This window comes from Patagioenas fasciata, chromosome 11 (assembly GCF_037038585.1).
Source record: "Patagioenas fasciata isolate bPatFas1 chromosome 11, bPatFas1.hap1, whole genome shotgun sequence".
Lineage (NCBI taxonomy): Eukaryota > Metazoa > Chordata > Aves > Columbiformes > Columbidae > Patagioenas > Patagioenas fasciata.
In genome coordinates this window covers 8,230,889-8,301,319 of record NC_092530.1, presented here as the reverse complement: position 1 = coordinate 8,301,319, position 70,431 = coordinate 8,230,889, and the positions used below count along the sequence as shown (strand labels likewise).

Below are 70,431 nucleotides of genomic sequence, written 5' to 3'. Positions count from 1 at the left end.
CCTTGGGAGGTTGCCACCAAGGCCTGAGTTACTTTATGGGTTCTTCTCCCATTAACATCTGTGCAGAGCTGAAACCTGAAACCAAAGGAGTCTTGTGCCCAAGTGATTGAATACAGGAATTAGAGGTACAAACAAGAATAAATCCTGCTATTCTTAATAAATACATAGAATTATAACAAAGTCTAGTAGCACTTTAAATGGCTAAAAGCAAATGTTTCATATAGGTCTAAACTCTCCACGTGATCTCTTTAGTACTTTCTGCAAGTCATTCTTCTCTGGAAACTGGCATTGTTGAAGCAAAACATTCTGGTCATGACATTTCAAAAGAAATTTTTGTCTGTCTTCAAAAAAAAGGAAAATATTCAAAATAATACATGCATAGATCCTGCACTTTTATAAAATCTGGATATTAGTATTTGAGAGTGTCCTTTCAAGGCATTTCAGGAAGATTTTGAGGCTCTGTTAACTCACCACCATACAACTTACTGCAGCTAGGAACTTTTCCCCAAGAAAACAGTATAAATAGAAACAGAAGCCAAACCACACTGCCTCCACTTGAAGTGATTATCATGTACTACTGACCTACAAAGTAAATATTGATTGAGGTGAAACCATGGCCAATATTTACTTGTAAGAAAAATAAATTTGTTTTCAGCAAACAAGAAGTTGATACACAAGTGGTTTGTGACCTGGTTCACCACCAGCACATCTTGCCCTGTCTGATATGAGGACCGGCAGGCAGATGTAGAAGAGCCCTTCCAGATCAACAAATCCTCCTGTGCTGATACAGGCTTGAATTCTGCAGAGCTTTCCCCAACATCCACTTAATTTATCTGTGTATCCCTCCCTCTTCTGGACAGTCTGATCACGGCTGGCTGCTGGGAGGTGAGTCCATAAACCATCTCCTCAGTCGGAGGCACTGGTGGCCAGCAGAGCTGATTTCATGGGTTTGTTCACATCTTGCCACAGCTGCTTCAGTAAATCAAGGGCCACCACCAGCTCACATCAGGATGCACAAAGCCCTAGGGTGAGCAGATGCTCTCCTCACTCATCACATTGGTGCTCAGTCTGTACATCTCAGACTGTTTCCTTTCTTCACATCTTACTTGGTAGGGCTTTCAAAGGGCAGTGTTTAAAAATATGTAACAAGGAGTTCCAAGGCACAAAACGTGCAGAAAACATAAAACCCCAAATCCACCTGACTGCAATAAACCTCTGCCTGGAAAATCCACACAGTTACTCCAGAGTTATTTGAGCCCAAATGTGCAATTGGCACAGGAGATACTGTTGTTCCTCATCATGCCCTTGTTTCCTGCAAGGATCAAGCTGTCACGCCCAGGACACCCGTTTCAGTGCAGTTTCTGTCCATGGTAAGGCTTTGAGGTGGATTTTGTCACTCCAATGCTGAGGCCGGCGCTGCTGCTAACATCTGGAAGAGAAGCGACTGAGAGCTCTGGTTCATGGGTCTTGGGCTGGGCTTAGGGAATGCTCCTTCCCCAGAAGAAAGGTGGAAGGGGCAACCGCCTCTCCATGCTGCCAGTGACAGCCACATCACTGTGGTGAGCTGACCAGCAGACTCAAGGGCACGAGGAAGCACTCAGAGCCCTTGGTTCACCACCTTTTTGTTGATGCACTGGGTGTTTCTCTGCTTGTTGACCAGGCTCAAAGCCAGGAAGGAGACCTGACGGTGGCTCGTGTTGTAGGACGTTCATCCTGACCATGTCTGACCCATGTGAAGACTGAAAACCCTGAAAACTTCACTGACTCTCTGGGGGGGGCACCAGGCGGGACTAGAAGAATACCTAGCATCAAGTTGAAGGTGTACAAGGTGGGTAATGTGAGGATGTGTGTGCTGGGTGCTCAGTGCGACCTCATGCCCTGTTCTACATCTCAGCTACCCAAGTCCTCCTGCAGAAACCCCCTGAAGCCCCAGTTTTCTCACAGAAGAGAGGAAACTAGGCCAGCTCCCCGCCTCCTGAGACGAGTTTTCCTTACAGTCCTTGAGTTGTCCCTTGATTCCAGTCACTTCCTTGAAAAAAATCGAATTAACATTCCCTTTACAAAAAAAGGGGGGAAAAAAGTGCTGTTCAGTGATAACCACCCTATTGTGTTCAATACTAAAATGTCAGCTGGCAATAAATGTATTGCCGTAAATACTCTTTATTAACAGGGGAGACATTTAATGTCTCTCACACACTGTGTTCTCTGGGCCAGTTGTTAAAATGTTAAAGTGACAATGCTCTTTGGATTGATGGAATCCCTTTATTCTAAAACCTTCTTTCAAGAGGCATGGTTTGAATTCACAATATTTGATGGACTCGTGAAACAAGTGATGCAAGAGGGTCTGAGTTCCCATACAAACCACGCCAGCCCCTCCGCACACACCAGCTACCTCCTCCCTCCCTCCCTCCCTCCCTCCCTCCCTCCCTCACCAGGCTCTGCCTTTCTAATCTGATTTTACAGGCGGGCTGGTCTGCTGAGATTTACAAGATCCCACCTTTCTCCTGGCTGCTCAGTGAAGAAAACGCTGGCACAATAAATTTTTAACACTCCCTTTCAAGCTCTAATGACCACTGCTAGGGCTGCACGGGGACACTCTGAGGGACAAACCCAAAAGCTTTGCTGCTTTTCACTTGTCTTTCTCCTGAGACCCTGGGAGCAAGCCCGTGGGCCACAGTCAGGGGCAGACAGTAGCCATGAGAGGGGAGCATAGAGCCCCAGGAGAACAGTGCTGGGGGAAGATGAGTGTCTCTAAGTGGCCCTTAAGCAGGACCTTAGAGCAGGTCCCCATTCCTCTGCTCTGCAGAGCTGGGAAGGTATTTTTATTGGGATACTACAAATGAACCCCTCGTAGAAAGGGGATTTTGCTCCCATAGGTGGTACAGTGGATGATTATTTATGAAGCTATATGTGATGGATAGACAGGTAGTGCCATGGTGTGGGTGAGGAGGGTGTCCCTGAAGGACCGTCACCCTCTGGTGTGTGGGAACCTCATTGCAATGCTCATTGTGGGGTCACCTTCCCTGCTGTCCAAAGAGGAACTCAGATGTTCAGACAGACACCCAGCCCTGAAAAAGCATTTCATTTTCAATCTCTTTTGTGTTGGCTCCAAACATAATTATTCTTAACTTCCCAACTTTTCTGTGGTTTTCTCAGGTTAAAGCAATTCCTTCTTATAACCTTGCAGGTTGGCCAGATCCAAAATACTTTTATATGTTTTGGAAGAGCTCTTGTCACCAGAGGAAAAGTACCAAATGTCGCTGAGAGCCCTTCTCCACTGCAGCCCCACCTACACACATCTGCTTTTTATGTGCATTAAACTCTGCCCCTATAATACCTGCCAGCAAGATTGTGTCTGGCTTTTATAGGAACCATTATCAGCGTGTGAGAAATATGCAGTAAACATTAGCTATAAATCTTTCTCTGGGATGCTTGGAGAGTCCCTGCACCACTGCGAGCCTTGACTTTGTACATGGACTTTCACGCTCTTCCATTTTCCCCCCTCGAGGCCGGCTGCAATGGTCCAGACACAGACCCCAGCTTCGCTGCCTGTAATTTTACCTTCTCTTCTGCCACAACAGCTGCCGGGGAGGGAACTGACAGCTTCCAGATCATTTTTTCCCACTGGTCCTCAGCCTGGCTGCTCTTCCTCTCGGTCCTGCTCTGTACAGCTGGTCCCTCCCTGGGAGAGCAGCAGGACCTGCCTGTGAGAGCATCAGGTCGAGAGATGTTCTCCTGCCCCTCTACTCTGCCCTGGGGAGACCACACCTGGAATATTGTGTCCAGTTGTGGCCCCTCAGTTCCAGAAGGACAGGGAACTGCTGCAGAGAGTCCAGCGCAGCCACCAAGATGCTGAAGGGAGTGGAGCATCTCCCGTGTGAGGAAAGGCTGAGGGAGCTGGGGCTCTGGAGCTGGAGAAGAGGAGACTGAGGGGGGACTCATTCATGGGGATCAATATGGAAAGGGGCAGTGTCAGGAGGATGGAGCCAGGCTCTTCTCGGTGACAACCAGTGACAGGACAAGGGGCAATGGGTGCAAACTGGAACACAGGAGGTTCCACTTAAATATGAGAAGGAACTTGTTCCTGGTGAGGGTGTCAGAGCCTGGCCCAGGCTGCCCAGGGAGGTTGTGGAGTCTCCTTCTCTGCAGACATTCAAACCCGCCTGGACACCTTCCTGTGGAACCTCAGCTGGGTGTTCCTGCTCCATGGGTGGATTGCACTGGATGAGCTTTCCAGGGCCCTTCCAACCCCTGACATTCTGGGATTCTGTGATCCTGTGATTCTGTGACCTGCCTGCCCAAGGGAGATTTCTCCTCCTGCCTCTGCTTGACTTCACATTCCTCCTGCATGTCAATCAACACAATACAATACAATTAAACAGTATTCCCTGAAAATAGAACAGTTTCAGAACAAATATGAGGCCTTGGTACTTATTTAAAAAAATTTTTTTAAGCTTCAATGATTGTTTGCTGCTACCCTTATCTACAGTCATGGTGAATATAGCTATAGCTAAAAGGAAAGTTAATGTATTAACGAAGTGTTAATGTCTACATCTTCTTATTTGCAGCCTCTCGGAGAAAGCAAAAGCAACTGAAAATAAAGCTGGTTTCTTGGCCAACAATGTTGCTTCAGCATGCAATGAACAGTTTGATTCTAAAGTGGCTGCAGTTGTTGATGACAAGAGGCTTTGTATTTGAATATGGCACATCTTTGGGTGAAAACAAGTTTGAATGTTAAATATTTTCTGGCGCTTTGGAGTTACGGTCGCTCTTCCCATTTTATTAGGTCAACGTATGGTTCATGGCAATACTGTACAGGTCTAAAATGTCTCACAGTGCTGCGGGTGTTAAGGTACATGGGAAGCTCGGAAAATTCACTAGAGGAACAAAAGAGACAGCAAATACTTTGGGGGTGCACCAGGAGAGCTGGAAGAGGGATGGGACCTGCTGGAGAAGCTCATCCACAGGGCCGGGGCAGGAGCGCGTCCAGCACCAAGCCCACTCCTCCACAAAGCTCCTCACTTCTTTGTCCAGCTTCCTCGCACAGAAGTGACTTGCAGGGTGATGCTTGGCACTTCAGGTTATGCTGCTGTAAAATGCAAGCAGAGTCCAAGGTGAAATCAAGAGTGTCTGGAAAGTGTTCGAAGTCCCCTTGGTGGAAAGTGTTAAACAGAAGAGATCAGCACCATCTGAATGTCGGCATTTCTAAAGTATCACCCTGATGCCAAGGCACAAAACACTGTATATAACAATGAAGACATCCAAGGCAAGAAAGGGATACAGGCAGAACTCATCAGAGAAAAAGAGAATAGGAGGTGTGCTTGTCACCTCGAAAAACCCAAATTGTTTCATTTTGATAACACCAACTATTTCGTTTCAGGTAAGAATGGTAAAGAGTAAGGTAAAGGTAAAGATGCTTCGCTCCAGGAAGGTTGAAGTTTGATAAAATATATATTATATTATATAATTATATATTATGTAATACTATATATTACTGTATCTGTATCTTAATGTTGCATTAAGCTATAGGTATGTTAATAACTAGCCAATAAATATTAAACTTCATGTTTCATCACAGCATCAAACTTCAAGTAAATTAAATAGAAAAATAAGGTCAAAGCAAAAAGTATTTGGTTTGGCACCAGCAATCCATAATGGGGGTGGCAGTGGCTCGCTTTGATTTTCATCCCTCTCAGTGGATTTCCGCAAGATGTTTCAATTTTTCCTGCCTCTCCAGCGGAAAACCCTTCTGCTGGAAACTTCTTGGCAAGGTTTTCTGAGGACCAAGTAGCTGCTCAATAAATGCTTTCTCATCTACTGAGCAAGTTTTATTTAATTACACAGCAGCTACAGCGTGTGGCTCTTCCTGCATTTTAAACAGCCAGTGGGTCCCACTGCACCACCTCATTGAAATTTGCCTTTTTTTTTTTTCCTGTGGGCAATATATAATTGCTGCAAAATTACATAGCATTAGCTAGTGAAATAATGAGACTTAACTAGCAGCCAGAATCTTTGTCAGTCCTCAGCAATGTGTCCACTACCATGTCTGCGGCCAAGCCTGCTTTGCTCTGCAGGTCCTTTGCCTGCAGAGGTGTGACGGTGACTCTCCAGGAGCTGTCACAAGCCATGGCCCCAGAGGAAACGCCGGGATGAGGCTCCAAGGCTGAGCACCTCCGTGTTGCACCAGTGCATCGCGCTCTGGTGATGCTTGTTCTGCGGGGAAATGGTGAGAGCGGAGAACAGCAGGAATAAGAGATGAGCATAAAACCCTCCATAGAAATGGATGAAAGCATTGGCCTTGGCCTAGTGAGGCGAGTCCCAGGAGATCAAAGCTGTTTATGTCTAATAAGAGAGCATAGAAACAGCATTAAACAAACAGCTTAATTTCCCTGCAGTGTTTAGACTGACACTGCCTGTAACTAATGGTGGTTAGTTATAGGCTATAATAAGTTTTCCTTATGTCGGCAAAGTTCCATTGGGTTTTCTGGGTGTTAATTTAATAGGAACTAAGTGATTTAGACTCTGTCAAGCAGAAGATGATATCTCTCTTTCCTCTCTGCTTATGAGACCCATCCATCATTCCTGAATGCAGGCTGCCCGAAGCAGCGAGGAACCCTGCTCCTGCCTGCCAGGTGCCCACAGCATCAACAGCAAAGGGAACTTCATGCATGGGAAGGAAGAGAAACTTTCATTCCCCTTCCACCTCTTGGGCTCGCTTTGGCCAAGCCCAGGATCCCCATCAAGCTCTTCCATCCCCTTGAAGACCCTCTTACCCCCTCAGCTCTGCCTGCCCATGTCACCCCCCAGCAGGACAAATCTGCGCTTTCCCTTTTAATACAAGATTCTTCTCTGACTGATTTATAATTTCTGCAAAGTTCATTGATCCCGATTTTAATCTCCTAGTGCTTGGAAAATAGACATAGATCATAATAATTGCAGAAGAGGAAAAAACAAGTTTCTCTGACATAACTCAGGCTGCAACGTTCCTTTAGTAGAACATTAGGATCATTATATCAATTAAATCAGTGTATGCATTAAACCAAAGCAGGTTTCTTTTCTCCCCGATGGCTGCACAATGAACCATTTTGATCAGATACTTTGTTTTTTGAAATGGAAATAAGCAGTTTCAAGTTTCCCGAGTCCTAAACATTCCAGGCCCCCCTTTAAAGCACACCTGCTGTGGCTGTGGCTCAGGCAGCACTGCTGGGCAGAGCATTGTCAGTGACTTTTCAATACCTTTGGGATGCGAAAAAGATCAGGGGAGTTGCTCGCATGAACTCACGGTACTTGTGGTCATTCAAGTGTTTGCAATCACATTTGCCCATCACTGTCTCCTGGTTGCACCAGGCAGCTCATTTCATTATAACCATCTCTGCAGGCAATACGTACAAATTATTACATACTTGGTGTGTATGAGGCTTTTTGGGAAGCCTGGAAAGACTCCAATGCCCCACTGCTGTGAAAAAGGGTGAAAGATGTGCCTATGTTTCTGACACAGCCTGGAAAACCTCTGCAATCCTTTTGCAAAGCCAAGTGCTTCGCTGCAACATTTTCTGAAGGACATTCCAGAGACCGCTGTGCTAAAAAGAACCTAATTCTTTACTTGCGAGTCTCTCTGTCACCTGCAAGCAAGTTGCTCGTGCAGCTAACTTCCCTTCCCAAACCTGGGAGGGCACCACTGTTTGGGGCTAATGCCAGCCTGCCCGCGGAAAAGCATCTTGAGGAGGGGTCTGAGGTGGGTAAAGTGCTGCAAACTAGAAATTGCTCTCCCTGAGCCCCATCGCAACCTTATATTGAAATGGGTTGATTTTCCTGATGGCAGCAGAAGCTTTCTGAACCCAAAGAAAGAGGGAGAGTGAGTTCATAAGCAGTCCTACAACGAAGATCTCCTTGTGAGATAAGAGCAAAGGAGAGAGTGCAGGCGCTTGGGTCAGATGTGAGGTGTCTGATGGCAACCTTTAGAAACAGAGATATTTATACAGGAGGGTGCTTCTGGAAGGCTACTTATTCTATTTTCTGCCTTTCGCGTCTATGTATGTGCCTTTGTTTCCCCTTTCTGGATCTGGTCCTGGCTTTACCGCTAGTTTAAAATAAAAATATAATCCATTTACAATCCTCCCTTGCGGCCATTAAGCACTCGTCTGAGAAAGGCTATTATCTCCGCTTAGCTGGCAGAGGATTCAGAGGCTTTAACTCCTGCGTGGCCGCGCAGGCAGGAGCATCCCTCTTGCCAGGCTGTTGGGGATGGGGGAAGCCCATGCCTGGCTTTGCTTTTTGTGCATCCAAGAACTGCGAGACCTCGGGGTGTTCTCCTGTCTCCTCTTCCAGGCTTTGTTCCATTGCTGCCGTGAGCAAGGGGCTGCAAATCTGCAATGGCCCAGGGTGAATGCTGTGGGGGCTGCTTGCCTTCCTCACTGGGGAGGTGTGGTCCATGCACGGTCAAGGAAGAAGAAAAGTGCATTTCTTTGTGCAGGGAGCATCTCCAGCCATAAAACCAGGGCTGCTAAAGGGGGCAGAGGTTCCAGCCCACGGTGGCCCTGACACAGCAAACTGGGGGGCAGAGCTCAAGGCTCAGATCTACTCCTGCTGCCCTGTGTGGCTTAGAGCAAGGAGCTTAACCTTGATGATTTCATCCTGTAAATGGCAATAACACATCCCTTGTGTCTCATGTCCCGGTGCTCAGGGGCAGGGCTATCCCTTGTGCTGTGGTGTGCAGAAACTCATCCTGCAAGGTTACTGCTGGAAATTCCACGTTTCTCCCCCATGGGGGGAAGAAAAGTTTCTGTTTGCTCCAGATTGGAAAGAAAACTCCACATTTTGCATTTTCCTGCTTGTGAAATTTCTGCCAAGTACCAATACTACACAACCAAATGAGACAACCACTTATTTTACCATTATGTGCCCATGAAATATTTCGATTCCTTTAACTCGGCATCATTGGCAGGAGACCTGAGCTACTGGGACATTTTGGACCAGCTTTGAATCTGCAGGTAGTGCCAGAGGAAAGCAGCTGAAGCCGTGCCTGCCTGGGCTTCTCCCTGCTTGAAAAGCAATAGCCCTTCCATCTTCACTGCTGGGATGCGAGTCTGACGAGGGACTTTCCCTGCAAACATGTCCCACTCTGCCTCGAGCCAAATGACACTCAGATCGTTATAGTTTTCTATGCTGGACAATTCCTGATCATTATTATTTGGGCCCTGCTCACCAGGTTTTAAATTATTCCATCTCAACTAGCTGATGGCATTTGTTACGTGTCATGCAATGTTCCTGGTAATTAATTGGTATTTAATTAATTAAGGGATAATGGCATTCAATTAAGGGATGCTTGTGGAACACTGTCACCGGGTAATTAATGGCTTCCTGCTGCTCAAGCAAAGCCGAGGCATTTGTGGAAAATAAATACAGAGGAGAAGCTGAGATGTTTATTCCCTTGGCAGGGGACAGTGTTCCATCCCAGTGATCTCTGGTTCTCCTGCACCGTTACCAAGACGGGAAGTGTTGCATGACCTTGCAGCAGTCGGGTACCGCTCACACGCTTCCAGCTGGCAGCAAACAGGACGCGCAATCAGCAGTGAGGAGGACAACTGCACAAACAGCGAGTACCTGATGTTTCCAGCATCGCAGAGCAGGTCAACTGCAGAAACAAGACCTGGTTTCCAGACCTCGTGCCCAGGGCTCTGCTCAGGGTGAGCAGGCTCTGCCCCCGGCATGTGTAAACTTGGAATTACAGAATCACAGCATGTCAGGGGTTGGAAGGGACCTGGAAAGCTCATCCAGTGCAATCCCCCATGGAGCAGGAACACCCAGCTGAGGTTCCACAGGAAGGTGTCCAGGCGGGTTTGAATGTCTGCAGAGAAGGAGACTCCACAACCTCCCTGGGCAGCCTGGGCCAGGCTCTGACACCCTCACCGGGAAGAAATTGTTCTCACTGATGTCAAGGACCAAACTATCTGCGAGAAAATGGGCCTTGTGTTCTATCAGCTTTGGAGGAGAGCAAAGAAAAACCAGGAGTTTCCTGGGACATGAGGAAAATGAAAACAAAATCCCCGAATTAAACAGAACAGAACACCATTTTGAACAAAGAAGTACAAATATTGAAGGATAAACAGGAATTACTCACTTTACCAGCTGTTCCTGGCTGGCTAACAACACTCTCTGATGTTGAATGAACCCTGTGTGTAATGGGTATAAATATTTCAGGCACCTCTGGCAGGATTCAGAGGGTTTGAACTCTTCTGTTCCCTGCTGCACAACACCCTGTGCAAGGGACCAGCCCGAGGCTGGGACTCCTGCTGCTGCTGGGGAGCACAGGACCACGCAGGAAGGGTGATAACCACATCTGCCACCATGACTCCTGGTCTTCCTGGCTTCTCCAGCCACCCTTTAAACATGTGCCACTCAGCTCTGCCCTCAGCCTTTGTGAATGGGGTTATTTCTAGGTAGACTGGTCCCTGGGCACTAAGCCCTCTTGGTTTCCTCTTCAGTGGTGAAGACAAACAGCTCAACGTAACCCCTCAGAGCAGATGTGCTTCAAAGCTGCTGGTTTCCTCCTGTCCCACAGTGAACCCAGCTGTGCTTCCCTGGGTGGCTCTGCCAGCAGCCGAGCAGCAGGTATTAATGGTATGGGTATTAATGATACAGGTATTAATGGTACAGGTATTAAGGGTACGGGCATTAATGGTACAGGTATTAATGCTACAGGAGGCTCTGCTCCTCTGCCATACAAATGCATAAAGCACATCTCAGCAAAGTGTTTGTGTGGCCTGCATTAGCATATTCTTTTCATTCCTAATCCCACCAGACTCAAAAGAAGGAGTTATTGCAGCCTAGGAAAGAAGCACAGAAAAATTACAACACGTAGTATTTAAGGTGATGCTGGTATAGGCAGCAAACTCCTTTGTATACCAGTGAACCTTAACCCAGAAGTCCACATTGGAGTATTTCCAGTGGTTTGCGGCTCAAGCTTCTACCTTTCCAGCATGTAACTGGTGGAGGGATAAAGGTCCTGATCACAGCTCAGGGCAGCCAGCATGTAGGGGTGTCTTCCCATTAATTTGTGCACAATTTAGTCCATCCCTGGGGATGCAGAGAGGATCAAACATGGGCTTGAGCACCCAGAGCTGGGATGGATAGCCCTTCAATGCTATTCAATGAGATGCAATGTGAAACATTGCCGAAGACTGCAGTGCTTTTGTTCCCCAGCAGCTTGCAATAGGTTTTCCCTAAAAAGCCCTCCGCCGTTTTTGTTCCAAAATCACACTTCCAGCTGAGAACTGCAGAACAATTAAGGGGGGGGGGGGAAATGCAAATTGGCTTTTCATAGTTTGATTGTTGATGCCTTTTCTGAAGGAATGGCTTGCTGGATATAATTGTTTAGGCCAGGAATTTAATGATGCTATTAATAATTAACTGTTCCTTACACTTCACACTGGCTCCTTAAACACATCAAATTTTTGTTATTTCTTGGCATTCTTGTATAACCATTTTTTCCTTCCTAATTCCTTCTCGTATTTCAGCCTTACTTGGGTAGAATTAGCATGATATGCAAAATGCACCTCTGTTCCTACAGCAGGCTTAAGCTGTGACAGGTCCTGTCCAAGCGCACATCAGTGAGTGGCAGCTTTTCCAGGGCAGGGGTGAGGATGCTGAGCTAAATAGCACGTCAGTGACCTCCAGTCTTTTCCAGTGGTATCATGCAATAGGACAAAAATGCACGAAGACTCCTGGGCAGAGGAAGGTCAAGAGAATTTCTGCTGTGAAGTTATAACCTAGAAAGCATCAATGTTAATAATTTCTTTGATGTTCTGAGTGTGTCAGGAACATGTGTTTCTGAGTACGTGTGTGTATCCACGCCAGCGTGTGTGAAATGTTCCTGTAGTCACCGATCTCTCAAAGCTCCTCAGCATTTGTGTCACTTTGCAGGTGAGCCCTGTTCTCTCCCAGTGTGGGTGTATGGGATGAACACGGTAGGGTACATGCAGTTTCCTGAGACCTTTGGGATGGAAGTTTATGTGGAAATGTAAACATTAATTACAGCTCCAGTGAGCTCCAGTTTCTAATTAATTGCAAATTAAGTTAAAAATAGAGCCGGTTATATAAAATATCACTCGAAAGCCCTGAACTACCTGGTTACACAATACCCAACAATGAATGATCTCTGCCAATGCCTCATTAGGGGTGAAAATGCTCCAGGTGTGATTTTTGGAAAACATGCATAGCAAAATGAATTGGAAATGGCTCCTTCTCCTGCTGTGACCCACTCTTCACCCCCATGTGTATCCTCATGCCATGCTGGGTTTTGTCCTGTGCTCCATCCCCAGGGAAGGAGCTCCCCAGATGTCCCATCTGCAGTAAGCAGAAAACTCACAAGTTGGTACCTGGTCACTGCTTGCAAACCTGGAGGTGCAAAATGCTTTTAAAACTCAATTCCCCTGAAAGGCAAATCCCACCTCAGGGCTAAGGACACAGGTTTTCCATCCCAGTGGTTCAAGCAGTCCGGGTGGTTCTCCATCGCTGTTTACCAGGCAAGGCTGCTGTTGCTCTGCAGCCTGACAAACCGCTCCACAGCTCCTCTCCAGAGGTCACTCGTGTTGGCCGGCACCCAGTGTAAGAGCAGTTCATTTGTCTTCTGTGTGTGTGCACAACTGGCTGGCTCTAAGATGTGCAAATTCTTTCACTAGTTAGTGTTTACAATCAGAGGAGCAACTTGCAGGCATGATGGGTGCCATCAAAGAGCATCAGGAAGGATGCAGAAGGACCTCCAAGGGCTTCTGGTTGGGAACAAGCCTCCCCTTCCTTCCCAAAAGCCAGTCTGCTCCTGCCATGGAGGAATTAGGTTTGGGACAGGGCTGTTGCTTTCTTAGTTGGAGACTGATCAGAGCAAGTGGAAGATCCTGTCTGGAGCGTGCCGTTCAGTGGGAGAAGCTGTGATCTCCAAGGCACAAGTCTCAGGGAAAATAGACTCAGATGGCAACTTCCTTCAGTTGCCAGATCAGCTGCAGGGATGCTTGGCAGCTGGTTTTAGCACCAGCATTGTCTTCTGCAGCTCTTTCTATGGAAATGCCTCCAGCGCAGCCATGGGCAGGCTCCAGATCTGATGGCCTTTGGCTCAGCCCCTTCCCACAACGCTTTTGCTCTTACAAGCTCCATGTCTGTCTGTCTCCTGGGAACTGAAAGGCCTGCACAGGGGATGATGTGGTTCCTCCCCCTTCATGGAGCCTTTTGCTGGCTGCCAGCTTTTCCCTGGTGTTATCTTGTGCTGCTCCGGCTCTTCATGTTCCTGTAAACACTTCCCCAGAGTGGCTGCATATAAAAGGAAGAAGAATATGGATCTGACCTCTCCATCCACTCCCTAAGGGGCCAAGCAGCTCCTCTCTCCTGGCAGAGCCTCACCACAGCAAACCCTTAGGAGGTTTTTTGTTTCATTTGTTTTCATTTAAGTGGAAAAAAGATTATTTGCCATCTGAGGAGCTGCTTGGAGATCACAGTCAGAGCACGAGGTAGTTTCTCTGGGATGTGCAGGGATTTCCCTGAACTGTCCCAGGAGCCACCACCAGGAATTTGGGGTGAGAAAAACTGCTGTCTGCAGAGCAATGGACTTCTCTGACCTGCGGGGGGACAAGGCACGTGCTGGGGTGGTGGATGCAGGTTGGGGGGGAACAGTCTCTTGGGGCTCCCATGGGTGACAGGGAACAGTCTGAGGAGCACGGTTACAGCTCAGGTCCACCAAGGTCTCTACTCTGCTATTTACCTTCCTTGCTTCTGCCAGGACCTTGAAAACCACTGTTTCTCACTGCTGGGACCAAAGCTACCATTGACTATCACAGCTCCAGCTGGGTCTTCTCCGTTATCCATCTGTGCATCCCCCAGTAGGCTTACCTAGAACCTCCATCATGAAGTTATCCATGAAACACCCCAGGGACCATTTGCATCCTGACCTGTTGTCCTTCCCGCAGGTATCAGGGAGGCTGAAGTCTGCCATCAGATCAGTTTGTCACTCAGAGGCTTCCTCGAGTTGTTTAAAGGCTTTGTGCCCTTCCTCACCCTGATGGGGTGGTCTGTAACATGCCCCCACCCCAAAGTCACCCTCCCACCCTCTCCTCTGATCCTGACCCGCAGGTGATCACCCAGAGGGTGACTCATGCTGTGGAGGAGCCCCATACATCTGAGCTGCTCCCATTCTCCTTTCAGGGTGCGGCTCCTTGGTCATCAGGGGCAATGTTGGCTGGCTTGGCCATGGCTTCCTGGGGCAGCACCCTCCCTCCCACTGGCTCATTTCTGGCTGCAGGCCCAATGCAATGTTGGGCAGTGTTCAAGTGTTTGTGTAAGAACAGGAAGATATCTGCAAAACATCCTGACCTCTCACAAAAAGAAGGTTTTGCTGAATCCAGTTGCAAACATTACAGATGGAAGAGTTTTGGCAAAAACATAGGGCAGTCAGATATACAGCTTCAATTAATTTCAGAAGAACTGAATGTTTAAAGCACTTGTACAGATTTGAACAGCTAAGTTCAAACATCTGCACCAAAGAGATGAGGAGACTGGAATTAATTTTTGACACCAACTATATTTTATTACTTGAAACACCAGGAATATTCATTCTCATAGATGTGGGAACTTCTGCTGCATGGTACCTCTGGCCCTGAACATTCACTCTGGGCCTCCTTCCTTTTACTATGCCCCTCCACTCGTGATTATGCCGCTTAGGACATCATACATCCTTCCCGATGCCCACAGCAAGGAGCACTGTGTTGTGGGTACAGACTTGTAACCCTTCTGACTGCTGGGTGGGCTTAACGAGCAACCTACACTCCTCATTTTGGGAGCACGGGCAGTGTGTGCCACCTGCTACCCGAGGACATTGGTGGAGACTCTCAACGCACTGGAGGACATCCTCCCCTGGGGTGGGGGACGGGGCGTCCCCTCACAGCTGGTATTTCTTCAGCAGATCGCTCTGCCACTGCCGCTTCTTGTTGGGAAAGGCAACGGGGATCTTAATCTTGCGGAACTCCTCAATGCATTTCCCCAGCTCGGACTCCAGCGCCCGTCTCTCCTCGCTCACCGCCGCGGCAGGGCTGACCTCCACCCCGTTCTCCTTCACCGCTGCCTGGTCGCTGTTTCTCCTCTGCCCTGTTTGCTTCACCTCCTCCAGCTTCTTCAGGGACTTGGAGAAGTCCAGGGTGTTGGGGCGGGCTGGACACTCCTCAGGGGCTTCTGGCCATGGCGAGGAGTCGATGGGGCTGGGATCCTTGGCCTCTGACTGGGGGTCTCTGCCTGGCAGGGTCTCATCCGTGTCTGGAGCTGGCCTGGGCTCACTGCAGCTCCCGGAGGTTGCAAAGTTGTCCCCACTGGTGGGACTGGCTGGGTCCTGCCTTGTCTCATAGCTTTGATTTGGCTCCTCTGGGTCACCATGGGCTGGGGAAGGAAAACAGAGAGTGGTGTGAGGAGCAGGAGCTTGCACAAGCCCCTGGTGACCCACTGTACTGTGAGCAAGGCTGGGGTGCAGCCAGGCCGGGGGTGCGGGTTGCTCGGATCAGTTGGGCATGGGGCAATCCCAGTGGGGTCCCTGCGGGGTGCCCAAATGGGCAGGGAAAGCCGAGCCACCACCTTGGTGAGCCCTTCTCCAAGCCTTGGGTTGGCCGAGCCCGGGGACCAGCCCCAGGTGGGGTTGGGTGGTCCTGGAAAGCTTATGGGCTTCCCATGGTCTGTGGTTTCGTCTGCAGTGGTGCTGGAATGGTCCAGACAAGAAACCTCAGATGCAAGGAGGCCTGAGATGGAAGAAGCAATTGCTCAGCCTCCCACAGACCTCAGGCAGGGCTTGCACACACTTTTGTTTGTTAATGACAGTGGAAAACGAGCAGTGACTCTGCATGGGCAGCAGTCACTCTGTCTCAATTACCAGCTGCCGGGGAAAAATCTGTCAGTGAGAAAAGTGAATGGAAACTGCTAGGAAAGCATTGAGCAGAGGGCCTCCCTGCTCGCCTCCTCAGGTTTGCAAAGAGAGACGTGTTTACAGCTGAACCTGGACAAGTGTTTGCTGATACCCGTGTCTGGTGTGGACAGGGAGGTGAGAGGGCTCTTCACCCAGTCCAGCAGACCTGTCCCACACATCCCTCCTCAAGGCACGCTGTCACCTCTGGTGCTGTCCCAACAGCCACGACCAAAGCTGGTTTTGGGATGAAACACACGAGTGATGCAGAGGAAGCTGGAGATGTGTCTGTGGGGCTCTGGAGCTGCCGTGGGCGCGGGACAGGCCCGGTGGTGGGACAACAGAAGTGTCCTCGTGTCTGAGGGCTCTCAGCACACGGTGGGTTCAGGGCTGTGCTTGCCAGACCCTGCTCCACAGCTGGCAGAGACTTTCTCACGATTTGGCTGTTTTAGCAGGTTTTTGTTTTGAAAGTGTATTTTTTTTTTCCCTTGAAGTTCCTGTTTTTCTAAATATAGTTGGCAGCAACACGGGCCTTTCTGCTCTTTAAAAGCTTTGGGAAGGGAGGCGTGTTTCTTGTCATTGTTTTCATTTGCACAGCTGTTTTTTTGTTGGATCAGACACTCAGAGACTTTCTTCCCATCGCAATAACAATATTTGTTATTCTGAGTGGTGGTATTAACCTGGCAGTGGTTTTCATTGCTTCTTTTCAAGGCACTTTGAAAAAAACTGTTTGTTGTACAGCTCTAATAACATCAGTGCCTCTCATTTAACGCTCTGGAGTTTCCAGCCCTTCACCTATACCCACCTCTGTGCTGCTGGGGCTGTACATTTGCTCTTGCATTAGAAACACTCCGGTTGTCACAGCCAATGTGAATTGCAAAAGTGCTGTTACGTGGGGTTTTATAGGGAGCAATTGCCATTGGGCCATGAATTATCCTCACCCTTTTCCACTCTTCACATTGTAGTTTTCTGTGCAGGACTTTGCACATGGGAGTGCTCAGGACTGAGCAGACACCATCAGTAACCAACAGCTGGTAAGTATTGCCCAGCAATGCACCTGACCATTTAGTGTTGCAACATCTGCCCTGCCCAGATGTACTCCAATTTTTGCTATTAACATGTGAAAGCAATCAAAAGGGAATTTGAATCCAGATCAAAAGTATAGATATACTATAGGAAAGGCAGCAGTCTGGGAGAGGCCATCCTGGTGACACCCCCCTTGCTTCTCCTGGGGGAGTTTTCCCTGTCCCTTTTCTCTCTTGGTTTGTTCTACTCCTTTTTTTATCCCTTAAGGTGCTTTTCACTATCAGAGCCCTCAGTGGTGGCTCCACGAGCAGGTCTCCAGGTAGGAATTCTGCACGGGGGACCTGATGCAGGGAGGACCCCAGCGCAGCTGAGGTTGCTTCGGGGCGCACCCACCAAACCCCTGTGCAAAGCCACCGCTCCGCTTCTCAAAAACGAAGAGCTCTGAAAACTGAGATTTTTTCTCTAAAATGTCTGAATTCCTGACCTGCTGGGATTTTTTTTTTTTAAAGCACATCTGCTAGCAGACATATGAAACAGGGTATAAAGTATTTCTATTTCAAATTCCTCATCCTACACTTTGCCCCCATGGAAGCAGAAAATGTCTAGGTGGATTTTCATTTTCCTTGAAAACTTTTTGTAGAGATAGAGGTGGTTTTTATTTTTGTTTTGTTTTTGTTTTTCCCCCCCCCTCTTCCTTCCTCTTTTTTTTGACATTTACTTGAGCAGTTCCAGCACTGAAATTACTAGAGGTGGAAAGCACAAATGTCATCCATCACAGCAGAAACTTTGAAGGCTGGATTTTCTTCAGCAAATCTCTCCAGGAAGTTACAAGGATGTATCTTTGCCCCGAATTCTTTGAGTGATGGAATAAAGTCTCTAAGTTCTTATACTGCTTTAATAATCTTATCTGCGAGGCTCACAGCTGCACTTGTGAAATGGGGAGCCGAGGCATGGGGAACATAAGCTGATGCACCCAAATTCATACAAGAGGCCTATGGCTTAGCTGGAGACTGAATTAAAATCTCTTCAGTTCTTCCCTGGTATCTTAGCTCCTGCAACATCCAGTGACTGTAGCTGGCGCAGTATAGCATTTTTTTTTCTAAAGCTTTTGACACATTTTACATCACATTATTCACATTTGAGGCACAGAGAAGTGGAATAACTTGTTAAGGTCACCAGGCTGAGAACAAATCCAAGTCTCCTCAGTGCTGCTCCTGCACACTCTGCACCGGACCATGCTGGTTTCCTTCGCATGGTCTGGCCAGGCTACAAACCTGCAACCTTCACACTCGTGCAATCTCTCTGCTCCTGCTGTGTTCCCATCACATTATCTATAATATCTGGGTCTGATGAGCTTGGGGAGAGCAGGACAACGGTGTAGATCCCCAATGAAAACTCCCTTTCTAGAGCAGAGGTTTGCCAGGGCATAATTTATTTGCTTTGGAACTGCCAAGCAGGTGATCTTCAGGCCATTCCTGTGCTTCTCCAGTGCATGGTCCCCTGTGTAAGTGCATAACTTGGTCCAGATCTTTTGCAGGTACCAGTCGAGCAATTCTGCTAATTTAGATATGATGAGGTCGTTTAGGCCATCTCTAGGTAGCCAGGGGACTTTGCATAATGGAGCTAGTGACTCTTAACGACTTGTCTTTGGAAATACTCATTAATTGGCCATAACAATTTACTTACGTTTGCTCTATCTCATTCACCAAGGGCATGTTATCTCAGCCTGTTCTGGCTGGTTCTCAGACTAACATCTGTAGAAATGATCTTGCACTCCCTGAGAAATGCAGACCTCAGCAGGTATTTATTTTATCCCCATATGGTGCTGAAACACGTGATTCCTCCCGGCCAAGCATCCTGGCCAAGCATCAGAGCACACAAGTTCACCTGCATGGGCACACGTGTTTCCAAACAGCAAAGAACTGGAGGGGAACCAAAAGCAACGTGAATTTGCAGAAGTTCTGTGAGGAAAGTTGGCTTCACCTTGGAATTTTCAGGATCCAACGACAGGCAGATGTCAAGGGGCGAATGTTCATCTTGGCCAATCTTCTACACTGGCCAGATATTCCATGATTGGTGCAAGATACTTAGGTCTACGGATCTGTGCTTAACCCTGTCTATGAGACCAGAGTTTTTCTGACCCAAACTAAAAGGTTAGGGTGTGCTAGTAGGACAAGTGTGTGTATTCTTTCTGTGTGCTAGTGATTTCAAGAGTGTGGAGTCCTTTTTGGCGAAAGTCTGACCTGGACCAAACCTGACACTGAATGCTCTGGACTCCAAGGCAGTCTAGGTCTTCCAGGGTATTTCCTTGCCACTGTTCTCTGCAGCTTTGGACAAATAACTTCATTTTCCCTCAGGCTAAGCTTCCCTCACTTTGGTGTGTCTCGTCAGTGAGAGCCGTTGTGGGGCCAGCTCGTGTCTGGCAATGCAATATAGCTCTTGAGATGATCCTAGGACGCTTCACAACTCTTTCAAGTACACCTCACAGCTACTGAATTGGGAAAAAAAGATCTGTTACGTAGACTGATTTTCTCATTGTTTTTTAATTTTCTTGGACTTTGCTTCCTCTGTGATGCTTCTGTCTACTTTAGAGCATCAATTAGAGCGCAGAAATGACACTTTGGTGGCAGCCCCATGGTGCTGATAGATGTCCTGCTGAGTGCAATTAATGGGCTCCAGCTCATTATCTGCAGGGAGAAGCACACGCTGTCCCAACCCCTTGCTGCTTTTTTGGATAGCATTTTGTATTTCCTGAGTGCTTGACAGGGAGATGAGCTCACCATGTGCCAGGAGCCCAAGGATGGGGGTCAAACTGTTGGGTTTGCTTCTCTTCGTCAGAGCTTCCAGACAACGAGGGTTGGGGTGAGGTCCTGACACACGCAGGTCAAGAATGGTTCATTCCTGGGGTGCTTCCCCAGCCAAATGGGGGTTCTTCAGCTCAGGCTGCATTGGCCTCAAAGATAGCTTTTCCTTTCCAACTATTTGCTGCAGATTCCCAGATTTCCCCCAAACAGAAAAGGAGATTTTGTCCCGAACAAAAGCATTGTTTGGCCCGTACCAGACAGCCAAGCAGAGAGCCAGATATCAGAGAAAAACCTGCACCATGGGCAGAAGCACCTCAGATCATTTCTATGGCTTGGCTTTATTTCAACAACTCTTTTCCTTCCAGTTTTTAAATGAAAAAAAAGCGCAACAGCATATTGCTTGGGGTCAAACAGAAACATCTCGGTTCCTTTACAAGCTTATTTAGCTTCTTTCTAGCCTCTGAAACTTAGGGTGTCGTGGCACAAAGATGAGTAACACTTTCAAAACAAGGGCTGGAAGAGCATGTTTATTTTGTGTATGTGTGTGTGTGCCTGGAGAAGGGGAGCAGAGACCTAAATGATTCACTTCAACCCAAGTTTTGCTTGCCCCAAAACTGTGTGCAGAAAACAGATTTCACTCTTTGTCCAAAATGTTGGTGCTGATGGGGAGCTTGGAGTGTGTCCAGAAAGCAGTTGTTGATGGAAATAATTGCAGATTTTATATGTAAGAGAAACTTCCCCAGGAGGTGCCAGCCCGTGTCTGCCTTGAGTTGTGTGATGGTCAGGGATGGTCACGACAGGCTGGGTGGTCACCAGGATGCACAGGGTGTATCCACAATTCACCCATGCCCAACGCAAAGCAGCCGCTTCTGTGCAAGCTCTTAGACCCCGTCAGTCTCAGGTTTATTGAAAAGTCAAGCTGAGCCTGAAAACTGGTGTCTGCTCTCCTGTTTGGCTCTATATCCCCTTATTTTATCAAGGAAGGACAAGGCTCAACATAAATAAATATCTTTGACCCAATCTGCCCACAGCAGTAGACTCTGTATTCCCAACAGCCTCAGTTACACCAGTTGTGCCAGTGAAGGTTGTTGCTCAATCTGCATCACTGGTGACTGTTGTGAATGGATTAACTGCTATGGCAACCCCAGCAGGACCTGGAAGTGCCAGGACCAGGACAGACAAACATCCTTTGGTTTTCGACTTCCCTGCTAAAACCCAAGGTCCTTTCCAAGCCCTGTGGAGCAACATGTATATACTTAACATCACAGGCATTGATTTTGCTTTGCATGTTCTAAAAATGTCTGTTTAATGGCATTAATCTGGCTGGTGGATAGCACCAGAACTTCGCGTGTGGCCGTGCCAAGGTGCTTTGCTCTCAGCCCGGTACCCAGGCCCTGCCATGCAGCTCTGGTGATGCCCATGAGTGCTGAGCTGGATCCCTTGGCAGAAAGTACCAAGCTCAGCTAGGCTGGATATCTGTGATATGCAGATGCAGAGAGTGGCTTGAGCCCAAAGCTCATTGCTTGGGCAGCAGAACCAGCTTGACTCTCCCTTGCTGCTATTCTTGTAATCCATTCCTGGTGTTGTGGCAGGAAAAAAACCTAAGCAGCAAGGGGCACCTCTTGAAAAACCCAACCTTCAGCCTTGAAAAAATAATCCAGATTTTTTCCTGTCATTCGGATTGTTCTTTGCTGTCAGGAGGAGGCAAGGTAGGTTCAGGAATAATGGATTTCAGTGGGTTTTTTGTTTTGTTTTGGTTTGGTTTGGTTTGATTTGGTTTGCTTTTTTTCTGAGGGCTGACTGAAGCATGAACTTCTGTCCTTGGAGGGAAGGCCCAGCTCTCAAAGGTGGAGGAAAGCTGGTCAGTGGTATCAGCTGGTGTTGGTACCACGCGTGCCATGGATGGTTGGTGCCCAGCAGCAGCCTTTGGTGGACAGTAGTTCTGTTCCTGCATTCCTCCCAGGTGATAAAGACAATAAGAATAGCTTGGGAAGTGTATAAATGATGGAGATGGGCTAAAAAACATCACACTTTTCACCTCCTGTGGTTATGAAGGTCACAACTTCACCTCTTGCAAGGATGTTTAGTTAGCAGAATCATGGTACCGGGCAGTGTGGCTGCAGGAAACAAAATACCCTCAAGAGCATTACTCTAAATAAAATAAGCATTTGCTGAGTGCTTGTGAATATATACATACATGGCAGGAACGGGTGCAATATGGAAATGCCTCCAACCTGCAAGGCTGTGCAGGGGAGAAATGCAGACAGCCCAGGAGCGTGTGCATATGAGTGCTGTGTTCTTCAGACCTTTTTTGCATTTAAATCAGTTTGTCTGCCTCGAATCACAGGTGGATATCTAACTCCAGCCACCTTCTGTTATACGTGACTTCTGTCAGTACCCAGGGTCTGTTCGGAGACGGAACAAACACCACAAAGGGTGTGTTTCTGCAGTTAATTCAGGACCGAGCCCTTGCTGTGATCTAAATCAAGCCCTCGCCACTCGCTAAGCCCCTCAGTGAAGGCTGACACGATATCCATCAGCAGGCTAATTGCTGTTACCAATTTAATCTCCAACTTCCTCGTATTTCCCCTTCCCGGAGCTGCAGACACCGCCAGGCGCTGCGTGCCTCTGTGGCCTTAATCACACAGAGCCTTTCAGCTCCACCCCTGTGAAATCGCTTATGTTTCCCAAACATATCCTTTCTGTTGTTGTTTGAGAAGGTTACGAGCTCTGCTGTCGGTTTTAAGCAAGGTTTCCTGCACGGTGTGGATCTGTGCAGTCCAGATATTCTTTCTTCCGTGTTCATAAGCAGTGGGTATTCAACCAAATATAATGTCACTGGTTAATTTAGCACCTGCACTAGGCTGTCTCAGTTTTGGCACACCTGGAGAAGGTGGGGAAGAAGCAGCAGATTCAGACCCCGTGAGGGTCTCCCAACTCTCTCTGCCTTTGCAGGCTCTGGTAGGCAGCAGCTTTGCCGTCCCCTGTTGCAGGGATGTCCCAGGTCCTTGCAAAGTCCTTTCTGAGAGCAGCGTATGCATGCAGTCTGCTGGAGGAGTTGCTTTGGAGGAACTGTGAGGTGTCTTCTAAAGCGAGGCCAGCTGAGGGGTGGTGAATAAGTACAGGACGGACAGCAGTTTTATTGGACTAAGACTTGGCGTGATTGCTTCATTTGATCATGCTTTTTGAGTGCAGTGACTCCAGCTTTATGGCAAGGCTGGGAATTATAACACATTTCATTTTGGCAAAGCAAAACGAATGCAGACACGAGAGGTCAAATTCCGGTGATGGTGCAAAGCCAGGCCCTCAGATGTCGGACGCTGCTGGAACTGAAGCCAATGGAGTGATTCTGATTTACATCAGCAGAACATCTGGCCCAGGGCAGGCATTTTAATACTGTGTGAAGCAAAAGCAGCTTTCACTGGGCACTTCTTATCAAGCCAATCAATATTGGGTAAGACCCACTGGTTTCTTGGCCAGAATTAATCATCAAGGCTGTGTATGGCAAATGCTTTACAAGAGGTGCTGCTCTGCCCAGAGGAGCCGCTCCTGCTCAGCCTAAGCTGCCTCCCCAGCTCAGAGGCCACAGGGCACAACAGCAGCCGGGGAAAAGCCAGCCCTGTGCTGAGCCCTTCAGGCTGGAAGAGGCCAGGAAGTTTTTCCAAGGGCATAGACTAATATTGGGAATGTCTACCTGGAGCAAACCATCCCTAAGCCCCAAATGGATGTTGCAGTGTGAGTTATTGCATCAGTTATTACCACTCCTCTTGGTGCCCATAAAGAATTGCCAGGGTTCTCTCATAGCTGAAATATTTCTTAACTTTGCTCTAGCTTCAGCACGTGCTTAAAAGAGGGATCAGGTTACTCCTGACAGTCACTGGCAGACTTTGAGGGTGTCTCATCTTCTTAGGTCACCTGTTTCTATCTGGGGTGAATTTGTCCCCAGCCACAGAAGATCATCACTGGACATGCCCCTGAGGTGGGATGACAGAGTTCTGCCTGCATCCACAGCTTTGAAAAGATTATTGAGGAGATCAGTTGTGCAAATGAAAAAAATGAAGCACAGAAATCGTTTGGCATTGATAGCTGGGGGAAAAAATGGATTCTTGGGGTCTCCTAGTCATTGGCTGTAACATCATGAAAGGACATTAGGTCTTATATGGTTAGAAGACCCAGAAATGAATGTCTGCCAGTCAGGTTTCTGCTTTGCTGGGTTCCCTCTAAATGAGCAAACAAAAACCATGTGAATCCAGCAAAGCAGCAGGTCCCCACACTGGGATTTGTACCTTCATGCCTCTTGTTAGCAACTTACAACAAATAGGTATTTTTACTTTCTCCAGCATCAGGGAATGGCAGAGCGCGTCTTGTAGTTCCTCAGGAGCAGATCAAGGGTGCTCATGTGTGAAAGGACGATCAGTGATCGCTTGCTGTTCTGTTTTTGGTAAGAGCTAAATGCTTGCAACCAGAAGACATGATTCAGCCTTACATCTGCTCTCTGCCATGGCATGCGCAGTGGGAAACTGAGCTGTGGAAGCAGCTTAGTATGGGAAATTTGGGCATGGGAGAGCCTATAGCACCCCAGTGTTGACTTATGACTTATTTAAATATATAGCAAGTACGCAACAGTATAGGTTCATGTGGGGAGAGGGGTGACTTGGAATGCCCACCTTGCCCAGGGCTGATGCTCATGAGTGGAGGCCTCACACTGCCTGGACCAGATGCCACCCTCCAGTGACAAAGATGAGCATTAGGGTCAAGGGGGCTAAACCAGAGCACCCAGGCTGCATAGCGGGGTGAAATCAGGCTGTGACGAAACCCGTGAATCCTGCATACACGAAGCCTCAAGCCCACATCCCACCTTCCCCTGCTGATGGAGAGATGCTTTATTAGCGGTGCAGAGCCAGTCACAGTTCCTCCAGAAGAGACAGCCCTTACTGTGCCATCTGCCCCTCTCCAGCAGGTTCTCCATCCTGGGGTGTCCTCCCTGAGCTACGTGCAAGCCAACATGTCTTTGACTCCAAGCCTTAGCCCAGCTTGGCACTGGCATAACGAATCAGGAGCAAATCAGCTCATTTGGGATGAAGGAATGAGATATGACAGGAAGAGGGAGAGACCGTGACATGGGGCTGGCAGGAACACGCATCCCTATTGAGCGCCTGTTGCTAAGGGCAGGTCCATCAAGATGACCAGCATGTGGCTCTGCATGGTGTGACTGCAGGTACCCACGACAGCAAACTGCCATATTTCTCACCTGGAAGAGCTTCTGTCGTGTCTGTCTTGAGGTCCAGGATGGGCTCAGAAGAAGACATCTGTTTTTTTGGGCTGTGCTCCGTTTCTGAAGGCTGGGGAACAGGCAGGTTAAGCAAGGAGCTACCTAAAAAAATCAAAATGCAAAGGAGAAACTTAGAAGGCAAGTGATGCAGCGGGAGTGTCAGAAGGGGCCAGGGTGGCATGTGGTGATCACACTTCACTCCTGGTTGCCCCCAGAGTCTAAAGCACCTCCCAAAGCACCACGCTGGGTGCCCAGGGTATGGAGTGGTCTGGATAACGTCTGCTGTGATCCTCCCCAGTGCCTCCCAGTCCCTTCTTAGGGCACTTTTTCAGCTTTGGGCAGTGCCTGTGACCACCTCTCACAGCATCCCTCCCTGTATTGCTATTCTTCCTCCTTTTTCTTTGAAGCTCTTCTACCTCTTTCCTAACACTTTATATCACTGGATTTCAAGATATTGCTTCATATATACTGACTTTGCAAACTGTGGAAATATCAGTGTGTTTATCCCAAACTCAGTGCTCCAGCTCTTCCTTCTTTTTCTTTCCTGACATTTCTATGCAAAGACTTAAATTTGCCATATATCACAGATAGAGCTTTGGACCTAAGTGTATTTCCTGCCCCTACAAGGGATTTTTCCTCTCCATGACTGAGGCTCAGAGCTGGTTTATCCTGTTGGCATGCAGTGCAGAAAATCCAGGCTGCTCCATTTCTACTTGCTCTGCCCACAACGGTGGCTGCTGCCCCCACAGAAAGTGCTTGTGTGGGGTAGATCTGCTAGAAATGCCTCCTAGATTATTTGGGATTGGCATCCCTGGGCTGCTCACACATGTGTCCAGAGGCTGTTGCATGCACTGTGGGTGTGAGGTCAGTGGGACTTGGACCTGTGCATGCACACATAGCCCTGTGCGTGCTACACCATGCACTCTCACCCTCATGGATCCCCTGCAAACATCTATATGATGCAGGAAAAACAGATTGGATCTGGTGTTAGCATCTGTTCTTGCCTGCATCCCACTTCCTGCAGCTGCACAGGCCAGGGGCACATGTGAGTAATCACATTCCTGTCCCTACTTTCTCCCCCGGCTCCCACGTGTCCACATGCTGCATGTGTGATAGATAGACACACCCTTGCTCTGATTTAAATATTTCTGTGCTAAATACCCCACAGAAGTGTTCACACACTGCTGTGTACCCAGCACAGGGCACAACACCTCCATGACCAAGCCAGGTCCCCTAGGTACAGCCACTGTGTCCAGAAATCCCCATCAGTGCTCTTTATAACTCCATTTTCACACACTTTAAGCTGCTGCTCATCTTCAGGGCAGATATCTCCACTCTCCGAAACCCACATGCTGAGAATCCCGTCAAACAGCTGATAACCAGATTTAGAGCAGAACTTATACTTTCCACTGATGTGAGGTGGCGACTTCATGTGCTCCATTGGGAATAAAGCCTGAGCCCTCCCTTTCCCAAAGCTGTATCACTGCTTGCCCCACGGACACGACAGCCAAGTGGAGCTTTCTCACTGGACAACCGCTGGGTCTGGCGTGCAGGTAAAACCCTTGAAGCACAAAGCCCTCCACAGGCCGTCCTGCAGTGCTCTTGCACTGCTCTTGCAGAGGGAGAAGAAGCGTTTGGCCAAGGTCACCTTGATTTGGGGTGCAACCAGAGCGTGCTCCACCTTGGCATGGGAAGCGGTGGAAGTGGGTGCCCCAGCCTCTGAAAGGCTGACAGCTGAGCAGCTTTCTGTGGCTTTTGGTTGCCAGAAGCCAGGACACCAGGGACGGCTCTTGCAGACAACCTGGCCATGCTTGACTTCCACGATACAGCACCCATGGGCCAGAATAAGATGCAGCATCCAGGAGAGGGCAGCAGAATCCCAGCATGCTCCGTGCCTTTTGCCACCCTCATTAATTGTGGTTTCTGAGAATCAATTCCTGACTCTTTCCTAAGCTGTAAACATGGCCTTCTACTTCCCATAGCAATGATCTTTATCCAGATACTGGAAAAGTCTTTGTGGTCACTATTGGTCTATAAAGGTTTTTAATTAATGTCCCAGAGTAGCTATCTTTGCACCCAGTTAAGCAGAGGGACTACCTGCAGTCCCAAATTGACATCTGGAGGAGGAAGTCTGAGACAAATTCAATGCCGTGGGGCATCGCAAACCCTTTTGGGAGCTGTGTGGGCTGAACAGGGCAGAACTCAGCCACCCAGCAGCCATGCTGAGTGATCTCCTTTGCTGGCAGACCAGTCCTGTCTCTCCTGAGGTTACAGATCCCCTCGATCGTTGGGCACAGGGAACTGCAGCCATTGCCTCTGTACGCTGCAAGGGAACATGGTTTTGCACTGACATCCTGGCACACAGGTGGAGAAGGAAAGAGTTTTGATGGAGCAAGAACTGCACCGCTGAGGCTCCATCACCGGATTTCAACAGCTGAGGTTCCCCAGGTACCTTCCGAACACCTGCCCAGCATCCAGCAGAGCTCCAGCAGGGGCCCCGCCACTGGGTTTCTGCTTCCACACGCTGTCACGCAGCAGATGAGAGTGGCTGTGCAAACCGGTGCTTATTAAAGATTTAGAAGGCAAGCTGTCAGCACTGCTGCTAAAGATGGGCTTTTCCTCTTATAGCCCTATCCCTCTCTAATACTAATAGGATTGGAAGGAGGAGGAGAAACGGCGGCGTGCCGACCAGCTGACGGTGCGTGTTTTTTCCTTGCAAAGGTTTTGCATGCCTTGGAGGATATTTCTAGCAGTTTGCTCGTCTTCCAACACCCTTCCTTGGTTCTCTGGGGTTTTGGGTGAATCCCTCAGGCTCTGCAATGGGAGGTGGTGCAGCCTGGGAGCAGAGACACCGGGGAGAATTCGCTGCTCCTCCTCCTGACACCTCCAACAAGGGAAATGGAGCTGGCAGAGGGGTCTGTGCTCTGCATCCTCTGCCAGAACTGCATTAACCCTCATTTGCTTTAAAATTACAGCTGGCCAATAGCTGGAGTTTCCATTTCTGCAAGGATTTTTTGGGATCGGAAGCCTGGATTTGGACCAGGTTGGAACAAACACAAAGGGTTTCATCTTTCTCTGCAAAGGACAATGCTACAATCAAAATGCATGCCAGCATCACTTCTTGAGCTATTAAACATTCTTTTTTAGTGATGCATCCAATAAAAATTTTCAAAAAGGCATTTTGACATGATGCATACTGCTTAAATGTGTAATATCCTTCTAAATTTGAGCAAAACCAGACCAGTTTTAGGATATAGCTAAGGTTAAATCTATGGCAATAGAGACCTGTTTCATTCCAGTTTTTCTTTCCAGTTCTACTTACTCTCTCATTTTTCCCTTTGGTTAAACTAATTAAGTTTGTGAATCACTCAGATCAATTGATGTTGAAGGACATAATATAAGTAGTTTTGCTTAATTGCCTGGAGGCAAAGGCGAGGTAGCAGACTCCATGTCTTCTTCATAAATAGTTTGTTGCTGTTTGTTTATTATTATTATTATTACTATTATCATTATTATTATTATTATTATTACTATTATTATTATTATTATTATTATTTTCAAGGAATCAGCAGTGAGGATAACTGGCAAACCCTCCACCTTGTGTCCCTCTATGTCCTTCAGGGATTCCTCTGCTCTTCACATCTTCCTCCTGGGTGGCAGGAATTCTCCCATTTCCACTGTCACTCTGTACCCAAACCTGCCCTTGGGTCCAACTGAGCACCCCATCCTTATGTTAGGGGTCCAGCCCATATGTGCAATATGCCTCTTCAGCCAGAGCAGACAGCAAAAGCATCATTATCTCTTTCCAGCAGTCAGACACAGAGAAATGAAGAAATTTGCAGAGAAATAAACCCACCTCACCCCAAAAAAGAGACAAAGCCTACAGCCTGCAAAGTCTTCCTCCTGTTTCACCTTTCTCCCACTCTTTGCCCTTTTCCCTGCTCACAGTTTGAGGCCAAGATACCACTCATTGCACAATCTGCCAGAGCCTAATCAAGACCTGGGAAGCCTCCTTTCCACATTACAGGTGCAGTTCACCCCTTTCCATTTCCTTTCTGGAGCACTAAGTCCTTTGGGCAATGACCATTTGTGGTTCTGCACAATGGCCTTTCCCAAAAGCTGAGGAATGCAGAATAAAACATGCCTGAGTAGCACTGGGAGCCAAGCACAAGCTGAGCAGTGCAAGAGGAAGGCTGTGCTCTCACTGAGGTACAGCATCCTTCAAACCTCCCTGTCGGCCAGCATCTCCATGCATGCAGATGCTCACTGGAGCATCTTATTAAAAGTCCCCCACTCTAATGTTAAAGGTTTGTATGAGAGGTGGCTGTCTGCCCTTCCTGCCTCCTCTCCAGCTAACCGAGCCCTGAGCACCTTTTGAAGAGACTAAAACTCAGGATTTGTGAAGGCTTTGAAGTCCGCACTGAAATGTGTTAGCTCAGCTCCGCTTCTGATCTCCAACCCAGTTTGTCCAACAAACGTGACAGCTTAGATGGTATCCTAAGAGTCTGGTGAAGGGACTGAAGCCACCAAGGAGGCTTTCATGGTCAGTGAGACCAACACTGGGAATCACAAGCAGCACAAAGCCACTACAGAATCTCAAATCCTCTAGATGCCTCCATGCACAGACAGACCTGAACCCCCATCTTCATCCGCACCCTCACCCACTCCCAGGCTTGCCCTGAGACAACGCTCATGATGTTTTTACCTGGAAGGCTGCAGTGCCTGGACAGCTGCCTGTAGAGTTGGCCTCGCACAACAGGACCTAGAAACAAAGGAGAAGGTGTGGGTATGGCTCTCTGCTCCACGTGACAACTTTCTGGTGACCTCTCTTCACACCAGCACACCCCTTTGGGAGGGATGCAAGGAAAGAAAAAGACCGCTGTAGTCCCGTCCCATGGAAAACTATTTCCAGGGAATTTCCCTTGGATGTGCCCCATGAAACCAGGCAGGATTTATGGCACATGACACATGGTCTTCTTTTGAAATGCCCCTGGTAGGTGCCCTGCTGCACCCATCCAAAGCATTTCATGCCTTTTGGAAGTAGAGAGTAAGCTGACATCCCCCTTAATCCAGGAAAACATTTACCAGCTCAAACCCATGACACTATTTCAGTTAAAGATGCCCTTGCACTGGCAGGAACCAGCCAGTTTTTAAGGGAAGATGGTGTCCCATGGGCGCAGGGGTAAATGGGCCAGAGGAAGAGATGAGGAAAACGCCTGAGGAAACCAATGGAGTCCCCTTGCCTTTGGATGTCCCCCTTGGTACTCTTAAGGGTGTAACAAGCCTGAGACATCACAACCACCATGTCCCTACTCATGCTTTTTCCACCCAGAGGAGTGAAGGAACTGCCCTGTTGCTCCTTGGAAGCCTGGAGAATAACCCCTGGTTTTCATCCCTGAAATCCTGAGTTGTAGAGAGGTATAAACAACCTGTTTATTGCTTGCAGGGGAGGAGGGGAAGGGGTGGAGGACAGCATCAAATGGTTTATTAATTCATTTGGTTTTGTTGTGGAAGAATAGTGGGCTGCAACAAGATATCTCTCCCTCTCTGGTTTTAGCTGGTTGCTATTGAAAAGAAATTTTCCCTAGAAACCCATTAATACAATGTGGAGAAGCAGGTTAAAATTCCACTTAATCTTGACATATTGTTCGAAAAGGAGAAATTAGAATATTTTGTTTAAAAGCTGCAGAAGGAAATGCATTTTTCACATGTCAAAAAAAAAGGGTTTTTCAGCACTATTTCCCATTCTTTTTGATGAATTTGCCATTAGTCTTAATTAACCCCAAACCTGCATTTTTCAGCAAATAAATAGTTCACCTGAGCATGTTTGCAAAGATCCATTTAGGAATTGTAACTACTTCTGTAGGTAGCAAGCAAATTGAAATAATAATTAAAAAACGCCTCCGTGCTTCTAATACACTGGGAAAAAAAAATCTGTTCATCTTATGTTAAGTCAACAGAATAGTGGATAATGGAGAAGAGTTAATACATTTTCCTGAGTGCTTTTTGATAAAGGCCGTCAAAGAGGCTTTTAAAGAAACTCAATTGCCAAAGGGGGATTGTGTAACTTCCACGATGTATTAAAAGCTTATTAAGAGACAGAGAGGAAGAAATGAAATCGAGAGTTCATTCTCAATGTATAAATAATATAATAATAGGACATCCCCGAGCGTCCATCTTAGGATGAAAGTCTTTTATTAACAATGCAAGGGGAAAAGGGTGAACAGTCAAGTGGAAAAAAATTTCAGGGAATAGAAAATAATATCAGCAGTCTGAGGTTCGGATCAGCTGCGAGGGGACCGGGTGCAGGCACGCTAATGAAGAGCCTGCCAGCGGGTTAAATGAAATGGCAAGCAGTGAAAAGCAGTGCACACTATAAAACGTCGCTTGAAATTTTCCTACAGTGGGTTTTAAATCAGCCTTAGTGACTCAAGAGAGAGGATAAAAATATATAAGACCCCATAGTAATGATGTGCAGAGGAAGAAATGCTGGCTCAGCAGCCAGAAGCAGCACGAGGAGTCGACCGCATTGGGCAGGGGGATAAGAAACCACAGAAAATATAAAAAATGCCTTTAGGGAATTGAGTAGTGCTCTGATTTCACCTAGAGGCCTGGGTGCTTCTCCTTAGGATAGACAGACAGGATTAAAGTCTGCCCAAAGCCGTTCAGTGAAACTGTGAAAGGCGTAAAGGGAGTTTTACAATGAAGAGGGTGAGATTCGTGTAGTCAAGGCTAAAGAGGAAAGAGGTAAGGAGAAAGCTGATGTGAGTGTTGCCATCATCATCAAAACACAGGATTTTTATGGAAAGCCTCCTTTAAGGAAGCCTCCCTTCCAAAATTATTTTAGATAAGACTGAACATGATAAGAGACACAAACCTGCAGGGTATTGGGCATCACCCGCCAGCTGAGGTTAAGGAGAAACTCTCCTGGAGGGGGGCCATTGAAACCCAGAGCAGGGGTTTCTTCCACCTTGACCTGAAATCTCTGCCAGGCGCTGTCACGGAGCTGGACACACGCTCTGCCCGCTCCTGCCCGCTAAATCCTCTCCTCCTGATCCTGTTTTCTAATGTAATAGTTTGCATTTTCAGTCTGCCCACGTATCATTTCTAGATGGGCCAGGGCGCTTAATCCCCGTTGGTTTATTCATTATTAGAAAGCTTTTCAGTTTTCCTTTAACCTCATTCGGGTCTGATTTGATTACAGAATACATCCAGTGCTGAGTTCACGTTTCTGAGGAAGGAGTGGTAGTGAGGGGACGGCCGTGCAGCCTGGAGGGAGATGGGCAGGAGGAGGTGCCTGGGGAGGAGAAGGGACAGGTGATGGGTGGGAAAGCTCCAGTGTCACATAACTGCCAGCAGCCGAACCCCGCGGTCCAGCCTCTCCTGCCTCTCCATCCTCAGAGGTTCACTCTGCAGGGCATCTTTAGCAGGGCCAGGGTCAAGACTGGGATGTTTTTTACCCCTGTTGTTTGTGGAAGAATTAATCAGAAGATTGCAGCCCACCAGGCTTTAAGGTTGGAGCTAAATCCCTATAAATCAGTGTCACTGAGCTCCCATCCGCCGATTATTTAAATAATGGGTTGATTTTTTATTTTATTCTAGTCTTCACAAGGGAAAAAAAAAAAGCTCTGGATATTGTTTCAGATCAAATGTAAAATGACACGAAACACCAAACACAGCTTTGCTGGATTACATCTCCTTGCCAGCTATGCAGGCAGGCAAGGGCTGGCATGCAGGGACCAGCCAGCCTGGTAAACTCATGTGGGGTCACCAGGAAGAAAGACAAGGGAGGAGGACAAGCCTGTCACTGTCTCCTCCTTGTTAAAATTCACATCAGAGCTGATTTCAGCCTTGTTGTGGCAGGTGAAGGGCAAAAAGATACTGCTGGCCGTAGAAGGGTGTGTTTTTGGTGGCCCTGTGGTGAGGCATTGCTTCTCCTTAGAAATAAGGGTTTAGGTGGAGAAAACCAACAGTTTCTTTTGTGAAAACATGAAGGAGAAAGTACCCGGCTCAGAAGCAGGGACCCTCCTTCACTGCTCTTTCCCACCGCATCCCATGGGCAGGAAAGTCTGGGGCTGACTGGCCAGTGGTGGGGTTGCAGATGATGCTGAGTGGAGGGGACATCACCACTGTCACATGCAGGGGACATCATCAGTCACACAGAGGGGACCTCACCACTGTCACACACAGTTGAGCACTTGCAGACCAGATTGTGGGTCTTGAGGGCTGGAAAACCAGGACAATCTGGGTCTCCTTGAAGAGCTCATGAGCAGATGCAACCCCATAAGCATGAGTTGTATGAGTTTGCTGGTAGCACCAAGAGCCTCATTTGAGTGCTTTCGGTTGCCTGCTAGAGTCCTCCACCCTTTGTTTATAATATGGCCATGTGTTTAAATTTAGGTGCTGTGCATATACCCCCCCCCAGCTCATTTCCTGTGGGAAGCCAAAAGAGATGCCAGTTCAGATAGGGCTGTGGGCTGATGAGAAGACCTGCTAGGCAGCAGCAGCGTGCAGGTGTGCCGGTAGGCACTGGCAGAGAAGAGGAAAATAAGGTAATGTAAACCAGAAGATGTGAGATAAGGCTGAGATGGGAAAGAGAGGGCAACATCCTCTCCTCGGTCACACTCACAGGGTTGCAGGGTGGTCTAACTCAGCAGGGTGGCGGATGCAGGCAAAGAACATCCCTGCTTACACCCATCAGTCCAGAGTGTGGTGAGAAAACATTCGCATTTTAACTGCTGGACTTATTACTTCTCCTCTGTCAGGACTTATGCACAGCAGGATATTTATTCCAGGCTATGGCTGGATTCAGTGCCAACCCTTGTTAAAGTATTGGTGCTGCTTCTTGCCTTGGGACACAAAGGTCTGGCCCCTACTTTTATAGTCAATAATTTCAGGGGTCTGCCCAGGCAATGGGAGTGGATGGCTGGATTAATCCTCCCTTTCTCAGCCCACAGACACAGGGTGCTAGGGAATCATCTCTGATGGATGTTTGTCTAACCTTAAATCTTCCAGGAAGGAGACACCAGCCCTCCCCCAGAGACCTCGCTGGTGCTGCATTACTGCTGTAGCAGATAGAGAGCTTTTAGTGATGTCCAACACAAGCACTCGCTACACCCAATTAAGTGTTTCTGTTCTCATCCTTTCTGCAGCAGCTTTACAGTACAATCAATTACTATCCATTTTATAATTAAACTTTGCTTGACGATGGACTGTTTTTACATCTTCTGCTTTCCAGACTAAACAAACTCAGCTTCTTTAACATTTCCTAATAAGCCGTGGTTACTGAACCTCATCTTATTATTTGTGCTTCTCCTCTGAACTTCCTCCAGTTCATCAACATCCTTCTTAACCCGTCAGCCCAAAGCAGGCAGGGTGTTCCAGTCCCAGAACCAGGCTGAGAGGAACAACATACCCTGTGTCTCCTGCAAACACATCACTATCTGACACACATCTTTTCGAAAAGGCCCCCACCCTTTTGAACTCACACCCTTAAGCTCTGGCAAGCCCTCCCAGCCCAGAGCCACCAGTGTATTTTACACGGATGCCATCTCTTCCATTGGCAGAGTTATTAATGAAAATATCGACTGCACCCACCCTACAGAGGCTCCTGCATCGCCTGCTGACCGTGTTTTCCTGCTCTGTCAGTGAACTGGAGAGCACCGCTCAATTTGAGTGCTGGCTGTGCATTTGCTTTCCACTGAATTCACCCAAACAATGTTTCTCAGGGTATTGTGGCACAATCTTGTTTTGCAGAAGGTCAGCGTCTTGTCCTGTCCCTCTGCAGGAACTTCTAACCAGCCTGGTTAGCTACAGCAGGGACTATTTTGGGCAGGAAACCTCAAAACAGCAGCGAGACTGCCAGGGAGAAGTGGTGAAAAGTGGGCGGTCAGGGAATATTTGCGTGAATAACCCTGCAGAGCTGGGGTTGCACTCTTGGCTTCATGGGCTCGCGTTGTCAGTTTGGGTTTTTATCCAGCTATTTGCTGTGTGTGCTCCCAAGATCAGTAGGGTCTCCCCTCAATGCTGGGATGCCTTGGTTGAAATGCCACCTGTGGGGCTGAAAACAATTTGTTTTCAGCTGGCACATTGGGAGGCTGATAACCACAGTGAGCAGGAGTATGGAGCAGCGCAGGGACAAGGCAAACCCCACAGCCCAGACTCAGAGGGAGCACAGCCTGCTCCAGCTCTGGCTTGTGGTGACATCCTGGCACAGCCATGGGGGTTCTGGGAAATAAAAATTACACCCAACACCAAGGGAGAGGCTGAGGATGCTCTTACTTGCAGCATGTTGCTCTTACCTGGGTTAGACCAGAGTCCAGTAGGTCTCTGGTGAACAGGGAGAGAGGGGATATTAACAAATAACTTTATTTTGCAGGAGCTGTATGTTGACAGTCTCCTGTAACCACTGCAGCTGAACAGAGAGTCACAGGCTCTGTTTTTACTAATAAAAACTGCCCAAACTACACGATATGTCACACACCCAGCTAGAGGCCACAAGTTCTAAAATATCTCTGCCAAATGGTTTTCTGGGTGTCTGCACTGCTCCAAACCAACAGTTTTTAATTTGCATGTGCAGTTCAGGACAGCTCCAGGCTGCAGGGGCAGTGACGGAGAGGGGGTGGCGGTAACTTCTGCCAGATCACCCGGGGGAGCCGGCCCCCTCTCTCTGTGATTTTGTGTTTAATGCATAAATTTCGCTCTGCTTTGCCTCTTGTGTAATTCAGTTTGGCTGGCAGAAGGCTGGCAGACTGCCTAGGTGTTGTGAACCACGTGTGCTGTGTGGTGAGAAACACCTTGAGCAGACAGCAGCTTTGCAGCAGCCATCCCATCCCATCCCATCCCATCCCATCCCATCCCATCCCATCCCATCCCATCCCATCCCATCCCATCCCATCCCATCCCATCCCATCCCATCCTCCTCCATGGGGAGGAAGGAAACAGCAAGATTATGTCTCTGCAAGCTTGTTCCCTAAGTGAGGTGAGCACTGTGGGCTCCCGAAGGGCAGATGAAGAAGCTCATGTGCTGGGGACATGGGGAAGCAAGACTCTGCCTCAGATGGGGTGGAGTGGCTGGGGGAGACCACCTGTTCTTGTTTCTGCTTGCAGTGTGGCTGTGCCTCTCTGCTTTCCCCCCATCCTGGTGTCCAAGCTCTTGGAGATGTGAGGGGACATGGGGCAGCAGCACGTGACAGAGGAACAGGATGGGGAGGTGACCCACTGCCCATGGAGGGAGAATAGGAAAGTGTCTTCCCCAAGAGAAAAAGGGCTTCTGAAAGGCTCCAGATCAGGAGGGATCTGACCTTGAGGTGCACAGGGGCTTGGGCTGCCATGGGTAAGGAAGTTTCTTCCCACCCCCTCTGGGTGTTTGACACTCACTCCATAGGGTACTGTCAGCCCCAAGTCTCCAAGGGGCCACGGGGATTGATATTCCCATGTAAATACCAGGGTTGGTGATGGGCACAGAGGAAATCCAGGGTGCTTCTGCTGTCCTCACAACAAAAAGGACTTCAGAAATCTATGAGGATACATGAATCACAGATACTTGTGTTTGCAAACCATATCTGAACCCAAATACCCAAATCCTGGTGGCACCCAGCACAGCTGGTGAAGCCCTTGGAGGATCTAGAGCCTGGATGCTGCATGGAGCTCTGTCAGGTAGACTCAGACCTGCCCAGCCAGACCTCAGCTCAAAAGCATTAGTGCCATCCCAGCCACAGGGAGATTAGAGCTGCAGGCCCAGTCTTAAATATAATTTATTTGGGATTGTTTTTTGTTTTTCTGCCGTCTCTCCTGTGTTTTCAAGGCTTGCTCCCCTGCCTGCAAGCCTCAGATGCAGTGAGATGCAAGGTCCCTGCATCCTCTGCAGTGGGGATGAGCCCCACAAACTCATTTCACAAGTGGCTCACCCACTGACCCAGGGTCTCCAGATTACCAAGGGCTGAGCTAATGCTGAAAGCTCCCAGACAAGTGGCTTTTTCAGGAAGTGCAGTCCTGGAAAACGCAGCCCGAGAGAAAATAAACTCCCCCGAGCCACAGAAAAAGACCCAAGCCTGCAATTTCTTCCTTGCTGTCTGGAAAGGGCTGGGGCTGTGTTTTCCAAAAGGTTAAAACACAGGGTAGGGATGTTATTTTAGTGAACGGCTGAGCCCCTTCAAACCTCTGGACAAATGGAGACGTCCTCGAGTCCTGTTTGTGCAGATGCAGAGCTGGGCTGGGCTCCAGGCCACGTCCTCCCCCCGCGGGGATGGCTCCGGGTTTTGGAAAAATTACGCACAGGAGGAGTGGAAAAGAGGCTGTTTTGCAGGTGGTGCTGAGTTATTCCAGACATGGAGTGCAAACGCAATTGCAAATCAATGGAATTCCCTCCTCCTCCACCCTTCCAAAAAAGAGCTGGTCCATGCTGGTAATTACGGCTGGGGATTACTGGTGGTGGGAAGCGTAGCAGGAGGCTCAGCCTATCCGTGCTCCGAGCCTTGGACAGCATCAACCCTTCCCCCTGAAGCCCATCCTGAGGTCCTGGCATTCACCTATTTTTGACAAATTTCATTTAAAAAAGACATCCTTGGTAGCTGTGGCTGGGCTTGCCCCATCAGCCACGGACCTGAGAGTACAACTGGTACGTGCCAGCCCAGACAGGCAAAAAGGGAGGAAAGTCAAACATGGAGTCTCTCTAGAACTTTACACTGAGTAATTGCTAATGGCTCAACCTTGTAAGAAACAGCTTTAAAAGTAAGTAATTGCTTGCTCCAGGTGCTGAGGCAGGATGAGGAGACCTCACTGTTTGACACAGTCATTCAGCAACCGTATGCACGAAGCATCAGGGCTCTGCGTGCTGCCTTGTCTTGTTCAGCGGCTGACAAAGGCATCCATTGGGTCATTAACTCGAATTTCCCAATCAGTTTTGCTACCAGAAGGACCATCCATTATTATCACACAGGAAACCTTGCACACAAGTCGCTCCAGCACACCATTATTTTATTGTATGTAATCAGGCCTCTCAAGAGAGAGCTTTGCTCTCTGGGTTTGGTGCCTGGGGTATGTGTTTGCTTGATGGCCCTCTTTTGCTACCGGGTCACTTGTGTCTTCCCTGGCACAGGACTGATGATGATGATGGCTTTGTATGGCACTACGAGAGAGCCGCAGCCTTTCTGGGTAACCTGGTGCTCACTGAGTAGGTGTCATCATTCCTAAGCACAAGCGGGGAACCTGAGATACACCTCAAAGAGCTTCCCCAACCCCACAGAAGATCTTGGTATGACATCTCAAAGGGGATGCCTACTCTGAGCTGGACTGTTCTCCTGGATTGATAGGTCCCTCCTGGGTCAGAGGAAGGTTGTCAATGGTCTACCACCCATCTCGAGATCCCGTCAGTCTCTTTGTGGCCAATGCATGGTTGATCCACTTTCCCAAGTTTACATTAAGATGTACATTGATAAAGAGGAGTCCCTTAGGCGAAGAAGGAGCTTAGATGTCTCCAGGGTTCCTGTTGGAGTCTGTGGAGTGACATCTGCATCCCTAATGCCTGTGAATCCCTCTGGTGTTAGATATCTAGATGTCACCTCCAGACAGGCATCTGAGCCCCCAGCACAGCTCAGTTTTCTTGCTGAACTATCAAAGATGCTGGGGACAACCAGACTTTGACATCCCAACTGAAGAAGCTGAACTTAGAGAAGATCAATCTACTTGATTACATGAACTGCCAGCTTCAGGCAAGTAAATAATCACTTTTGGCAACGGTTCTGCTTTGAAGCTGCAACCGCAGCTGTAACCAACCTCCCTACTATGGCTGGCCTCGCATCAATAGTCCCCTTCCTGCTGGAGTGGAGAAGGGGGTGATGGAACCCCCTGGGGGACATCGTCTCCTGCTGCTTTCCCTACCTCTCTAGAGCAGCTGCCAAGTTCCAAGGATGTGGTCCACACTTTGACATGGTAGGACCAGAGCTTGGCCCAAGCACATGTGTTACACTACAGCTGTTCTTAGCCCCCTTCAAGTTTTTCATCCAAGATCTTGCTAATTATCTGAGAGTACACAAAGCTGCTGATCTTATTGTTGGTGGGACATACATCTGTGCAGAAGGTCACGGTGACCACTGGTAGCTGGGAGATGTCTGTGATCTTGGCCGTGAGCACACAAGGAAGCCTCCTTTGCCTTGGGTGGGCTGGGAAGACGTGCACATCTCTCCTGGAGGAAACCTGCAGCCCCTTCTTGGTGCCTCGTACAAAAAAACCTCCTCCTTTCTTCATGTTGTTACAGTCAATCCTGCCTTTTTTATCAAAAGATAATTTTTGGGGAAAATTTTTCAGTGAAATGTTTTTTTTTTTTTTTAAATGACTAACTATGCAAAGAAATCCAGAGTTGCTGGAATAAAAATGAGGGTGCGTTTGAAGAGGGAAGGGAAGGGAAGGGAAGGGAAGGGAAGGGAAGGGAAGGGAAGGGAAGGGAAGGGAAGGGAAGGGAAGGGAAGGGAAGGGAAGGGAAAGGAAGGGAAAGGAAGGGAAAGGAAGGGAAGGGAAGGGAAGGGAAGGGAAGGGAAGGGAAGGGAAGGGAAGGGAAGGGAAGGGAAGGGAAGGGAAGGGAAGGGGAGGGAAGGGAAGGGAAGGGGAGGGAAGGGAAGGGGAGGGAAGGGGAGGGAAGGGAAGGGGAGGGAAGGGGAGGGAAGGGGAGGGAAGGGGAGGGAAGGGGAGGGAAGGGGAGGGAAGGGGAGGGAAGGGAGGGGAAGGGAGGGGGAGGGAGGGGGAGGGAGGGGGAGGGAGGGGGAGGGAGGGGGAGGGAAGGGGAGGGAAGGGGAGGGAAGGGGAGGGAAGGGAAGGGAAGGGAAGGGAAGGGAAGGGAAGGGAAGGGAAGGGAAGGGAAGGGAAGGGAAGGGGAGGGAAGGGGAGGGAAGGGGAGGGGAGGGGAGGGGAGGGGAGGGGAGGGAAGGGGAGGGAAGGGGAGGGGAGGGGAGGGGAGGGGAGGGGAGGGGAGGGGAGGGAAGGGAAGGGAAGGGAAGGGAAGGGAAGGGAAGGGAAGGGAAGGGAAGGGAAGGGAAGGGAAGGGAAGGGAAGGGAAGGGAAGGGAAGGGAAGGGAAGGGAAGGGAAGGGAAGGGAAGGGAAGGGAAGGGAAGGGAAGGGAAGGGAAGGGAAGGGAAGGGAAGGGAAGGGAAGGGATTTCTGGACCCCAGTACTGACTGATTAACCTGTGAAACAGGGCAGCAGATGTTGGTTAGAGCTTGTGTGGGCCCATGTACCACAGGAGCCTTTTGGGAACTTCTGAAGCAGCTTCAAAGCAGGAAAAGATGCTGCTGCAGGATTTGGCGACTGTGTGGAGCACGGCCAGCAAGAGCAGGGGAGGTGCAGCTCAGCCCCCCGGGCAGCAGCAGAGCCCTGTGTGGGGAGGAGGGGATGCCCGGCCAGAAATCTGCTCTCCCCGGGAGGAACCAGCACCGCTGCAGTGTCTGCCAGTAAACCTGAGGACAATGGATGGTTTCCTGACTCCTGCCAGCCTTCTGCTTGACAGGAGACAGGGTGGTTGTGGTTTGTCCTTCATATACACGACACTGATGGATGACCTCGGCTCCTGCAGAGGGAGGGAGGGAGGGAGGAGAGCTGCCTACGGTGAAGGTCCCTAGTGCCAAGACCTCATCACTGCTGGCAAATACAGATATACCCCATCACAAGGACACATCTTTGCCTTCTGTAGCCTGCAAAAGCGCAGTTTGCTGGAAGGTGGAGTTAGCAGCAACACAAGATTGAGTAGGGGAGGGAGGGACGTGAGCACGGAGATATTTGGCATAAGGCACCAAGCCCTTATCATGACCCTGATGAGCTCGGTGCGTGTTCAGCTTTTCGACATGCTGAGAAGAACTTTGCTGTCCTGTTTTGCTAGGGTGACTTCTAGAAGACTGGGAAGCTTCCCAAACTAGGACCTGGGGACTTCAGTTCCCCTGGAGCGAAGCGATAGTTAAAAGGCTGCAGCGTGGGGCGCCTTGTTGATTTTTTTTGTTCCCCTGGGGTTTTGTGTTAAATCTTCTCCAGGCAGGCAAAGAACAATAATATTTTGGGAACGCCCATCAGGAAACATTGGCTGTACCCTCAGTTTCTTCAGGTTTGGAGTTACTCCAGTAAAGTGACTGAAGTCAAAGGAGACTTTTTCACTTATACAGATGAGAAGCTAGAAACCCAGCTGCATTGTGTGTGAATTTAAAAAAATGCACGTTCTACAGGAATGTTCTACATTCTCCCCCGACCCGTGACCCGCCGAGGTATCGCCCTGCCTTTTAGGGTGCCAGGCTCGCTTCCATAACACCCCCACGAACAGCACATGCAAAACAGATCCTGGTGACCCGGGGCAGCCCACAGAGACACCCCATCCCTGGGGAGACTTTGGGACAAGGAGTGTCCGTGGCAGAGGGCTGTGGAGCTGAGCCAAGCAGAGGAAGTTTTGGGGATGGGTGGGTTGTGAAACAGTTTCCTGTTTACTTATCTCTTAGTTTTTTCTTGGTTAACTAAAAACTCTAGCTACTAAACTGATGCTTGCACTGGTAAGGCAGAGGAAAGCCCTGTCCCCTGCTGCCCATTACTCCAATTCCTGTTCCCTCAAACCAGCCCAGGCAGCATCCCTGTACTGTCCGCTTGCAGCTGGAGAAGACCATCCTCCTGGGTCCTTAATGACATTTAATGCTTTGAGTTGATTAAAATAGTATATTAACCAGAAGGCTCAGGTGTAATAGGAATAACAGATATACACAGGGCGTAACTGCATTCACTAAATGAGCTGTAGTCTGTTGTTCTGCTGTAGAGGGGAAGGATTTTTTTTGGTTGAAAGCCTCAGCTCTGAGGAAGTGATTCCCAGCTGGGGCAAAGCAGTGTAACTACTTGGCGGGTTTCTTATTTAGAGTGTGGCCACTGCAGACTATTTTAAAACGGTTTGGCTTACAAGAGTGAAGTGCCTTTGCCATGCTTCCTAGTTCCAGGTTCCTTAGTGGAGAGCAGATGTGGGCGGGCTGTGCCCTGCACTGCACTGGACCAGGCGGTTTGTGATGGCTTAGAGGTGAGGGAAGTGCCGGGGTGTCCATTCCATCACCCCCAGGACAGTTTGGCTCAGCAGAGCCTCCCTGTAAGGACCAAACAGGACTGGTTTGCCTTAGGCTGCAGGTTGGGGAAACTGAGGCAGGGTGAGTTAGGAGAGGCTGAACCCAGGGCCTGCACCCATCCCTGCAGCATCCCTGTTCCACATCAGGATGAGACCCCAGCACCCACCACACTGCTGCCCCCGGCAGTGGAAGGGAACCATTATCACCTCAGTGGGGTCCCCAAACCACAGCAGAAGCAAAGCCTGGTGTACCCAGCAAAGCACAGACCCACCTTGCTGCACAGGGACATGCAAAGAGTATCCTTGCTCTTTTCCCTTGCTCCTGTTGATTTTTTTCTCTGCAATATACGCTGTGGATCAGTGAAGAGTTGGCAGAAGCCCTTCTGCTCCGCTGGACTCTGTCTCTTTGGGCCATGAAAGCCATCAGCTTAGCTGGCTACAGGGATTTGCTAATGTGGTGCTGATAAACACTGTCTGTCTGGCCAACCCTGAAGCACAAGATTGGGTTAAGAAAAACTTGAGTTTTTTTTTCTTTTCCTTTATTTACTTTTTTTGTGTGTGTGTGTGTGTTTGTGTGTCTTTGAGCTTTAAACATTTATGCCTTTGTTTGGTTTTTGGTTCTGAGCCCTCCCTTGTCATGGAAAACCACCTCAAACTAGAAACCAAACAAAAGCTCAATGTCTAGTGGAACTGCAGCTTCCAGCAAAGCTGGGAGGGCCGAGGCAGCCACGCTAGCAGAGATCTACAAGCACAGCCTCAAGAGTGGGCAACAACAATATTTTGGGGTCAGTGGGACGGGATTACGCATTCATACCAGTGCAGGGGAGTCCCGAGCTGGGGCACAGCAGCAGCGTTGTCTCTGCAGATGCTAGAAAGCAGCTGCCTCCTCCAGAAGACTGAGCTGTACCCCCAGGCACTGTCTGCTGTTTAGGGAGTCTCTGTCTTTCGAGACACTGGCAGGGAAAGAGAATCCTGGCAATGTCACCTCTGCCTTGTCCCTGTCCCTCAGGGAGAGCTTTGGAGGGCAGAGACCCTTCTGCAGGGTCCATGGAAGCAGGAGAAATGAGGGTGCACGCTGTGCAGGTGGGGGGAATCGCTAGGGACTTCTTGCAGAGGTAGTGGTTCCCCTGCCCTCAGTGTCCGCTCATGGGATGCAGTCAGGAGAGGATGGTGGTGGCCCCTGCTAGCGCCAGCGGGAAGATGTCCCCAGGGACAAGGATGTTCCTCCTGCTGCTGAAGGCTGTAACTAGCCCTACAGCACCCAAAACTGCTCCTTGTCATGTGCCCAGCCCTGGTTTTGAGTGGGGATGGAGAAACTTCAAAATGTTGGGGCTGAAACAGTGGTGTGGCAGAGATGTCCCCCAGCCCCTCCAGAGGAAGGACACCAGCCATATCCCAGCCATGCTGAGCCCCTGTGGTCCTGCTCTGGGGCATGGGCCGTGGCCAGGAGCTGATGCTGGGGAGTGCAGAGGGGGAATAGCAAAACCACAAGCCAGTTGTTTTTATTGCGTCTTTATATGGCAATGTTCCCTCATCCTCAGCTGGGACCTCCCAGGGCTGTTCCTGCCCGTCCCTCCTTCATGTCCCCACTCTGCTAGGAGCACAGAGGTTTTATAGCGTCCTCTGTGAAGCACGAGGGCTCCTCCAAAAGCCCCGTCTGGGGCATGGTCCCTGCTGCCAGGCTCTGGTGACCCTCGTGGCCGGGCTGTGTGGTGGCTCTGAGGCTGCGTGCCCTGGAGATGGCTCTTGGGACAGCTCTGCGGCGATGTGACACGCAGAAATCCCCAAGGTTGCTCTCAAGGCTCCCATGCCCTCCCATTGAGCTTTACTCTGGATTTTATGTTCCCTTGCCTTAAATAAAGAAAAGTTCTTGTTTTTAGAAACCCACTCATTTGTCCCAGTAATTCTCCTACTCCTTCTCCACCAGGGACTTTCCGTCAAAGGCACCGCTGCCTCCCTCCAGATCCGCATGAGAAGCAGAGACTTGCTGCAGAGTTTTGTGGGTGAAGCAGCTCTTTCACAGGTCTCTGGCTGGTTATCCTCCACTAACAACACGTCTGCCAGACTGCTGCCTGTCTCAAGGTGCATCTCTGGCTCAGATGCCTTGCCGAGCTTAGGGATTGCCCTCAGCCTCTCTAATCTCAGGGCTATTTGCCCATACACCTTGGTCAAACCATGCTGGGATGATGGAAGATCTGGTACAGGCAAGCTGCCAGCCATGGCAGAGGTGCAATGAATGCTCTACAGGCTCAAAGGATAAGCCTTAAGCATCTGAGCACCCTTGATCTCCCAGTTCTGCTCAGTGCCTCGATCTGCCTCCACAGGAGACCTGTACATCAAACACAAACCTGACCTGGTGCACCTCAGGGTTCTCCAGCTCCTGCGCAGGCTCAGTACGCTGCTCGCAGAGGGTGGGGAGCCCACAAAGTCTGTTTTCTTGAGTGGTTTTGCTTCTTAAAGGTTGAGCTCATGCTCTGGGCTGGGGGAGGGGGATTTGACGAGGTCTGCTGTACTCTAGAACATATTTTCATGAGACTGGCAGTCTCCTAATAGTTGAAAACCTGACAAGTTGGAATGAAACTAGCCCACAGATTCAGGTCCTTTAAGAAAAGGGAAGGAACACACTGTGTGAGGTTGCACATATCTTTCTTTAAGAAATTGAACTAAAATCATCTAGGCACTGGGAGCAGCTTCCTCAGCATTGAAGGGACCTGCACATTCAGAAAGGGCTGAGGAGAAAACTGGGCTTACTGGAGGCTGAGCAATGGAGGTTGTGCATCCCAACTGGCACCTGAAACTTGGCTTCCACTTGTAAAATGTCCCCCAAATCTACAGCACCCTTCTGCGTGCTTGTAGTGGGAGTGGGCTGTTCTTCCCAGCCATGGTCCTTGGGGTGGACCTTGAGGTGTCCACCATCAAGCTTTGCAAAAGGCCCTGGGCAGGGGATTGCACTGAGCTGCTATGGCCTGGGCAGGCTGAGCCAGTCTCTATCCTCTGCTGTGGTGGCTTTGATATGGTTCCTCCCATCAGGTGTGGGTGGCCTGGACCCAGCTCTGGCATCACCTGGGGAGAATATGCCAAGGCACTCAGGTCTAGAGAAAGAGGACACAGTGTACTCCTCTCCCCTGCCTTCCCACAGAGATCCTCTAAATGATGATGGGAGAGGACCATGACAAGGCCAGGCTCCATCTCACTCACTTCAATGGTCAGGAATCACAGAATCACAGAATGGTTGGGGTGGGAGGTACCTCTGGAGATCACCCAGTCCAACTGCCCTGTTGAAGCAGGGTCACCAGAGCAGATCACACAGGGTTGCGTCCAGGCGGGTTTGAATGTCTGCAGAGAAGGAGACTTCACAACCTCTCCGGTCAGCCTGTTTCAGGGCTCTGTCACCTCAAAGGAAATAAATTTCTCCTCATGCTTAGATTGAACCTCCTGTGCTTCAATCTGTGCCCATTGCCCCTCATCCTGCTGTTGGGCACCACTGAAAAGAGTCTTTTCCATCCTCTCGACACCCATCTTGGAGATAAGGTCCCCTCTCAGTTTCTCTTCTCCAGGCTGAACAGACCCAGCTCTCTCAGTCTCTCCTCATAAGAAAGATGCTCCAGACCCCTCAGCATCTTCACAGCCTTTCGCTGGGCTCCCTCCGGTAGTTCCTTGTCCTTCTTAAACTGGGAAGCCCAGAACTGGACAAAGCACTCCAGATGTGGCCTCACCAGGGCAGAGCAGAGGGGGAGGATAAATAACCTCCCTTGACCTGCTGGTCACACTCTTCCTAATGCACCCAGCATCAGCTCATCCCCGCCTGCTGGCCCTGATCAGCCTTTGCCAGAGCTCCTAAATTAATCCAGGAAAGCTGGGCTTGTACAGCTCCTCCAGTAACACCAGCCAGGTGATTTGTGCTTTCCATACAAATGCTCTTCTTCACGCTGCTGGCAGGAGAGGCTTTTTGTGTCCCTGATTAGAACTGTAAGAGAGGATGGCACTTAACAATACGCAGTAAAGAGCTGTGTTTGTCCTCTATAATTGCTGTGTGCTTCTCTGCCTCCTGCTGAACCACAGCATCGAATTTTGGCCTGAGTCTAGGAAACTGTGGGGCTGAGTTAAGTTTTCTGTGCTCTAGAATAGTCTGTGAACAGGAAGAAAATTTATTTCTGATGGTATATTTGTCCTGCTGCCTTGGGGACCCTTTTAGGGTCACTTTAAGGGACCCCTTTAGGGTCACTTTCAGGATGTTGTTGGCAAAGTGGACTGTGCATTGGGGTGTCTAGCCTGGAGAAGAGTAAGGAAAGAGAGGGAACAGACATCTGGGATGCAGGGGTTGTACTGTGGACTCAAATATGATTTAGATGAAATCTGGTTTAGTCTATTTTCAAGAACATATTTCAGTCAGATACTGTACACCTCTCCCAGAGGAGGGGGTGATAACTCCCAGCCATCCACCACCTAGAACCATGCAAAACTTTTTAAAATGCAAATGCCTTTTGAGAAAACCCTCTGCATGTCATGAAGTCACAAAGTCTAACCTGCTTTAGCTTAGGACAAATTGTCAGCACGGGTTGAACAAGCTTCATTTGGCAAAGCGCTCCCCACCGGCTGCCGGAACAGCTTACCCAGCCCAAAGCATCTTCTGGCTCTCGGGACTTCCAGCAAACGCAAACCATCACTGCTCAGCTGCGTTCCCTCTCCTGCTCCTCCTGTGGCCCCAGGAAGGAGGCCCAGAGGTCTCTTCGTGGCTGGCCAGAGCACAGCTTGCTCTGCAGATTGTCTCACCCCCTGCGCATTGCAGCCAACTGATGTCAGCTGCTAAACTGAGCCTAAACCCTTTGTTTTGTTAAACCCCTTCCTAGAGAAAAGCATCCAGGCTGCAGTTTCTGCACCAAGAATTGGAGAACCCCTGTCTCTCTGCTGTTTTTTCTCAGTGGCAAATACCCATGCTGTTAAAGGTAGCTTTTGGGGTTTTATTTTTCAAATTAGACGAGGTTGGTTCCAGCTTCCAGATACTGCTGTTTCTACCCTTTCTTTTCTTGATCAGTAAGTACTTCATTATTTCAACATTGCACTCTAGTCAGTCTTGATCTTGGTGTTGTGCTGAGCAGCCTGGGCTTGTCAGGTGTCCCATGGCAAGATGGGATTTCTAGGCTGGGGACAGATTTTTCTGTGACTCCCTTCTGGCCTCTCTAATCTTCTGGACCCCACAGGACTCTGTTCATCCTCTTCCCAGTCCCCCAGTATTGATCTTCTCCATCCTTATGGCTGCTGGCGGGATGGGGAGAGCTCAGTTTCTGGGCAAGGAAGGACCAAATGGGGTTTCCTTAGAGAGGGGCTGAAGTCAGATCTCAGACATAAAATGTTTTCAAATGCTCTCTCAGGGTGGCAGAAGTGTCTGATGGAGACAGATGGGATTTGGCTTCTTATGGGGAAACCTCAGTTCCTGCAGTGTTCGTGCAGAATGAGATGCTGAGTGAATAACCAGCAATTTGTGGGCAGGGTGCTTGCCTGGGAACACAGGCCCAGCCCAGGTTCATGTTCTGCCTCATTTGAACGAGGGGTATTATTTTGGGACGGAAGATTTTCTGGGCATCTCTAAATGAAAGGGTGAGTTACATTACCCCTCAGAGGGAAAACGAGCTTTGAAAGCTTAAACCCCCTTTATGAAAACATTCCTTGGTTTCTGGTGATCTCAGCAGCTGCTGAGCTTTGCAGCGAGACCAGACACCTTCCCAAAGGACGCTCTGCCCCACCGTGGTCCACGCTCTTCCACGAGGGACCTGATGCCACACAGAGACCCCTTGGGAGGTTTTGGGTTTTTTATGCTATCCTAAAAACCATCCTCAAGGCCAAGCTGGTGGCCGGTCTGGTATCTGGCTCTACCTTAGACACAGTGCCCACCTCTCACTCACAGCAGGACTCCCCTCAGAAAAGCCGTTGAGTGCTCTGTGCAGGTCAGATTAAAAGAATCACAGGGATCCCTCCTGGCCCTGGGCTTTTTCAGACAATGTGAGTAATCCCCCAATGCACACGAGACCCATTCTGGCTTGCTAGTGGTGTGCACTGCCCACATGCCCTTCCTTGGAGGTGCTAGCCCTCCTACACTGGAGCAAAGCTACCCATGGCCCATCTGGGGGCAGCCAGCTCCTCTCCAAAGCCCTGGATCTGCCATGCAGGCGGAGGATCTTCACCTGCAGCTCCTAGATAGGAGCAGGATGCTGCCACCAGTGCCTCTACCTGGTGCATGGTTCTGTGCTAGCTGGGAGCATCAACTTAACCCAGTTATGCACTGGCAGAAACCAGTACCTGAAGGGCAGGGTCACGCCACCTTCTTGGGAAGAGAAAAATCACCAACATCCAGGAGGGAAGGAAACTGAACAAGACTTGATTTTACCCCCGAGTGCCTATGGACATGCTGGATGGTGGGAGATGAGAAGCTCAAGGGTAGCTAAGTAGGCATAGGTGCTTTGAATGAGCCCAACCTAGAGACAGAGCACCATAGTCCAACAGGCACCCCGAGATCTGGAAACACACAGAAATGCAGTTGTGTTCCCAGGAAAAGCCAGCAAACAGGTGACATCAGGAAAGTGCCTTCTGTGCTGTCTCCTTGAAGCCCTGGAGAGCTTCACAACTCACTTCAGCCATCCCCTGCCTTTTTTTTGTTCCCCAGCTCAATTGATTTGCCATGATTGATCAGAGGATGAGTACCTTAAACCATGGCTTTTCCATGCCACCGTGGATCAAATTGACCAGGTTCTCCTCCCAGCCATGGGCAGCAGCAAAAGGACACTTGTTCTATTACTAGATGTATGCAAAGAAAAGAAAGAAATCCAAAATGGTTGTATTTTTTTTTTTGAGCTAGATCTCAACAAAAGTGCTTTTTTTCTGCAAAGTATCAGTTTTCATGAAAACCATCAGACTCTAAAATGATTCAAAAGTAAACTCTTCTGCTCTGATCACATTACACTTGGTGTATTGGGTTTAACGGCCCAGATCACATAACCTGGTACATCAAAACCACCTAAATGTTGACTTTGCCATTATGGTCTCTCCCTCAGGAAAAATGCTTGCTCCTGTGAGATCGATTTTTCATTTCAGTTCCAGGGGGAAAAAGCAAACTTCTGAACACCCATGTTTCTCACAAGGCAGTAATTTCTTTTCCCAGTCAGTCCTTATTAATAATGATCAGAAAAACTTCAATTAAAAAAAAAAATACAAGCAAATGTGGAGTGCATCTCCCTTCCTCCTTTATTTAAAAATGTTTTAATTCTGCCCTTCACCCTCTCTCTATACACCCAGCTCAAGTTCCCTTTTTTTTTTAAAGCTGGTTGGCATTTCCTCTTCAAAGTGCTGTTGCAATGAGGAACGGGCCCTTATAAAAATACCACTTTCGCCTTCCCCTTCTTCAGGGACTGCCTCACAGTGAAGTTTTGCTTGCCCTGCATGCCAGGAGGCTGCAGCCCTCCTGCCTCTTGGGAAACCAGCTGCAAGCCTTCCAGCCAAATGAATGGCCAGAGGAAAAGACCCTTTGGCTGGTGAGATGACCCTTTAGCTCCCTGCACCAAGAGCTTCACAGGGGGTGCTGGGGAAGCAGCCAGAGGTGAAGGACCAGGGATGGATGGTGGGTATGAGGGAGATGAGAGCAAGCAGGCAGCAGTTGGGGAACATCAGCGGATGGAGGTCACCTATGAGTGCTCCTGCAGGTGTTGGCACAGAGGTCTGCAGGCTGACACCTTCGGCTCGCAAGGCTCTGCTTGAGTGATGGGGATGAATGTATCACCCAGGGCTGGTCTGCAAGCAAGTAGATAATTCTAGACCACACCATTTGCATCAGGGATGTGCTACTTTGCAGCTTTGCCCAGCTGGGATGGGAGCAGAGATTCAGAGAGAAGGGGGGGGTCAGAGCAGGAAAAGAGGGCTCCAGTAAGTTTGTCCTCCTTCCTTCTCTTCACTTGAATCTGTATAGCACAGCACATCGCTTGTGCCCAGGTGCCAGCGCTGTTCTGCTCACACAACAGCTCAGTGCCCACAGCACACACCCAGCGCTACCTCCTTTGCACACGAAGATGGAGGCAAGTCGGTTTTGTTCCTTTATTACACATTGCCCAGGCATGGTAAAGCAGCAGCAGCCAGCCCCAGGCCCACAGGCAGGCCATGGAGAGCTGGGGTTGCAGAGACCTTCACAAGAGATTGCTGAAATAGCAAAGATTTTCGTGGTGGGCAAAGATTCCCCATAACCTGTGAAGTCGTGGCTGAGCCCAACTGCCGCTCACTGGAGCAACACAACCTGTCCCTCTGAGCCCACATCGCTATCATACTCTAAAGGAAAGATAAAGATACTTTTTTCTGACAGACCTCCAACCAGTTTGGGAGATGTATAAGCATTTTACACCCGAGAGCATGTAAAGTCTTCCCTGTTTCCCTCCCACCCCTCAACATGTGCATGAACAGAGCATTTGTTTATCCACCCCCTCCCAGTGCCCCCCGCAAAAAAAACCCCAAGGCATCCCAGAGCAGCAGCGATGCTTTGAATCAGAACTGCAAACACAGGGTGCATCTTTATCCAACCTTCCCCAGCACTGACAGTCTAAATGCTAAGCTGCTTACATGGGCTAATGGCAATATATCCGCGCTGCCAGGCTTCATCTTTCCACCCCCCACCCTCCTCTCAGCTTCCCACCTTTCTCCATGTCCTTAAATCAACACTTTCCCACTTGAACCCCTTGGCAGATCAAATACAGCATATGCAGCAGGTACCCGGGGAGCTGCAGGAATCCCAGCCCAGAGCACAGTTCAGTGTATCCCTCCCTCCCACCCAAAACACGCACACGACAGAGTCCAAGTCCACACATCCAGGGAGGGTTGGGAGCTACAGGCGGCTACTGCAGAAGTCGGAGAGAGGGAAGAAGGCTGTTGGTCAGCAGCTGCTACAAGGAAGAGTCAAACAGGTTCAACGTGGAGGAAGGAATGGGGGAAAAAAAAACCAAGAACAAACTCAAAAGGAGGCAAAAGGGGGTTGCTGGGATTCAGGGGTTGGATGTCTGTCTACCTTCTAGTCAACAGCCAGCACAGGAGAGGAAAGGGAGAGTTGGTGTTTGGTTTGCAAGGTGTTTATTTTTTGGTGTCACTCACGGTAGAAAACATATTCGGTGTAAGAGGTCCAGATCCTGTCATCTGTCTGGTCATGGGCGAAGGCACAGGTGCCTGTAGAGTTGCAAGCCACCATGTGGAAGCCAGCATCAGCCAGTTTGTCAAAGGCTTGCTCCAAGAAGGTGAATTTGAGGTAGTACCGGGAGGTGTACCTCTCCGGGGGCCTGTCCGGGTCCCTGCTCTCATTCAAGGTATCTCCAAAGACCTCCTTGGCCAGCGACGTCTTGCCACAGACCATGATCCGTGCCACCCTGCGGAACTTTGCATCCGTCTGGCTGTCCCTGCCCAGGGTGTACGTGCCCCGGTAGCCGATGGTGATGAAACCTGCCCTGCGGATGTCGGTGCCGGCAGCACCTGTGCCAGCGGCGATGGCACCCCCAGGGCCACCAGCCACGGTGCTGGGGAGCGTGGCACTGGCAGAGGTCAGGTTGCGGGTGGCATCCGCGCTGGGGGAGAGCTCCTCTGGGTCGCTTTGGCATGGGTCATCTCCCAGCGAGTTCTGCTTGCTGAACTTGGGGGCCAACATCTTCACAAGCTCCGGCAGCATGAAATATTCAGCCTCTCGCTGCAGGCGACTCCTCTCCGGGAAGTGGTCAGGCAGCACGAGCTGCTGGTCCCTCATGTAATCCAAGATGTAGCGGAAGAGGAAACCATCCCGGTCCACGAAGAAACGTCCCTTGCTGTCACGGGCCAGGGAGCGGACGTTCTTCTGGGTGAACATCTCCCAGAGGAGTGAGCCAGGCACGCTGACCAGGGTGGGGTGACGGGTGATATAGACTTGCCCACCCACATTGAGCTCAATGATCTCGGGGAAAGGGAAGTCCTCGCTGGGTTTGGCACAGCCCGTGTTGTCTGCCAGGGCCATAATGATCTACTGCTGCCTTCCCACCTGCAACAAAAAGCGGCAACATGCCAATGTTAAGCCTGCCAGCAAATGCAGCTCACCGTTCCACTGATCTCAAGCCAGACTGCACTTGCTTTGAGGCAGTAAGCAGTGCAGGATCAGGCCCCTGTCTCTCCAGGAGTCTAGAAGTCAGTTCTCTTCCCTAATCTCTGGTTCCTGGAATAAGCAGCATTAGCTAACGCTGCTTTCCCTTCCATGCCACAAGGCAAAAGCGTTGTCTGTGGTCAGAACATGCCATCTTCACCTGCAGCCCTCCTGGAAGTCAGCTACCAGGGCTGGGGCTCAGCACCTTTGCCAAGGAAGGTGCAAGGGTGTTGTACTGATGTTAACAACAGGAAAGCTAGGATGGTCCCACCCTGGGTCTGACCAGTGACCCGCCTGGCCCAGCATCCTGCCGGTCAGAGGGAGCTGCTGAGCGTGCTGGGGAGGACCGCATTATGGAGCGGTGTCTCCTGCCAAACCGGTGCACTGGAGGGGGGGTTTATGGTCCCACACAAGGAGCACCCACAGGTCTGCCATAAAAGAAGCCACTATAAAGGACAGAGCGACAGTGCCTTTTGGCACTCCTGCTCCATCCTTGCTCCTGGAAAGTACTCGATATAGACTCAAGGCCAAGCTGAGAGCAGGTGAGAGATGGCAGAATCTCTCCAAGGGTTGGGACCAAGACAAATACTGGGCTACTCATACAGCCTTGGGCCAGATGCCATATATTTATACATTTTCCAAAGGCAAGCTGATTCTTAGCCATCTCTTGACACCGCAAATCAGCGCTTACATAAACCTGGCACAGCAGACAGACTCCTGATCCAAACCATGCTTCATGCAGGGATTTAGGAGACCATGGAGAAAAGGGTTTTCCCTGCACCATCCCCAACTGCCGGGCAGGGTCGGCCTGAAGCTCTGCCACCTCTCCTGTGTAACATTAGTGCAGCCCTAGGGCTGCTTTGAAGTTGGCAGTAGCTGCCTGTACCCCCCCAGGGTACTGGTCCTGCAGCCAAGAAACAATACTAACTCTTGGCCCATCCTTGTGTCCTGCTGTACAGCTTCACAGGAACAGCACAAAAGGATCCCAATGCAAATTTCAGAGAAACTAAAGGGCAAAGATAAAACTCTGTGGGCACTTTTGGGTGCGGGGGAAAGCTAAGCCTGCATTTCATGGCCACACACCTCCTCCCAGCTCATCGGGACGCTCAGGGAAAGTCGGTTTTGAATAAGAAGCGATTCAGGCAAACCTCTGCCAAGGATCAGAAAGTGGATTAGCCAGGTCCACATGGCTTCCAGCTTCCCAAATCCTTTCCTGCAGTGGCTTTGAGTCTCTTTCTCTGGTGACATGCCCACGCCGCTGTCCTCCTGCTACAGAAGACCAGGCAGGAGCCTGGAGGCAGCTCCCTTTATTACGGGTGGCAGGGGCTGAGGGCTGCCCACAGCAGGGCTGGGAGTTTGTAGGGGTGTGTAGGGGGACACAACAGCAAAGCCGCTCCCCCCGCCCGCCTCATGCACGGAGCGCTGTTGCTGGCAGCTGCAACCCCCCACCCCGGACCGAGCAAAGAGGCAGCGGGACACCGGCGGGGACACCGGCTCAGCCAGGAGCCAGAGCCGTCCCCAGCACCGCACCGGCAAGCGAAGGGACCCTCCTCTCCGCAGGCTGTCCCGGCTCAGCGGGCTGGCAGCCCCGCCGCCACCCTCACCTCCGCAGGGCGGCCCGGCCGCTCCGTACCCGTCCAGTCCGCGCCGTTCCCGTAACGGTCCGTGCCGCGCCGCTCCGCTCCGCGCCGCCGCTCCGCTCTGCCCGCCCGGCCCTGGCGCTGCCGTTTTATCCTCGGGGAGGCGGCGAGCGCCGGCCCCCGCCGGCCCCGGGCCCGCCTCGCCCCCGCCCTGCCTCCCCGCCTCCGGAGCGGTCTCCCCCTCATCCCCGCACCCACCCCTCATCTGGAGCTCCGTGCCGGGGGATTCCCCCGGGGGGCCCCTTTCCACCTCCCGGCAAAGCAGATTTGGCTTTAACGCCGTTCTCCAGCGCCTCCCTTCCAGCACCCACAAGGGCAAAGGCTCTGAACGTGCGGGAAAGGCAAGCGCGTGGGGAGCCTTTATTTCACAGAATCCCAGAATGTCAGGGGTTGGAAGGGACCTGGAAAGCTCATCCAGTGCAATCCCCCCATGGAGCAGGAACACCCAGCTGAGGTTCCACAGGAAGGTGTCCAGGCGGGTTTGAATGTCTGCAGAGAAGGAGACTCCACAACCTCCCTGGGCAGCCTGGGCCAGGCTCTGCCACCCTCACCGGGAAGGAGTTTCTTCTCATCTTTCAGTGGAACCTCCTGTGTTCCAGTTTGCACCCATTGCCCCTTGTCCTATCATTGGTTGTCACTGAGAAGAGCCTGGCTCCATCCTCCTGACACTCCCCCTTTCCATATCGATCCCCATGAATGAGTCCCCCCTCAGTTTCCTCTTCTCCAGCTCCAGAGCCCCAGCTCCCTCAGCCTTTCCTCACACGGGAGATGCTCCACTCCCTTCAGCATCTTGGTGGCTGCGCTGGACTCTCTCCAGCAGTTCCCTGTCCTTCTGGAACTGAGGGGCCACAACCGGACACAATATTCCAGGTGTGGTCTCCCCAGGGCAGAGTAGAGGGGCAGGAGAACCTCTCTGACCTACTGACCGCCCCCTTCTAATCCACCGCAGGATGGAGTTTGATGGAAGTCCTTATATTGTTTCTCCTCTGTCCAATCGGCTGTTTTCCCCAACACTTTATAGTGCTCCTTCAAACTTAGTTGAAATTGCCCAAAGAATTCAAAGTATCTGGGTGAGACAAATGCAGAGGTACACTGTTTCATACATAGTATACACACGTGTGCTTGCACTGTGATCATATTAATCTTGTTTCCTTAGGAAAAGAGCCTAAAAATAACCCGAATTTGAGAATGCGTTTGGAAGGCAACAAATACAAGGTTCCCATGGGCAACTGGTTGGAGGCTCCCCACAGAAAATGCTCTGCCCAGCACCCTTGGCGAGGTTGTATCCCTGCCCAGAGAGGGCCCTGCAGGGCTGCAGGGATGGGGACTTTATTTTGGGACCAGCCAAGTTATCCTGGAGGCTGCGCATCCTCGCACTGAGAGAGTCAGGGTGGGAGCCCAGGACTGACATGGTGAGAGGAGGATGGCAGGGGGATGCTGGTGCTGAGGTCTTGGGAAGCCGTGGAGAACCTGTGCTCCATGCAGGGCTCCAGGCATGTAGCAACTACATACAGATATGTATTAACCCTGTGTCTGTGCCACTACATGAGAAAGCTCAGACCATCTCGCCCGACCTCCCTTTGGACTGGAGAGACGAATAACGCTTTCTTCTCTTGGTGGCGTTCAGCAGGATTAGCCTCATTCTGCAGGCAAATTCCTGTCCACTATCATCTGAGCCACAGTTCACCCCTCTGCAATTCTCATGCCAATCCCTGTGTTTGTATCGTGCGACATAACATCAGGGAAACATTGCTGCCTTCAACAGGCCTTGCATTGAAGTGAAAATGCACTATGCTCTTCAGTGCTTCATTACCTGCATTACCAAGACTCGAATTGGCGCAAATATTTTCATGAGCTGCGATGGAAAGCATGCAGGGACACTACTGACATGTCTTGAGGCAACTTAAAGTGTGGTCTCCAGAGAAGGAGAGGTTGATTGGTGCTGTGGAAGTGATGATGGGGTCTAGAAACTCAGAAGAAGTTGCCAAAAGGTTTTATAAACCAGCCTTTACAAGTTCTTCCAAAAAAGAATGAAAGAAGAATTTGGGTCCCTCTATGACTTCTGAAGGCTTTTATCAACCGCAGCAGTGGGACATGATTCCTCCACATCCCAAGAGAAGGAAGGAACAGGCTTAATGTGTGTTTGCTTGTGTGCTCTCTGTTATCACACAGAACGTGGTCTGGTGATTGCAAGGAAGGTGCTGGCATAGCTTCTTGGCTGCTATTTCCAGTTTTTTAAGCTTTCTGAGCTTGAACACTATTCACTTCACCTCACAGTGCCTCGACCTCCTCATCCTCAGACAGGGGGTCCTGCCCGCTCTCCAGTGACCATAAGCATTGCTAAAATCCCCATTGTACTGCTCCAAAACTCTTTGGAAGGTCTTTTAATATGTATTTTTAAGGTGGGAAAGGGCTATAAACTGAAAACAAGACACAAGTTTTTCCATAGCTTGATTATTTTCTCGTCTAAAAAAGAAAAAAACCAGTTATGCACCCTGCTCTGATGATGATCTTGTGATACATCACATTGCAAGGATGTTGTCACAGAGACCCGATGCTGCTACATCTGCTTGATGAGTTTCTTATCTAGAGATAACAAGAAGAAATACATGTTGAGGGAGGAATATTTATTAGAGGAAAAATCCCGTATTTCATGTACGTCAGAAGGGTTCAGCACACAGAGTTTCAAATTCCACTATGCCATTGTTATGATTCACAAATGAGGGGTAAATGCAGGAAACTTTCATCCTTAAACAAAGTGGAGCTCGTCTTAAAAAGGCAGCAGAAGCCCTGACTGCAAGACTCTTATGTGGCACTGCATTACTTTTAATACATCCGGGGTCTTACGGCTGTACCACCATCAGTCAGCAGGAAAATTATCCTTTACAGCTTCTCTGTTCCTCTCTCTTCCCCATCTGCATTTCTCCCCTTCCTCGGTGCAGTGTTTCTTTCAGCTTTCCTCTTGCTATTCCCTCTCTATGCGCTAATTAAAATCCCACCCTGGGGTTTTTGAGTGTCAGTGAGAATAGTGGAGGGTCAAAGAGGCTCTCACTGATCCTGTGCAGGCTCTTGATGCCCATAAATCAGCAGCAAACCTGTACCAACATCACTGAGACACATCTTCGTCTCTCTTCCTTCACCTCCCTTCCCCAGGAGCTGTACAGCTCTGTCTGTAGGCACCAGACACATGCACATGTGAAGTTAAATCAAAGTGACCATCGTCTCATGGTTCTTCCTCTAACACCCTCTGCTCTCCCTGCTGAGGACTCGCTGTGTCTGAATGAGCAGCCTGGAAACTTCAGGCACTGCCAGCTTCTATAAAAAGTGGTTAATCTGCTTCTGCTGGGTGAGGAGCTCAGGTGGCTTTGCAGCGCTGGGAACCGAGTGGGTAAGAGGCCACATATGTCTGACCCTGTCTGCTATGGTCCCGTTTGAGACTTCAGGCTGGCATTTCAGTAATTTACTTATACATCTTATCTTTCCCATTTTTAGCAGCATCTGCCAACTTGCACTACAGTGTTTGTGTCCTTTCTGTGGCAGATAGGTTTGGACAAGGAAGGAAAAAGGCTGCGCTTAATGGTGTGCTTTAATTGGCTTTTCATTATGAAAGCTTAGATGTCTGTGCAGCAAAGCAGGGTTAGAAATCAGTAGCAGGATGAGGACTAGGCTGCAAACTCCCAAAATGTGGGAGATGCTGACGATGAAGGTTTTGGTTCAGTGTCATCAATACAAGAACATTTTCTAAGACCATCTTGGGCAGTGATGAAACCAGCATCATCACCACTGACTTCAAGGATGGTGGAAATACCGTATTGGAGATCCGTTTCCATCCTGTGCGATATTTGCTGACAGTAACGAGAACATGCGTATCCACTGATCTCATTTCACCATCTGGAGTCAGGAACTGGATGGCCACTTCAAAACTACTCATTCCTAAAGCAGAAATGTCTCATGAAGCCTTTTCTTCATGACCTCTTTTAAGCTGGGAAATTCAAATCATGATGTAGGACTGCGAACGCCACTGTGTTTCAGGCAAGCACTGTCAGAGAAAAGCCCAATGGGGAAGGATGCTGGAGCAGGTTTGGAAATACTTCTCCATGTCTTCAGGACTCAGAGGGAAGGGGAGTCAGGAATGGCTGGTCATAGCAGAAGCAATTCCTGAAGAGCAGCAGAGCACCTCTGAGCAAGCGGCACGTCGGGCACACTAAACACTCCCAATGGTTCTCTGCCTTGTACTCACTGGGATCGCTCTGGAGGACTTTTCAGACCCAAGTGAATTCTCCAGATCAAATTCCCCCCTCAGTACAAGCTGATAACCCAGCCAGTTCAACCTTTTGCTGAAGCAGCTACTGTGACCTTTGCCTTATCACAACGTCACTCTCCTATAGGTACTTGGGTACTCTCTGTAAAAGCAAACATCCTGCCCGCTGTGTTTCTAGGATGCAGATTGTTTAGACAGTGAGCTGGAAACAACCTGGGCTGTAAAACTTTCCATGTATACTTAAATTTTCTTACACAGAGGATATATTTAGGTGCTATCCCATAAGACCCAAGCATGCATCATACAACAGAGAGATGTGATAAGAAGAAAACCTCAAGTCAAAACCAAGGTAGGTGACAGGCGGGTTGCAGGAGGAACCTATGTCAGCCTCATTGCAGACATTCTGTTCTTTGGGCTCTGCCAACACGGTGCCCCAGGGTGAAGATGCCATCTGGTTTGGCAGAGCAGCCAGGCTGAGGACGGTTCTGGTGCAAGCAGAGGGGGATAGGAGGATCTGTTTCAGCACATGCCTGCATTACAGCCAGTGTTTGTACAAACCTGTCTGACAGACGGCTCGTCACATCCCAGCTTGGGGTTGGGAGTGAATCAGGGTGCGGAAATATGGGGTACAACAAGACATGCCAGCCCATCTGTCCTCCGAAGCCTTGGATCTGGAAGCACTCCAGTGTTGCCCTGGAATGGAGTGAGCTGTTGTGAGTCTCTTTGGACCACTGGAGAAGCCCTGTGTGCTTGCTGGCCCTGTGCCCTGAGCAAGTCATAGTAATAAACCCAGAGTACCCCAAAGCAAGCTCTTGAGTCTGCCCTCCCTGTACTCTCCTGCAAATGGGAGGGCTTTTGACCTCAGACATTTACATGTCTCTCAGCTTAGACAAGTTTCTAGCACTGTATTAATGGTGAAGACAAGAAAAAAATTCTATATGCTCAACATGGTGTGAGGACACCCTGCAAATCAGGAAGGAACAAGAGGAACATCTTCAGCATACCAGAAAGCTTGCTTTCAACTGAGGTGCAAAGGAAATGGCTCAAACACTCCTGACTCAGGAGAAGGAAGGACCAAGCTGTTTCTGTTCATGGGACTGCCTGAAAAACTCTTTGCCTACATGCTACAGCCCCTTGGAAACTGGGCTGTAGCATCAGACTCCGTAGCTTTGTTCTGTCTCTGCTAGAAACACCGTTTCTCACATGCCAACAGCAATGCAGTCTTGTAAATCTGCCAGGAGTGTAGGCTAGAAGAGTCTTCCAAGGTCATCTACTCCTAGCCTGTGTTATCACACCACTCTCATCATATAAACCTCCTGAATGTATCAAGTCCCACCTAAGAAGTGACTAGGATTTTTACTGCCACAACTCTTGCTAAAGAGATCATGCTGAGACCCTTCCTAAATGGGTGGATGGTTCATTCTTTCCACTTCTTCTCATGCTACCATCATCCTTTACCTCAGACAGGTCATGTCTCTTCTGCCCCTTTGCAAGTAGCTTGAAGCACAGGGGAGAGACTTGCCTGATTCACCACTGTCAACCCACCAGCCATGGGCTAGCACAAAGCAAGAGCTCAAGCATGAAGGGGTTCAATTCCAGCCCTCTTGGAAAGGCTCCCATTTTTCAGATGGAAGGACCAAGGCACAAGAGCATCAATGTGACATTGCCAACCATGAGAGCCAAGAATCAGTTTTGGAAAGCATGGTCTTATTCAAGCACTATGCCAAGGAAAGTTGTTGGCCTATTTTTCTGGCAATGTGCCCTGCGTGCCTTGTGACTTTGAGTGCATGGGTAGTGCCCATGTTCAGCAGAGAGACACAGACTTGGAAGAGAGATTTCCTTGTGCTTAAAAGGGTGTTTACAGCTCAGCACTGACTTCTCCAGCGCAGCTGCTTAGATCTGACTCCAGTTTGTGAGGCTGTTTTTGAAGACCAGAGACCTGCTGGGAATTTGAAGGCTGCCACATGGGACTTCCAAGCACTTTTTGAGGCACTACATCATGTCAGGGGGACAGAGCTATAGAAATCGCCAGGAGAAGCAGAGGAGCTTTCTGAATAGTCAGTTCAGCCTTTAAAAGTTGCTAGGACAGAGGAAGGTTATGCAGGTGACAGTGAACACCATGCGGAGCCATACATAAGTAGCCAAAATCCCAGTGGCAAGAGAAGCCCATGCATTCAGACCCTGACAAAACGGCATTTTACATGTGCTCGACATTTCCAAGTGTGTTTACCTAATGCCGATTGATTGTGAGGGATGGGAACAGATTAGAGTCTCTTAAGGAGTTGCTTTTAAGGAGAAAATTCATCTCTGACTTGTTCTCCTCCAGCTTCTTCCAAGTTCAGCCTGGTCTTCAGATCTCTGATCTGAACCTGCCTAGCTCTCCTCATCTACTGTCAGAAGGCTTTAAATGTGGGGCAAAGGAATTGTTATCTTGGAGGATGCCATGGAAGTTCATTCCATCCTATTTTCTCCTGGGCCAGGAGGAGTCTTAGGCCACTGCAGCACAGGGCACAAGGATTTAGGCAGTCTTCCTGGCCACAATAGATGTGAAGACCCTGTGTCTTTTGTTCTCCAACAGACACAAACTTGGGCTTGTCCGTGGATGAGTTTTGTCTGGGGGATCTGCAGCATCTCCCTCAAGCAGGTTGTGCTCACTTGGTGCCTCCGGTGACGCTTGGCTCTGCTGTTTGCTCTGGTCTCACAGCACAGGGGTCTGTCCCAGCCCATGGGGTGATGGAGAACAGGCAGGTGGAGTTCCCAGGAGGAGCTGCCTCGAGGCCGGGTCAGACATCAGCATTGCCTGCGGGCACTGGTAACCAAAGGCCTTTGCTATGGACAACTCCTAAAGCAGTAGTCGCGGAAGAGAGTTGGTAAATGAACTCGCCTGTGATGAACGGAGGTGAAACCAGCTCACCCCAAAAGCAGGAAGGAAGCAGAAGAAGTTCTAAACATTTTTTCCCAGAATAATTTCTCTTTTCTGTCCCATTAGAGTAAACTTGCAAAAGACACCTATTCCCCAAGCAAGCCAAGAGGGACTGCATTAACATGGGGCCGTATTTCCCTTCGCTCAGCTCAGCAACAACAGGAGTCAGATTTTCAGCCTGGCTCTTACTTAGGTCTCAGAATAGGAGCCTCATTCCCCAAAGTTTTCACAAATCGATATTTCCTATGATGGCCCAACCAGCCAGATGAATAATTTCTGCATTCGGTGAGAACCTAGAACCCTGTACACCAGGCATTTTAGACTCAGCCTATTTACAGGCGTTAATTCCAGTCCTGTCTGATTTAATAATCTGCTAATCTCAGTCTCTGCACACTGTGGGTATGTATTCACAGATGTGTTTACGTGAGTATGGTGAGTCTCAGCTTTTTGTGGTGGAAATCTCATGCTGTTTTATCAAGAAAAATAGAAGAATAACCACAATTTTATAAACCAGGAAACCAAGGCATGCAACAGTGACATGACTTGTAACTGGAATGGAGCACAAACCAGGCTCTTGGTGGCTTGTGTGACCCACTAGACCACACAACCTTAGATATTAAAATCTATAATAAGGCGACTTCTCACCAGTGTAATTACAGCAGGGTATATCTTGTATTCAGGAGGAGATTGACTTTTAAGGTACTCAAAGCGGCACACAAAGTGGATATTCTACTCTTTCTCCAGAAGCTTTCACTGGAGGTGATGCTGGGTTTGCTGGGGGAGACTCTCTTGACCATGCAATACAGCTCAGTGATCTTCCACTTCTTCCGATCCAACTATTTCGGGATGCACGTGCCCAAGTGGCAGCTGAGTTTTTTGGTGTTATTTGCAGCTGACAAAGGCTTTGAAAAATCATAGCCCTGGTTTTCCCACAGCAGCGTGTTTTAAGCAAGGTTTAGGTGACGTGTGCATTTCAGGAACACAGACAAGCTTTTCTTAAGCTGGCCCAGGATTTACTTAGCACTGCTTTAGTCACCACTGGCTTTCCAGGAGGATGCAGAGGAGCAGAATAAGAGAGGACTGGTTCCAGCTTCTGCAGGCTGAGGCTGCTGGACCAGTCAGACCAGTCCATATACAATGGCAGGGAGAAAAATGGATGAATTAAAGTGGAGCAGTTTCTTGTGTGGTTCCCAGCTGCCAGTAAAACTCAATTCTTATATTCCCAGTTTAGCCTATGTGGCAAATATCTCTCCCCATTCCTGGACATCATTTAATCTAATTAATCTGATTATCTATCAGAAAAAAAAGAAATCTTAATAGCTGGCTAAATGAGCTGAATTAGTAGATATTTATTAGTATTCATTGTATTTATCACCACCTCGCTGTGGTGGAGCTATGAAAACATAGGGAGAAAGAGCGATAACCCTCTTCCCAGTTTATATAACTTACGTTGGATCAAACCTTTATCTCATCTTTGCATGTAGCTCCAACCACTATGAAATCCAGATGGGACACACACACACACACACCAAAGACCATAAACAGCTTGAGAGGAGCTTTCAGCGTGTCTGTGAGCACCAAAACCAGCCGGGACCACATCCACCCAACTCTCTTGCACGGTGCAGGCTCTGCAGCAGCAGCATTAACAGGAAGAGCTTTTACAAACATATTTTGTTGTTGTTTTTGATTCTGATTTTCAAGGGGTTCTGTATCTGAGGTCACTAGTTATGCACTGAACATTGAGTTGCAGGACAAGGTACATTAGGTGGGAATATGTTTTGTTTTTGTTGTTTTTTGTTTGTTTTTTATTTATTTTCTTCTTTGTCATCCTTTTGAAATTATTCTCCCAGTACCATACAGTCAAAGACAGAAGAAAACCCCAAGTCCCTTCCACTCCTGCGCTTCAACCCCTGGACAGTGCTTCCTCCTATGGGCTGTTGTGTTAATTTTCAGCGCTAAAGGTATGGTGCTACTCACAGCTCAGCATAGCACAGGCTACTGCAGCCATATCTGATTTATATAATGCCCCAAATGTCAAGGAAAAGGATAAACTTAATGCAACTTTGACACCACAGTCCATCATAGCACAGTTACACTAGTGTTGTGGTTATGAGGCAATAAATAAGGATGGACAGAGCTTGGCTAAATGCTCCCTAAGGTGGCTTCAGGAGTGGTTGAGCTCTGCTCTGTGCTCCCCAGGCTCTGGAGATGGGCTTGGGGGCAACTGTGTTGCCTGCTGTCAGCTTCTAATTTTGCAGAATTTTCCCTGAGGCAACTTCTGTTTTTGGGAACTGAGGGTGGGCAAGGGACAGGGTCTGGGTGTGATGGGGACATTTCATTCACCGTCCTCTTTGGAAGTGTTTATCATCTCCAGAGTAACCATCCACTGAAACATCTGAGGAGTGAGATGAGGTTTATTGCCTCCTTTAGTCTAGTGGCAGCTCTTTCTGATTGTGCTGGGTGTCCAAGGCAGCAGGACTCACCCACAGGACACTCCTGCGTCACCACCAAGGGCAGATGTTTTATCCACCAGGCCATGCACGCAGGCTCTGCTGTCAGAGCCAGATGTGCTGTCCCCTGTGAATCCTCCAGATGTGCAGTTCACTGCTGACAAAGCTCTGACATCAGCTTCCCTCCCCTGTGGAGCTGAACCATGGGGAGCTGTGCTTGCCCTCCTGCCCTCCCACCCTGAGCACAGGCAGGGAGCAAAGGGGGGTGTGAGTGTCACAGCTTTGTCCCAGAGGTGGTTTCTACCTTGAAACCTCATAGCATGCTTCAGTGGATGAATCTTAGTGCCTTGTTTTCCATACTGCAGATCCTCTCTGCAAGCCTGGGTACAGGAGATAGTAAAGAACATAGAGCCTCACCAAGCCCGAGCCCGATCTCTGTTTAAATTCACCCTTTTCCCATCCAAATATTAGCTTACCTCCCATAGCAAAATGCCACTTCAGAGCCGTTTCACAAGTGCATTTAACTAGAACTGAAAAAAACCCCAAAGCAACCCACTGAAAGCATGAAAGCATTTGTTCCCTGACATCTCCTTACTACTTGCTGTCGTGTTTCCATAGAGAACACAGTGACAGTGATGGTCATGCTACCACTAGAATAGGTGACTCAGACTTTGCCCTCTCATTACCTGCTTGAAATGCTCAGCTGTCAGCCCTGCCATGTGTTTAGCTTAAATTATTGCCAGAAATGATGCCATGGCAATGCTAGGCAACCTGCACACTAGCCATGCTGGAAATTAAGCTACAAATAATGATGATACTTAACATTTTCCATCAAAAAAATGCTAAAGTGTTTTCAAAACAGGCCAGTGACCCCTTTTACCCTTGCAAACAAGAAAATGGGGTCACTATTTACAGACCAAGCAACTTCTCCCCACAGGCAGTCTACAGGATGGGTGAGAGGACTCAGGACATGGACACCAAGTTACCAGTGTCTCTCTTGCATCTGCAACATGCCCACTCCACAGCTCTGGCTGGAAATAATATTTAGTCTTTTTCTTATTACTTCCCTCCTTTTGAGCAACAAAAATGTCATTCAGGCAGAAGCAAGTTGATGCTCTCAATATTTAAGGGAGTTTGAAGAGAAACATGCTTGATTGCATCCCCCTCCAGAGGAATGCATCAGGCGCTGGGCCAAAAGCACAACAGCTGTTAAGGTCACAAAAGTGTGGCTAAGGAAGCATGAAAAAGTGCTGAATGGACATAAAATCGGAGGCAGGAATTTAAAGAAGATCGTTGTAATTACCCTGCAACACATCTGGGTGTAACATACGGCTTTACCCTCCATCAGCATTTTGCTAGTGGTCTCACTCCTGACTTAGCCTTGCTCTGTCCCTGTTCTGTGAAGTCTCGTCTCCTCTCTCCCATCTCAAAGCGATGCTCGCCTCCCTCACAAACATTAATCTCTGATAGGGAGTGACTACAACCTAAATGGACAATCGGGATCACGGTCCTCATCCTAAAAATGAGGACCCAGGTCACAAACAGGTGAGTGGTTTCCCCGCGGTCACACAAGGAGTGGCAGTGACGAGGAAGGAAATCATAGAATGTCCTGAGTTGGAAGGACCCACAAGGATCATTGGTTCCAACTCCTGTCCCTGCACAGGACACCCCACAGGTCACCCCGTGTGTCTGAGGACGTTGTCCAGTCTCTTCTTGAACACTGTCAGGTTGGGCCGTGACACCTCCCTGGGAGCCTGTTCAGTGTCCAGCACCTCTGGGGGAAGAACCTTTTCCTCATGTCCCACTGACCCTCCCTGGCACATCTTCTGCCGTTCCCTGGGCTCTGTCTCTGTCACAGAGAAGAGCTCAGCCCTGCCCCTCCTGCTCCTGCTGAGGAACCTGCAGCCCATGGGCTCTGCCCTTGGTCTCCTCTGCTCCAGGCTGAACAAACCCAGGGACTTCAGCTGCTCCTCATACGGCTTCCCCTCCAAACCCTTCACTGACTTTGTAGCCTCTTCTGGACACTCTAATAGCTTTATATCCTTTTTATACTGTGGTGCCCAGACCTGCACACAGTGCTCCAGGTGAGGCCACATCAGTGCAGACCGGAGCAAAGGCCATAAATGAGGATTCAGAAATGTTGCAGTTCAGCACTGAGCAGAAATCAAGATGTTTTAGAGTTTTTCCATGCACAAAAGCCTGCGTGTTTCCATCCTTGATGTGAATCAGGCCAGGTAAGAACCAGGGCCTGGTTTTTCTGCAGGTACGTGAGTCTTTGCCACATCCAAGCTGCCAAGGCACCAGCTATGGAAGGGTGGCAGGTTATTCCACTTTGGGCCCAAGACAGCTTCACCAGGGAGACGTCCCTCAAACTCAAACTTTTAGTGTCTGCAATTCAGTATTTCCATTTTCTTGGAAAACTCCCAGCAACCTCAGAAAATGGACCGGGGCCACAACCTGAGCCAGAAGACACTCCTCCTCCCTTCACCCTTTACCCTTCATTACCTCTTCTGTTGTAAAGGTCGTCCCTTGCTGCTGATGAAGGCTTGGCATCGCATCCGACCCACGGCAATGCCGATGGCAGCAACGGGATTTAGAAAGCAAGGACAGAGGGGCCATCCTGCTAAAGAGTGACACTGTTTATTGCCCTCTGGCATTGCACAGATCTACTGTCAGCACATGGCAAACCAGCTCCTGTCAAAGCTTAACACTGGCTTAATGAGCAGAAGAAAAACTCCATGGATGAAGTGTTGAATATTTCACGTAAATGGAGAGCAATGAAACTCATTTTCCCATTAAGTAGTTTTAAGGTAGAAGTTATCTTTTAGTGCAGCTGCTGTGCAAAATAAGTGATTGCTTAGCTGGGAAACACCTTGGGTCATGGCTGGAATATTTGCATCAGCCCCTGCACATCCTTGCTCTCATCTTGCTATTGAAGAAGACAAACATCCATCTCTAAAATGCAGCAGGAATATGAAGTGGGGGGTTGCAAAAAGAAACCAGCAGTGAAGGCCATGGGTTAGGGGATGTATGTCTGCAGGTCCAGAGCAACCCCTGGATCCTAGGACTCATCCCTGTGCTATTGTCATTAATGTGACATCAGGTTGGAGCAGCCAGCCCTCAGCGTGGCATTGCTCCTGGGCACCTCGGCAGCTGAGTGCACAGGACATACCTCATACAGTCCACAAGCACCTGATTAAAACCTGCCAGTGGCCAACAGCTGGACTGGGAGTTTATGCCAGTGACAACTACCGGGAAGAGGACAGCAATGTGCCATCTCCAAAAGCCCTGGAGAAGCCTGGGTGTGTGGTCCCCACCATGTCTGGCACTTCAGAGCAAGGGCAGGGATAAAAGCTCAGTTTCTAGAGAAAACCTGGCAGGTGGCAGCTTCAAGCCAAACAAAAGCTAAATACTCGAGTGTGTCCTCAAACTGCAGGACCCTTGCTAGAGGGTAGGGTGGAGACTGAAAGTGTTTGGTTTCAGAGAGTGACATGAGGGTCTCATGGGAGAAGGATCCATCGCAGCTATGACACAAGAGGCTGTCACCTGCTTAGGAAATCCTTAAAACAGAGCCTACCAGTAATTTTATTTGGATGGACAGTGAAGTCACTACATACTTGCCTTGTTCTTTCACCTTTTTTGAGGCAAGTAGCCTGGCCAGTGCTGGAGACACTGGGCTTGATATTTTGAGACTCCTTCAGAGCTGAGGTCTCTGCCTTTTGAGATAAAGAGGGTCCCCTGGGCTGGGATGATGAGACTGACATCCCTGAGCTGTTCTGGCTTCAGTTTAAATGCCGTTGGTGCAGTGTATGAGCTGTGGTTCCAGCCTGATACATGAGTCGTCACTGCTCTTCCAATTTGGTTCAGGGCTGAATAAAATATTCTGGGTCTGTGCAGGCTCTGAGCACCCAGGCAGCCAATGTCTCAGCTGTAAGGGGGACCGCCTTCCAGAAAAGTTGGGGAAGGGAGCAGTTACACACCCATGTTGCTTGCACCGTCTCTCGGGACTGTATTTGGCTCCATTAGCGCTACTTTAGTGACAGGTTAAGGACTGGCTGTTTTTTCCTGTGGCAGGCAGCAGCCGCTGTGTGGGTAAGGTGACGTGTGCTCGCGGATGACTGACGAAAGCATCCTCAAGGCAGAAGCTGCCTGGAGGAAAAGAAAGTTCGGCTTTAAATCCATCTTGTTTGTAGCAGCACTTTGAAAGGGCGCTCCTGTCAAAGGACTGGTATATATGTTTCACTCTCTGTTGCTGCAGGTTTTGCAGATGAGAATTCAGAGCCAACGCGCAGTTTGTCTTCCAAAGAGATATTGCGCAAGTAGGATGTCAGCATCCCAGTCTGTGTGCAGCCCTGGTCTCTGGCTGGCCAAGCACCAGCAACACGTTCAGGGCATCATCTGCCACCAAGGGTGCCCGGTGCTGTCTCAGGGAAGAGCTGCGGGTTGGGAGGAAGGCAAACACAACACAGATTTCCTTCAGCTCCCCTAAGGACATCCATGTAGGTCTTGCAGGTCTTGGGAGACATTTGAGATCTATGAATCTGTCTTCTAAGATGGTCCAGAGATGGGTAAATGCCTCCTTGTTGCTGTTTGGTACTGTTATAGGTCAGTGAGGGGGGGAAGAAGCCTCCCACCGCCAGCTGTGTGACAGGCTCTCATTTTGCTGAATGCAAAGTGAGTTGAGCATGGGGCTGCCTTGTAATCTCCATTCCTTGCTTGGACTCACTTCTTTTATTGTTTGTGTTTACTCAAGGGAAAAGAAAGAAAAAGTGGGTCCATAAACTCAAGATGGGCTTACTTGTCTTGCTGCCAGTGACAGCCTATAGCAATGAAGCAGTGCTTACGGTGCTGGAGATAAATCAGGATGGAAGGGAAGACAGCGAGGGCCTGCAAGGGAGATAAGGCACCAAGAGTTAACAGGGCTGTTTGGAGGCCCAGGAGCAGGCTGAGCCTTTTGGTGTTTCCCAGCAGAGTTGGGCAGCACCCTCTAGTGGGATCTCCGCTGTGGACGGCTCTCCACAAGCATCCCCTAGAAACACCCGCCGAGGAGGATGAAGGTGTGCAGCCCTTTCACCCATTAGTGATTTGAGGGTCCACTCAAGAACTCACCAAGGTTCTGCTCACCCAGAAAGGTGAAGGTCCCTTCGGCATCAGCACTCTGTTTGGAGCGACGAGGAATAGGGGTGGAGATGTTAGATGGGTTGGTTTATGAATCACACAGCAAAAGTAAGTTCCCCGTACTGCCCCAGCCGAGTCCCTCAGCCCTCCTCTGCCCCTGTGCTCCCTGAGATGGCAAATGGAGCCAGAGATCAGATCAGAGCACCCTGGGACTGCTCTGGGGTTGAAAGAGCCACCCAATCATCTGGGATGGGGCCAGGGCTAAACCTCTGGGCAGAGCAGGGCATTAGCTACATTGCCTCCTGGATGGGAGTCCCGAATTCTGCGGCTTCCCCACATCTGAGCACATGTTTCCTTTCTGGTTGCAATTCAAGAAACCCAGAGGAACTGAAAATCATCCCACAGGAGTTTACCATTAAGGAACATGGGGCAAAATACACTCCCACTCCTCCCCATAACAAACCGGTGCCTCGCTTGGCCTGACTTATTTTCTCCATTGGCAGCGAATGCTGGGTGCTGTACTACCACCACGGTATTTTCCTGCACTAGACCAGTATGTACAACGATGTGATCTTCCAGAGAAGAGGCTGCCCGTGCCTGGACCATGGCCACTGATTCCAGCCCTCCTGGGTGATCTTCAGGTACACTCAGGTCGGATTTTGTAAATTGTGGAACCAATTGTCTGACTCGGATCCTGAGTCAGTGAGTTCCCCAGAGCAATTATACCTGGCCTTAAAAGATGTTGCTTTGTGTCTTTTAATGCTTTGCCTCTTTGTTTGCAGAGTGGCCTATTGTTCCCAAGCTGCAGTGCTAAGTGGCCGACAAATAACTTCTGTCGATTTTATGGGATATAGAACAGAACAAATGGCCTCTCCTAAAATATTTTCTTCCTCTCATAAATCCTGATTATGTTGCTATATCCTTTCCAGACATATGAAACTGCTCTGAACCCAGATAAAAATGCTGTGGGGTATTTTTGTTGTTTGTTTGTTTGTTTTTCCTTTAACCCCACATGTAATTCCTCTGTGAGAAAGATGCCAGGGCAAAGCTTCACCAGACATCTACATGTTTGCAGTGGCAGCCCTGGCTGCACAGGGACCTCCTTTTCTGGGTCTGGACACCCATATCCCACTCGGACACCGCTGCCTGCAGCCAGCTCCAGTGTCTCAGGGAGCAGAGGCAGAATAAGGCGGCACAGCCATGCCTCATTCCCCATCTCTTCTGATGCTGGACTGAGCAGGAAGCTCGTTCATGACCTGGTTTCCTATTTCTAGCAGGCTGCAGGCTATTACTCCACCGCATGTTGCAGTCTGCAAGCGAATCATCAGGAGTGTGGGCTTCTATGCAATCCTGGTGCCAATCCAGTTGCTGGAGAGATCAGCAGAAAGATGTGGAAAAGTCACCAAGTTTGTAAAACTGAGAACAGCAGATGAAGTTAATAGGAGCCTTTCCACTGACTCTGCTTTGATAGTTATATCTCAGAGTTTTCCGCAGTGTGATTTCACTCAGAAGGGCCTGGCAGAGGTAATTTCTCAGTATTTCTATTTTTCATACCAGTTTCACAACAGAAAATGGAGAGGAAGTATTCTTAGAGCCCAAATGCAGCTTATTGACAGCTATGCACCACTGTGAATGGGGAGGCAAGAGGGAAGAAATCAGCTTGTTTGTTGGTCTAGTTCCAGCACAGAGCCTGAATTTACCTTTGTGTTCAGGAAAGCAAATAGTGAGCTAAAGACAAACAGCCACCTTGATTTACCAGTGAGATTAAGAGCATGTTAGCAGAGCAAGAAAGAGTCTTCATAAAA

General features: G+C 49.3%; 2 protein-coding genes across 3 annotated transcripts; both read right to left on the bottom strand.

Moving 5' to 3' along the window:
- Positions 1-14,566: 14,566 nt before the first annotated feature.
- LOC136106521 (uncharacterized) lies at positions 14,567-30,335 on the bottom strand. Its single transcript, XM_071813667.1, has 4 exons — positions 30,296-30,335; positions 29,736-29,792; positions 25,010-25,132; positions 14,567-15,414 (listed from the first exon to the last, which is right to left on the bottom strand). The coding sequence occupies exons 1-4, from the start codon at positions 30,333-30,335 to the stop codon at positions 14,924-14,926; spliced, it is 711 nt and encodes a 236-aa protein (XP_071669768.1). The 3' UTR covers positions 14,567-14,923.
- An 18,895-nt stretch (positions 30,336-49,230) lies between these two features.
- On the bottom strand, positions 49,231-53,971 carry LOC139825432 (BTB/POZ domain-containing protein KCTD12-like). Of its 2 annotated transcripts, none has more exons than XM_065846867.2 (2): positions 53,839-53,971; positions 49,231-52,135 (listed from the first exon to the last, which is right to left on the bottom strand). In XM_065846867.2, exon 2 carries the CDS (start codon positions 52,109-52,111, stop codon positions 51,221-51,223), a length of 891 nt encoding a protein of 296 aa, XP_065702939.1. In that variant the 5' UTR covers positions 52,112-52,135; positions 53,839-53,971; the 3' UTR covers positions 49,231-51,220. The 2 variants fall into 2 exon arrangements, with proteins under 2 accessions (XP_065702939.1, XP_071669492.1); XM_071813391.1 differs by having other exon boundaries at positions 53,868-53,955.
- Positions 53,972-70,431: the final 16,460 nt, after the last annotated feature.

Excerpts from the sequence above, each read along its gene's own strand:
- LOC136106521 (XM_071813667.1), bottom strand. The coding sequence starts at position 30,335 with ATGGTGGTTGTGATGTCTCAGGCTTGTTACACCCTTAAGA. Across the intron at positions 29,793-30,295 it reads GGCTTGTTACACCCTTAAGA|GTCCTGTTGTGCGAGGCCAA; the intron begins GTACCAAGGGGG and ends CTTTGTTTCTAG. Across the intron at positions 15,415-25,009 it reads CACGACAGAAGCTCTTCCAG|CCCATGGTGACCCAGAGGAG; the intron begins GTGAGAAATATG and ends TTCCTTCCCCAG.
- LOC139825432 (XM_065846867.2), bottom strand. The coding sequence starts at position 52,111 with ATGGCCCTGGCAGACAACACGGGCTGTGCCAAACCCAGCGAGGACTTC.